At 31.9% G+C, this 72,089-nt stretch overlaps 2 protein-coding genes across 3 annotated transcripts; one reads left to right on the forward strand and one right to left on the reverse strand.

Moving 5' to 3' along the window:
* The first annotated feature begins 17,976 nt into the window (after positions 1–17,976).
* On the forward strand, positions 17,977–34,436 carry LOC139528390 (uncharacterized). The gene is made up of 3 exons (XM_071324364.1): positions 17,977–18,052; positions 18,357–18,429; positions 33,573–34,436. Exons 1-3 carry the CDS (start codon positions 18,002–18,004, stop codon positions 34,424–34,426), a joined length of 978 nt encoding a protein of 325 aa, XP_071180465.1. The 5' UTR covers positions 17,977–18,001; the 3' UTR covers positions 34,427–34,436.
* Positions 34,437–45,499: 11,063 nt separating this feature from the next.
* LOC139528398 (uncharacterized) lies at positions 45,500–59,793 on the reverse strand. Of its 2 annotated transcripts, XM_071324385.1 has the most exons (7): positions 59,445–59,793; positions 57,601–57,659; positions 57,297–57,383; positions 56,770–56,841; positions 55,633–55,698; positions 54,214–54,483; positions 52,074–52,285 (listed from the first exon to the last, which is right to left on the reverse strand). In XM_071324385.1, exons 1-7 carry the CDS (start codon positions 59,746–59,748, stop codon positions 52,214–52,216), a joined length of 930 nt encoding a protein of 309 aa, XP_071180486.1. In that variant the 5' UTR covers positions 59,749–59,793; the 3' UTR covers positions 52,074–52,213. The 2 variants fall into 2 exon arrangements, with proteins under 2 accessions (XP_071180478.1, XP_071180486.1); XM_071324377.1 differs by lacking the exons at positions 55,633–55,698; positions 56,770–56,841; positions 57,297–57,383; positions 57,601–57,659; positions 59,445–59,793 and adding exons at positions 45,500–48,747; positions 49,550–49,836; positions 50,262–50,805; positions 51,426–51,526 and having other exon boundaries at positions 52,066–52,285; positions 54,214–54,344.
* Between the last annotated feature and the right edge of the window lie 12,296 nt (positions 59,794–72,089).

Raw genomic sequence — 72,089 nt, forward strand, 5'->3', positions numbered from 1 at the left:
CTTTAAAACTACTGAATTAATTACCTTTTCTGTCAGGAAGTTGGGTAGGGGGTCTGACCCCAACTTTGGACCTACTGAAAGAAAAAAAGTTAAGCAGAAGAACACCCTGGATTTTCTCTCAAGTAGATATCAGCTTCCCAGCTACCCTTTGCACATAGTGCAGACAAAAGTTTTGCCGTAGAACATTTTTTTATTATCTTTTTTGTAAGGAGAATGGGTAGGTTGTCCGACCCCAACTTTGGACCTACTAAAAGACAAAAAAAAATAACCAGAAGAACATCCATGATTTTTCTTAAGTAGGCATGAGCTAACTTTGGACCTACTTCAAGAAAAAAAAGTAAGCCGAATAACACTCTCGATTTTCACTCAAGTAGACATAATCCACTTTGCTTCCCTGCGCGCATTATTTAGACAAGTGTTTTCCGTAGAACATTTTTTATTAAATTTTCTGTAAGGTAGTGAGGTAGGGTGTCCGACCCAAAAGTTTGGACCTACTTAAAGAAAAAGAAAAAATTCAAAGAACACCCTGGATTTTTTCCCAAGTAGATATAAGCTAATCAGCTTTCCTTTGCACTTATTGCTGACAAACTTTACCGTAGAACATTGTTTTTTTAACCTTTCTGTAAGGTAGTGGGGTAGGGTGCCCGACTTTGAACCTATTTAAAGAAAAAAAAATAAGCCGAAAAACACCCTGGGTTTTTTCTTAAGTAGATATAAACTATCCAGCTACCCTTTGCGCCAAGTACACACAGAAGTATTGCCGTAGAACATTTTTTATTATCTTTTATGTAAGGTAGTGGGGTAGGGTATCTGACGAAAATTTTGGACCTACTTAAAGAAAAGAAAAAGTAAGCCGAAGAACACCTTGGATTTTCTCTAAAGTAGTTATAAGGTAATTAGCTTTCCTTTTCACCTATTGCTGACAAAAGTCTTGCCGTAGAACATTTTTTATTAACTTTTATGTAGAGTATGGGATAGGGTTTCCGACCCCAACTTTTGACCAACTTAAAGAAAAAAAAAATCACCCAACATTTTATCTCAAGTAGACAGCAGCTACCCTTTGTGCCTAGTGCGGACAAAAGTATTGAGATAGAACATTTTTAAATAACTTTTCTGTTAGGTGGTGGGGTAGGGTGTCCGACCCCAACTTTTGACCAACTTAAAGAAAAAAAAACGAACCCGAAGAACACTCTGCAATTTTACTCAAGTAGACATCAACTACCCTTTGTGCCTAGTGCGGACAAAAGTATTGAGATAGAACATATTTTATTAACTTTTATGTAGAGTATGCGATAGGGTTTCCGACCTCAACTTTTGACCAACTTAAAGAAAAAAAATGAACCCGAAGAACACCCTGCATTTTTACTCAAGTAGACATCAGCTACCCTTTGTGCCTAGTGCGGACAAAAGTATTGAGATAGAACATATTTTATTAACTTTTATGTAGAGTATGCGATAGGGTTTCCGACCTCAACTTTTGACCAACTTAAAGAAAAAAAATGAACCCGAAGAACACCCTGCATTTTTACTCAAGTAGACATCAGCTACCCTTTGTGCCTAGTGCGGACAAAAGTATTGAGATAGAACATTTTTAAATTACTTTTCTGTTAGGTGGTGGGGTAGGGTGTCCGACCCCAACTTTGAACCTACTGAAAGAAAAAAAAAACTAAACAGAACAACACCTTGGATTTTATCTCAAGTAGACATCAGCTACCCAGCTACCCTCTGCACATAGTGCAGACAAATTGATTGAAATAGAACATTTTAATATTATTTTTTTTTGCTAGTGAGTCAGGGTGTCCGACCCAAACTTTGGACCTACTTAAAGATAACATAAATAGTCCGAAGAACACTCTGCATTTTTATTCAAGTAGACATCAGCTACCCTTTGTGCCTAGTACGGACAAAAGTATTGAGATAGAACATTTTTAAATTACTTTTCTGTTAGGTGGTGGGGTAGGGTGTCCGACCCCAACTTTGAACCTACTGAAAGAAAAAAAAACTAAACAGAACAACACCTTGGATTTTATCTCAAGTAGACATCAGCTACCCAGCTACCCTCTGCACATAGTGCAGACAAATTGATTGAAATAGAACATTTTAATATTATTTTTTTTTGCTAGTGAGTCAGGGTGTCCGACCCAAACTTTGGACCTACTTAAAGATAACATAAATAGTCCGAAGAACACTCTGCATTTTGACTCAAGTAGACATAAACTACCCTTTGCGCCTAGTGCTGACAAAATTATTGCAGTAGAAAATGTTTTATTTACCTTTTTCTAAGATAGTGGGGTAGGTTGTGCGACCCTAACTTTTGACCTACTTATAGAAAAAAATAAGCCGAAGAACAACCTGTTTTTTATTAAGTAGACATTAACTATCCAGCTACCCTTTGCGCCAAGTGCGCACAAAAGTAATGCCGTAGAACATTTTTTATTATCTGACCAAACTTTTGGACCTACTTAAAGAAAAAAAAAGTAAGCCTGAGAACACCTCGGATTTTCTCTCAAATAGATATAAGGTAATCAGCTTTCCTTTGCAACTTTTGCTGACAAAAGTATTGCCGTTGAACATTTTTTATTAACTTTTCTTTAGAGTATGGGATAGGGTTTCCGACCCCAACTTTTGACCAACTTAAAGAAAAAAAAACTAAATCGAAGAACACCCAGCATTTTTACTCAAGTAGACATCAGCTACCCATTATGCCTAGTGGGGACAAACGTGTTGCCGTAGAACATTTTAAAATAACATTTCTGTTAGGTGGTGGGGTAGGGTGTCCAACCCCAACTTTGAACCTATTGAAAGAAAAAGAAAAACTAAGCAGAAGAACACCTTGGATTTTCTCTCAGGTAGACATAAGCTACCCAGCTTCCCCTTGTGCCAAGTGCGGACAAAAGTATTGCCGTAAAACATTTTATATCAAATTTTCTGTAAGGTAAAGGGTTGGATGTCCGACCCCAACGTTCTTAAATAGACATAAGCTATACAGCTACCCTTTGCGCCTAGTGCGGACAAACATATTGCCTTAGAATACTTTTTAATATTTTTTCTTTAAGGTAGTTGTTTCAATAGTCAACATCGTTATTAGAAAATAAAATCAACGTCATTGTCGGGGATTTGACTAGAGGTAACCAACGTCAAGATGTGTAGAAGGTGACGTGACCATCGGTAGCCGACGCAAATACAAGTGTGTTAAGAGACAAAACGTAGTCATGGTCAATATCTGCGTAGGTTGACCATATTTTACCAAAGTCAATGTGTATGTAAGGTTACAAGTGCTAATTGTGCCAAAAAACATTTGTTAAAGTCAACATCTGTACATGTATTTAGAGCACAGATCGAAAATAAAAATTAAACAATTGAGTAAGGTGACCAGAGCCAGAGGAAACAAAAGTCAAAATATGTGTTAGTTGACTAGATGTAACCAAAGTAATTATCTTTCTAAGATGATCAGAGTTGTCAAGAGGGACGAAAGATACCAGAGGGATAGTAAAACTCATAGATTGAAAATAAACTGACAACGCCATGGTTAAAAATAAAAAGACAAACAGACATATCATAGTACAGAAGACATAACCTAGAAAACTAAAGACTAAGCGACACGAACCCTACCAAAAACTGAGGGTTATCTCAGGTGCTGCGGAAGGGTAATCAGATCCTATTCATCGTGTGGCACCCGTCGTGTTGCTTATGTTATTACAAATCCGGTAAATAGTATAATTCGGTTGGTCACATGCGTGAAAAGGGAAGGGTATTGTAGTTCTGAACATATCCGACAAACGTCAATATATGTGTTAGTGGACCAGGGATAAACACATTTATTATCAATGTAATGTGACCAGAATATTTTACACAATTTGTTCATGATGTTTGACAACATTTTAAAAATATTCTCCTCGGACACTACTTCGCCTTGTACTTCTAAAAACTTACCGAATATTCCTGTTATTGATGGTAACTAGTTTATAAGAATTCAAAATTTTTATCCTTCGACAAATATGGCCACCATGGCTAAAAATAAAACATAGGAGTCAAATGTAGATTTTGGCTTTTATCTCAAAAACTGTAGCAGTCAGAGTAAACTTATTGGTGTTTCAGTGAATAAGTCAAAATAAATCTGCGTTAACATTCAATTCGAACCAATTGGACCAGCATTGAAGGATTATTGTTCGAAATATTTTATTTTTATGAAATTGTACAGTTTTTGGTTATCATCTTTAATATCACGATAGCTAGATAGAAAGTTTAAGCGTCAAATATGTTCAGCTAAGTGGCATCTACAAATAAATCAAATGATCAAAATAGTCATTTGACCCTTTAATTAGTTATTTCCCATAAACGTCTAATTACTTTTTCAAAAATCTTCTTCTCTGAAACTACTTAGCCAAAAATCATAACTGATTGTCCAAAGTGTATTTTATTTCTAAATTAAATCCGAACTTTTGATCCATCAACAAACATGGCCGCCGTGGCTAATTATAGAACATAAGGGGCAAAAACATGTGTGCCTTACCTCTCAAAAACTACAGCAGCTAGAGCAAAAGTGAAAGTGAGTTAAAGTGGTATATGGGTCATGATCTATCTGTAATGAAATTTTCAGACAAGTTCGACAACCCATTATTGAGTTACTGTTGCAATTATTTTACTCTTATTAACTTTCTCTGATGTTTTTTGTTTGTTATTTTCTTAAATTTTCTAATATTATAATAGATTGAGAGATAGTACAAATGGCAATAAATGTTCAGCTACGTAAGACCAACAAATGATTCAGCATGATTAAAATTGTCATTTGACCCCTAAATGAGTTATTTCTCTGAAACGTGATTTGTTGGTGTTTTTTTCATTTTTCGTCTTATTACTTTACAACAATGTTCCCCTTCTCTCAGACTGCAAATTGAAATTGAAAGTTTCTATTGGTATTAAGTTGTAGAATGTAATCCGGGATTTGGTCAATTTAAAAACATAGCGGCAGTTTCTAAAAAAATGAACTTAGGGGTCAAATGAAGTATGATTTGGTTTTTATCTTAAAAACTGAAACATTTTTGAAAAGCAAAACTGACATATGTGAAAGATATAAACACATTTGGATCTACCTGCCATGTAATCATCAGACTAATAGGACAACTTCTTGTAGGATTTCTGTTCAGGAATAGTTTATTGTCAAGACAGTTTACTGTTTAGGGTTATGTATTATCTTTAATATTATTATAGAAAGAGACAAAGTGTAAATGAAAAATGGTTAAGCAACAAAAGATCTAAAAATTAGTGAAATGCTTGAAAGTAAAATTTCAGGTTATGAAACCAGACTGTCATAAGCCTCTTGTTTTGAAATCCATTCGTGCAATCTACCCAATAACACAGTTCGTCTATTTTATTCTTCAGCTTTGTACTTGTTTGGCTTTATAAAAATTTTGATATGAGCGTCGCTGATTAATCTTATGTAGACGAAACGCAGGTTTGGCGTTCTAATTTATAATCCTGGTACCTTTGTAAACTATTTACACCACTAGGTCGATGCCGCTGCTGGTGGATGTTTCGTCCCCGAGGGTATCACCAGCCCAGTAGTCAATACTTCGGTGTTGACATGAATATCAATAATGTTGTCATTTTTATAAATTTCCTGTTTACAACACTTTGAATTTTTCGAAAAACTAGAATTTTCTTATCCCAGGCATAGATTACCTTAGCCGTATTTGGCACAACTTTTTGGAATTTTGGATCCTCAATGCTCTTCAATTTTGTACTTGTTTGGCTTTATACATATTTTGATATGAGCGTCACTGTTGAGTCTTTTGTAGACGAAACGTGCGTCTGGGGTACTAAATTATAATCCTGGTTCCCTTGATAACTAATTACCATATATCATACTTTTCCTTCAATTAAAAAAAAACATAATTATTTGCTGACATGTAATTATGTACTCTATCATCATTTTATCAAACAATACATATCTTTTCAAAGTTAATTTTATAAAAAAAAAAGCCTTTTTATCATCTGGAAAAAATGACAAGTGAAGCTGTAAAACGTTTCACTGATTTATCATTGCACGATACACCGTTTTCCACCACAACATACGCCATTTAAATAACAAGTAATTTCTTAAAATCCATTTGCTAATAACATTTTATTTTAAACAATTTAGGTCAACGTAGATTGGGACAGTTATCCAAAGCAAGTGTGCAATATACAGCACACAATAACCACGTGAACCACAGAATCCTCAAAAGAACAGAATTCGAGAAATGTTGCGTGCATTGATTCATAATTTGAATTTTTTGTTTTACTTATATCAGTATGTTGGAGGTACATTCTACGTCAAATATATGAGGACAAAACTTTGCATCCGGTGTACTACACAATAAAAAAAAATATCTCAAATTGTACATATATTAGTGATATAATTACACCAATTTTTTATTTTAGAGTTTGAGCCAAATTCGTCAATTCAAGCAAATTACAAACACAGATGTAATGGAGACGAGTTTACATTAGTCACAGCATATTCGAACACAGGTTCATTTAACAAAACTCCGCAGTTAATTTATACTAAAAGCACATATTATAAATGGATGAGACATTTTCAGTTTCTGAATAATTATGTTATTCTTTATACGGATGACTTTAATCTATCAGTGTTATTCAAATCGTATCGTAGACATTTCCCAGTCAACATTCTAAAAGTTTATATTCGGCGTCAAACAAGTCTTTGGGCTTTTAGATTAAAACCAAGAATCAAAGCTATTTACAACAACAAAAAGGATACCCAACTCCAGGTAAACCAGTGTATTCATCTGCAATGCATGCTAAGTATGAATTGATAGGAAACGTAATACAAGAAAATATCTTAACGACGACACATCTTGCATGGATTGATATAGGTTATTTCAGAAGCAAAATATCTGACTGTTTTGTTATGAAACCGCACAAAAATATGAGAGATGATCAAATATAATTTTCGCAAGTAGATTATTTGAAACCCATGCTTACTCTAAAAGAAATACTGTATCAAACTCAATATTATTTAGCTGGTGGACTTTTCATTGAACGACCGGAATATCTCTCTTTGTTCATCGAGGATTATAAATTAACAGTAGAAACTTTGCTGGAAATGAATCTGATGGACTCTGATCATATATATTGTATGCCATGTATTCGGGAAATTTACATTTTCAGCCGGAAGTACCCATTCAAACATCCTTTGGCGAGAATATTTTAAAGGCAGGAAAGGGTGAATTATGGTTCTATTTATGAAATATTTGTCAGAGGTTAACAAAATAACTGCATGTTATACTATCTATTTTTTAATAAATTTAAGTGATGTGCTAAAAAAGCAAATAAAACAAATATAAACCAGAGACCAAAGGACAATAATTGACCAGCTAGAGGCATCATTCTTCAGTATTTTGATATTCAAATTACATATCTCTACTGGTCATTCAATCTAAGGTATCAAATAAACACTTAGGAATTTGCTTTAATTTTACAAAGAGGAGGGTAATAAAATAAATAATAACAATTTACTGCTCCACTTTCGCATTTTGAAAAAAAAAATATGCTCAGGGCAAAATCAGTCGAAAATAAACATCTTAACACAAACATTTATAGAACTGATATACAAATATCTGAGTAATCCCAGACTACAAAAGACATAGATAGAGCTATTTGTACTGGATTATTTTTTTTTAAATGACAGATTTATCTTATTTTGATGAAAACCCTATACCCCCTTGTTAGTCTATTGGCTTGTAATCAGAACTTTGTTTTAAGGGAAAATTTAAGAGTTCCAACGTTCGAGACTAAAGTGGTGGTATATGGATTGGTATGCTTATAATAATCAATCGGGGATGTGTAAATGATGCAGCCACTTCCAGTTTGAAATACCATGATTGCAGGTTTCAGGGGCAAAAGGAAAAAGTAGTTTGCTATGTTTGAATAATACATGTGAATGTGATGCAAGGTATTTAAAGGAAATGATTCAATACAGATAGATATACATGCATAGCAATATAACTATCTTACTCAGGATGTTGTTACAATATTCACCTCACTTAAAATGTTGAACTTCTATGGATATATAGAATCTACTGGATGTCAAACAGCCAATAAATAATCATAACAATATGATGAAAACAAATATATCAAAAGATATTTTTACATTTTTTAAATACATTCACATATTTCAATTGTATTCAACATAATTCATTTACCTTACTAACATCATTTTCTTGCTAAACTGTATCTGCTATGCTTCTTATTATACACTTATTAAATATTCGAAAGAAACCAACATAAGTCAATTTAGGAATACGATATACCTGATAAAAGTTAACCCAAATTCGTTGAAATCCTTCGTAATTTTTCAAACGACTCCAGATTACCTCCACTATACAAATGTAAACAAATTGTAAGACAAACAAATATATGATCATAATAAAAAACAACAAATAGTAAATTTGAATTTTGGCAATATTTTGTCATGGATTCATTAGGACAGTTCAACTATGTATCAACCGGCCAACGAATTTGCATCCATCGACAATTTCTCATTAATATCCAAGATAAAAACATTGAAGGGCAACCATCATATGTTTTCTCCAAATGGCAACTGGGCTACCAGACGCCAACTATGATAAAGTCAGTCCTTCAGTAAAATAATATATTCAGGTAACATTCTGTCCAATCCATGACGCTTCTTTTGACAATATCTGAAAATATACAACAAACAGCAGAAAAATATTCTAAAAGGTGGGATAGGGTGGGTTTTTGTGTTCCTTCAGAGTTCAAGTCACCCAATGAACAAATCACGAAAAACATGCAATTTTATAACAAATAAAAGCGAGAAAACCGCTTATGAAAAATGTAGGTTAACAAAAGACGATTAACTCCGTCAAAATTAAAGAAAAGTTAACTCTAGTTTAGCAGACGATACTCTCAATTTATTAAATTGATTTAATGCTGAATGATTAAATCTTAATATGTATTAATTTAAATTAAAATTCAAAGTCAACGTAAAATTGACGAAAATAATCAAAATTATACTAAGCTAAAGCGAAACAGAAAGTTGGGAATTGTATATACAGACTGTACTACAGGTATAAATACATCAAATCATATGCATTTTTCCTTGAAGTAAGCCAGTGTTAACATGTTCATAAAATTATGAATCGCTCAATTTGAAAAATAAAAATACCGCTCGCTCCACTTGTAGAGCTCCCGCCTCAACCAAACTCATTTTCAAAAACTAAATTCATCAAAAAAATTGCTCGCTCGTCTCAAATTTCAGGACCTTTGTTCGAGAACTAATAATCAGATTGGTGTGGCCTAATGTAGAAACCATCCATAACATATTAATGTTTTTGTGTGGGAAATCGAACTCAAGACCTTAAGCATATATAGATAGACCTACACCAGGACGACTGGATACGATCTGACTGTTAATTAAACATATTTAAATAATTATTGTATATTTTACCTATATTTATCAAGATAATGTCTACCTCCATTTAAAAAGATGCATGGATTTTACAAGTTTTATGATCTTTAGAAATTACACTTTTGTTATTAGTTACCTGTCTATTCTGTCATGTATTGTATTTGTTTGTAATTTGTACTCATGTTACACATATGTTGTGTCTAAATGTAAATAAAGAATTGAATTGAAATTGTTAATTTAACATATTTGAAAATTGTACCCGGAACTCATTTTCGATATACATGCAAACTATATATTAATATCAAAGTATCACGGCTGGTAATCTACACACGCAGAACAGTTGGTTCTGCAATGAAAACCGTGAGAGGATCCTCCGGTTATGCTTGAATGGAGTAATTATCACCGCTTCAAAGGGTATGTACATTTCTAAATCGCTATTTTCTTAATCAACCGATCAAAATATTAAAAATCGGAGAATGCTATGCTGTGGTCAATACTTTAACGAAGAGATACATGTATCATTTATGGTTGTAAGTGGAGTTGAACTACTGCAAAATTAGTTGCCCCACGAGAAATTGCATACACAATTGACATTTGAATTAGTAAATGGTTATATTAACAGACCTGCAAGTTCAAATTTAGTTTGTTTTCGGTCAATTGGTATAAATGTCGTTTTGGGCGTCGTGTATGCTGTCCGGTGTTGATAAACGTCTTAATAAATCTAAAAACTACATGTTTTCATTATGCTATGCGTTAGAGGATCGGTTCTGATTGAGGACATCGTGAATGCGTGAGGGGACGTGAAATCATATCTTTTTATCCTGGAATTGGGTGTTCTACAGATATCGCTATGCTGTATCTGTATAATATACAGATATCGCTTTAAAGCTCCGACCACTGCCGGACAAAGTATTGTATGAACCTGCGTGACCTCAGAATGTGTATTTCAGATGAATCCCAATAACATACTGATTGCGAATTTACGATTACTTTTATACGTTCTGTTTGTTTTTAAACATTTCTATAGAGCAATAAAAATCACACCATTTTTTTTAGCGAGCTACTACACATCGAAACAGGTGTAGTAGCTCGCTAAAAGCTCGCATACACATTGTTTCCTAGCTTCGTACAAATACAGCTGATATTTTAAGACACTAAGCAGTTATTGTCTATATATCCTAACTATGAGTTGTTGAAAATTGCCTAAATTTTGGATAGATTGTTCATGAAAAAACACATCTGTGTGCAGCAAAAATAATGAGATCGAATTTCAAATGGAATATTTGGCGTATGAAGTTTTCCTTTATCGATTGCGTCGATCTTTTCTTTCTATACATAGGCAGTCTAACCAATAAATTGTAAATGTGTCTCAAAATTTGTAGATTTGGGCAAATAACTAAACCGATTAGTTGCCCAAATCTGCACCCAAAAGACTTGGTGGTTTATTGTATAAATCAAAATATTTAAACAAACATCAACAATTGTGTTTTCACAATCATTTTCTTTTTTTCTCAAATTAACAACAAAGGGGAGAAAACTATTTTCTAAAAAATATATATTGGGCTGATAGGGAAAATTAAAATGTTTACTTGAATCAAGAAAGCAAAACAGTTTACACATCTTTTTTTATTCTTCTTCGTGAAAGATATAATATTAAACCTATCTTCCCAAAATGTATTTCAAGCTTCTATCTCATATTTTACTTATGCACTCAAATGTGTTTATGAACAATCTCAACAAATTTTTGCAATTTTCAACAACTCATAGCTTGGATATAAAGATACGATTTCACGTCCCCTCACGCATTCACGATGTCCTCAATCAGAACCGATCCCCTCACGCATAAAATAATGAAAACATGTAGTTTTTAGATTTATTAAAACGTTTATCAACACCGGACAGCATACACGACACCCAAAACGACATTTATACCAATTGACCGAAAACAAACTAAATTTGACCTTGCAGGTCTGTTAATATAACCATTTTAAAATTTAAATGTCACTTTTTTATTCAATTTCTCGTGGGGCAACTAATTTTGTAGGAGTTCAACTCCACATACAACCATAAATGATACATGTATCTCTTTGTTAAAGTATTCACCACAGCATAGCATTCTCCGATTATCAATATTTTGATCAGTTGAATACGAAAAATACGATTTAGAAATGTACATACCCTTTGAAGCGGTAATAATTACTCCTTTCAAGCACAACCGGAGGATCCTCTCACGGTTTTCATTGCAGAACCAACTGTTCTGCGTGTGTAGATTACCAGCCGTGAGTATTATATAATTATTGTTAGGCATTGAAACTAGATGTTTTGAAGAGTAAATGTTGTTTCATATTTTCATATAGTCTAAAAGAGCTGAGAAGTAAAAAAATATATCATACTCGGACTACTATTTGTTCATTTAACATATTTGAACAATTATTGTATAATCTTACCCTTCCGGAGTACATGAGATCACCCCTAGTCTTTGGTGGGGTTCGTGTTGTTTATTCTTTAGTTTTCTATGTTGTGTCATGTGTACTATTGTTTGTCTGTTTGTCTTTTTCATTTTTAGCCATGGCGTTGTCAGTTTATTTTAGATTTATGAGTTTGAATGTCCCTTTGGTATCTTTCGTCCCTCTTTTAGATATATTTATTAAGAAACTAGCTACCTTCATTAAGAAATATGCATGGATTTTACAAGTTTTGTTAACTTTAGAAATTACACTTTTGTTATTAGTTACCTGTCTATTCTGTAATTGATTGTATTTGATTTGTAATTTATCCTCCGGTAACACATATATTGTGTCTGAGTGTAAATAAAGAATTGAATTGAAATTGTTTATTTAACATATTTGAACTATTGTTAGGCGTTCAGAACTAGATTTTTTGAAAAGTAAATGCTGTTTCATATAGTCTAAAAGTTTTAAAAAAATATCACACTCGGACTACTATTTGAAAAAGTTTAGCTTCAGATGTGAAAACTGGAAAAGAGAATTGTAAATATTGCTAGACATAAATTGATTTGGAAATGTAAATACATTGAGATCGAGGCTTCACATTTTACACCAAAAAAAAAACATGTGATACAAGATAACACTGATCATTCAATTGGTGTGTAGTAAATGGATGCGTATTTTACATATTAATGAGAACCTTAGTATCAATAAATTATATGGTTCATGTTTTATTATCTAGAAAAGAATAAGTTAAAAATATATAGATGGAAACCTTTACAATTCCTCCTTCCTACAAAACACTTATTATTCAAATTGAAACAGATGATCGACGGTCTTTGAAATGTTTTTATTTCTTGTCGATTTTTTGAAAAATATCGGGAAAAGTATGATTAAATCAAATTTGAATTTTAGAATATCGTTTAAGGAACTGCTCTTAAATAGAAGATTTTTTGACAAATATCATCTTGGTCTGAATAATTTTTTATCAATTTTAAGTTTTTCTATATACAACTCATATTATACAATGTATCGAATTAGCAATTGAAAATGTATATGTTTATCAAACGATATGACGAAAACTAGGCAATGAAATTAAATTCATAACTGGAGTCACTAAAAAAAAGAAGTATATACGATTGACCAGAAGAATATATACGATTGAATAGACAAATTCATTACGCGTAAGATTGTTGTACAAGAAATGTGTAAATTTATTTATACATCAACAGCTGACAACAGACCTTGGTAATCAGTGGAATATTACAGGATACATCAAAAAAGGCTTGAAGAAACAAAGTTACACGATTATTTGATAAATGAATATATAATGTCGATCAAAAACATTTAGGTTGGGGGGGGGGGGGGGGATTGCATTTGAACAATATGATCAACAATCAAGGAGTGGTAGCAATATCTGTTCTCAAAAACATTGAATACTCCATACTTAGAGTACATAATTGAAAATAAAACAAAGAAAGTTGTTCGGAATTGATATTGACTGTTAGTGGTAAAGCCTCGGTCACACCTTACCGGATAGCACAAACGGACGACTAACGGTTGAAAATAAAACGACCGTTGACAAAATTGTTATTCGTTGGGAGTCCGTTGATGTGCTGAACGAATAAAACGGATGCGTAACGAATGCATAACGAACACACACCGGATATGCAACGTACGAGAAACGGAAACGTACCGGACAGAACAGATGTCGAACGTACATCCAACAGACGAGTACCGCATAAAACGGACACCTAACGGAAGCGTACCGGATAAAAATGATGAACAAGATATACAGAAAATTTAAAGGCGACAATAATAATACATGTAAATCGAATAAATATTCCAAGAGTTTCTGTGTAACTGGTTTTGGTCTGTTCTTCAAAATGCCATCAAAAGGGTAGTGTCTGGCCTGGATAATAATTGCTTGATAGCGAAGACTTGCACTTACTTGAAGATCAATTATGAAAAAGAAGAACTCATGACACTCAAGAAATATGACAATCCAATAATTGTTATTTCTGACGCAAAATTTTCAATAGGCATTTATCCGTTTTAGATCTGTTCATCATCCGTTTTATCCGTTATAATTCCGGTAGAAGTCCGTTTCACATTTGTTCGACATCCGTTTTATCCGTTAAACGTCCGGTAGACGTCTGTTGGTGAATTTGTCTACCAGACCTCCAACGGATGTATAACGGACAAGTAACGGATACAAAACGGAAACGAAACGGACGAGTACCGTACAAAACAGACGCCTAACGTACGTTCAACGGACATTTCATCCGTTGGACGTCCGTTCAAAGTTTTGAACAAGCTAAAAATTTTCGAATGGACAGACGTCAACGGATAAAACGTACGTTAAACGGACATGAAACGGATGTGGACGGACGTCTAACGGATCAAAACGGAGGTATAACGGACATGAACGGATTGAAAAAAAAGTTAACCGTAAGGTGTCCGTTCGAGCTATCCGGTAAGGTGTGACCGAGGCTTTATGATTAAAAAAGTTATCCACTTGAATTTGAATTGAATGTATCATGAAGTTGTGAGATTATAGAAAACCTAAAAAAAACAATCAATTATTATAGCTGGAGAAATTATTTATTTCAAATAAAAAAATCTAGATACACACAGAGGGAAAAGAGAAAGCTAATGATTTAATAGAGTTTTTAATAATACAGGGAAATTTTATCTGAATATACAAAATATCCGATCAAAAAAGCAAGAGTTGTTTGTTAGTATCACAAGGCCTGAATCAACATGCATATATATATATTTATATATACAACTCGTCTAAACATCAACCCAACAATGTTAGATCTGTTAATTTGACTTTTTGTTTTTTTGTTTTTTGTTTTTAGATGTATGATACTGAGATACAGCGATCGATCAGCAATCTATATCATTAACGGAAAGCTTAATACTAAAATTTATGATAAAAAAAAGATGTTTTTTTTATTTCCTATCGTTAATTATCCATTCTTAGATTGCGACGTTCCCTTGTCAACATCTTACGGTTTTTATATATCTCAGCTTGTACGATTCACTCGTGTATGTAACAATGTTTTAGATTTTAACTAGAGAAATTTATGTATTACTGAAAAATAATTATACCAGGGTTTTCGATCTCACCAATTAGTCAAAATATTTCCTAAAATTTTATCATCGGTATAAGACCATCATCCGTAAATATAGCTCAACATGCAGACGTCGTATACGTTCAAGTATTTCACATCCAATTTTTTTGGAAATATTCTTTTAAAGCACAAAAATGTCAGTGTTCACCTCAGAAGCTAACAAAACCTTTAAATAGACTTATTAAGAAGTGATATAGTTACGATACTGTTGTCAGGTCTTTATAGATTGCATGTTTTGGCGTTAATATTGATTCACTTTTAGGGTCTCTGCATCGGAACTAAACACGTTCATTTAAAAACCAGTTGTTGACATAACATGGGTTATGTTCTTCTCATATACATGTATGTTATGATGGTATGATACTAAACCCCTTACGGGAAGGATTGTGCATGATATTCATATGATGAATACATCATCTTTCAATCAGTTTAATTGAAGTCTGGAGCTGGCATGTCAGTTAACTGCTAGTAGTCTGTTGTTATTGATGTATTATTGTCTTTTTGTCTATTTTCTTTAGTTATATCTTCTGACATATCAGACTCGGACTTCTGTTGAACTGAATTTTAATGTGCGTATTGTTATGCGTTTACTTTTCTATATTGGCTAGAGATATAGGGGGAGGGTTGAGATCTCATAAACATTAGTTTTTTTCCGCCTGTCCCAAGTCATGAGCCTCTGGCCTTTGTTAGTAGGTATTATTAGGTCTTTCCACTTTTCCGTGGAAAGACCTATTGAATTTGTTCTGATTATTATTATTTTTCTTCTTCCGCCTAAATTTTTTTCTTGCGTAGTTTTGTTGTTTCAAAAGATGTCGCTAAGATATTTGGAATATGATATCGTATGGTTTATACGCTTTAAAAAATGACAACTGCGTAACAAAATACTTAACCTTGTAAGAGTTATCTCCCCAAACACAGTTTTTCTTGTGGCCACTACTCCTTCGCAACCGTAAAAGATTACGACAAATTTATTTTACCAAATTGCTCGTTACATCTTAAGGATTAGGATATTCATTGGACCGAAGCTTTACGGAGACTCCATATGAGAGTTATTCCCCATTTTTATTTGAATTAAGTGATATGCATTTCTAAATGGTAAACCATAAGTGATAGAGACCAAGGGTCTTTAGATTTGAGGTCCTTGGTCCAAAAAAATGAAAATGAGGTCAAGGTCAAAGGTCAAGGTCATATTTTAAATTTTGATTTTGGCTAATTTTTCCTTATTTTCAAAAACCTTAAAAGATATCGACAAATTATTTTTACTAAATTGTTAGTTGCGACATGTTGTAACTTATAAATTTTGGTTGGAAGGGTGCCTAAACAATAAATGAGAGTTTTCGCCCATCTTATATTTAAAATCATGCCTAAAGTGATATAACTCATTAACCATACATTTTACAGATCTAGGGTCTTTTTATTTGAGGTCCTTGGTTGGTGACCTTGAAATTGAGGTCAAGGTCAAAGGTTAATAGAACGTTCTAGATTTTGACCTTTGCTTTAAATTCATATTTATACATTATAAAGTCAGAGGAACTGACATTTTTGATTGATTTTTAATATTTTGATAATAAAATAGATCTTTACTTGTGGAAAGACCTTCAATTGTTCTTTGAACAATTGGTTTTTAATTTTAATTTTAGTTTCTTGTGTAGAATTTAAAGTTTAGTATGGCATTCAGAATCATTGAACTAGTATATATATGTGTTTAGGGGCCAGCTTAAGAACGCCTCCGGGTGCGGGAATTTTTCGCTGCATTGAAGACCTGTTGTTGTTTGACACATTCCCCATTACCATTTTCAATTTTATAACTTAGCTGTTGGATCATGGGATACAGCGATTCACAAAATGTACTTTATCACTTAAATATAGACAACTGTAACTGTAGTTTATCACACGCAGCGAAGTTGCCAAACACATTTTTCACTTTTAACGATCAAATGTTTCTATAAATTCAACATCTAACTGACTTCTGCAGTTATTGACATCAAATGGTAAATCATCAATTTAAAAGTTTAGCATACTCTAACTACTAGTAAACACATGTACCTGAAAATATAAAAAAACAAAAGAGCATGGTTTAACTATACATAGTGGAGGGAGGGTGGGTTTTTTCAAAATACTTCTCTCTATAATTATACACTTATGCTCTCTTGCAGCTCAAAGTTAAAACGAACGTTCAGGTCAAATTGACGTCACAACTATAAGGGGCTAGACAGGGGGTGAGTTTCTCCCTGCTCCCGCCCCTCTTCTCCCTTCTCCCTTCTCCTGCCATTTTCTGTGTCCCTGACCTTTACGGACATACATTTCATTAAAAATTAAAATCCATAATACATTCAGGAAGAGTTTTGCTTAGAAGATAAGTAATGCCATATATTAAAGTAACGAGTATCTCTCCTTTAACATTTGGAACTTTCCCGTGTAAATATTTCATCAATATCCATCCAGTTGTTCAGGAGGAAATGCGTTTAAAAGAGATACATTGATAGATAGATAGGGTGCAATATGCCTGCAACGTGATCAGATGCAAACAAAATCTCATCTAGGAGGGACATTCCAAAGCAACCTTCCATGCTTTCGATTTTTGACAAATTTTATTCGGGAATAGTCCTGTCAAATCGTGAAGGTGTGACCCCAGCTTAACTCTGATGCACGCTGTTTCACGATGATTTTTTTTAAAGTATAAATCCAAACTATAGAACACTATACATCTTAACGACTATATATTGATTTAAAAAAGAAAGTACTGCAACTGACGATATTAAAACTTTTCACTAAAATAACCGAATTCTATTAGTGTTGGTAATCCCTTTCTTTGTGTGCGCATGAGTGTTAAAAAAGTCATGTCATAACGGGTGTTGACAGAGAGAGTTAAACGGTATCAATGTATATTATTCTTTTGCAATAATTGCTCCTAAAATTACCAATCCATAGCATTATAGTATCAAAATAGTTTAATGCCGCAAAGTGCAAAAACTCTTGTCATGCATAACTTTGTCAATCGTAATCTACAACGTTATATACCTGGCACGATGGTAATTAACAAGCATAAAACTTGAATCTGGAAATATAATTTTGTATATCATCTAACATAGAAAGAATTCACTGAAATTCACTTGAACTTGAAAGAGTGTTATTTTATAAACTTGTTTTCTGAAGAAAAAAATTGCGATTCTAAAGTGACACTTGCTGATTCATTAAAAAAGAAGCGATTGCAAATATTTGTATTAGTTGTACTTCTTACATTTAACATGTATGTATGAGACATGAAGTCAATGTATTACATTTTTCAATATTTCTTAAAACTTAAAAGCTAATTCATTCACATTGATATTTCAGAGGCGGATGAGATACTGCCAAGTTGTTGCTTTGATCGTAGGAATATACACAATCAAAATCAAGATATTCAAAGGTATGTATTTTGATTAACAAAGAAGGGATGACACTGTCCAAACATGTTTTTGACACCCCGATATAACAATCAGAAGATCTAAACACTATATATACGCTGTGATAGAATATGAAAGACATGCGGTGAAACCATCTACAATAATAAAAAAGAATGTGTCCCAAATACACGGATGCCCTACTTGCACTATCATTTTCTATGTTCAGTGGACCGTGAAATTGGGATAAAAACTCTAATTTGGCTTGAAAATTAGAAAGATCATATCATAGGGAACATGTATACTAAGTGTCAAGTTGATTGGATTTCAACTTCATCAAAAACAACCTTGACCAAAAACCTGAAGCGGGACGAACGGACGGACAAACGGACGACACAAGAACGGACGGACGAACGGACGAACGAACGGACGAACGAACGAACGGACAGACGAACGAACGGATCCACAGACCAGAAAACATAATGCCCCTCTACTATCGTAGGTGTGGCGTAAAAATCTAAAGTTTTCTAATAATTCAACAGTAAAAAGAAAACAATTATGATAAACACAACATTAAATGACAGACATTCTAAAAAAGTAATATAGACTCAACACAGGCAGATACTGAATGTAGCGTGTATAGATATGCCCGAGAGCTCTTACACCTCTCGTGAAGAAAACATTGATGTACATATGATTACTCTAAATCAGATTTAAAGGTCTATTCATATAAAATCAAAACAAACTGAAAACGATAATACAAAAAGGACAAACACCATGTTATGATATAACTGCTTAAGTAAGTACTGCAAGTGAGTTTCAAGACTAATTTAAACTGACATGTTCGATAATGCATTTTCCCTCATTTATTTAATATATCAACATAAGAAAATGTTCATCCTCCTTTCATATGGTAAGGTTTTTCAAAATTTTAGAATAGTAAGGAGGGTTGGGATGGTCACTATCGCCAACCATAAAACACAATCGTGAAGTCGTTCTAAAATTAAATTTAGCATTATAATTGTCATTTTTTTGCAATCGCATTTCAATTCGTTTTGCGTCACATAAAGAACGGATATAAAAATACGGACTGTCAAACAGAGTAATAGCATATAAAACATGCTAAAACAATCTTAATGTTCATATAAACCCACTTAGAAGGCTATAAATACAACAGTAGTATACCGCTGTTCGAAATTCATAAATCGATTGAGGAAATAACAAATCCAGGTTACGAACTAAAACTAAGGGAAACATATCAAATATAAGACGAGAACAACGACACGACAGAAACACAACACTAAAATACAACACATAGAGAAACGAACTGTAATATAACAATGGCCATTTTCCTGACTTGGTACAGAGCATTTTAAGAATAAAATGGTCGGTTGAACCTGGTTGTGTGGCTTGCCGAGACTCGCATTTGTATGGCATTGTATAAGATTACATTAAAATGACACCATTACATGATACGACTACAGAACAAATAAATGCAAAAACATTCAGGCCATAGAATTACGCAAATAAACAATACAATATAGTACATCTCGACAACGAAACAACAGAAACGCTGCAGTGAACAAAAAACAAACGACAATACAACAAACAAACAAAGTAACAGACTATACGATAACAATTGCCATTTTCCTGACTTGGTACAGGTCTATATTTTATGGAAAAAATTGTGGGTTGAACCTGGTTTTCTGGCTAGCCAAACCTCCCGCTTTCATGGCAATGTTAAATATCACATTAAAATGACAAAATTACATGACAGGACTACATTACAAATAAATGGAAGAACATCCAGGACAGAGAAACACAAATAATAGCTATCAAAAGGTACTACGCTAATGTTATACGCCAGACGTGCGTGTCACCTTACAAAGACAATAAAAGGACACTTTTAAGAGGTCAACTGAAGCCCACCTCCGGGATTTTATTAACGGGTTGAAAATACAAAAGTTCGAAATACAAACCAAGTACAAAGTTTAAGTGCATTGAGGACCAAAAGTTCCAAAATGTTGTGCAAAATGCGTCGAAGGTTGTATGCCTTGGATAAGAAAATCCTTAGTATTTAGAATAAGTCATACTTTTGCAAACAGTATATTATTCTTCAACTATCTACAAATTATTTTTATTGTACCAAATCTTTATATTAAAAGATTCACCATTGCAATAATGCGACAATAAACTTCCAACTGTTTATATCTACCATTTATCGATTAAGCGAAACTAAATCCGGGTAACAAACCAAAACCGAGGAAAACACGTTTGAGGAAAACAATGCAAAAACAAAAACACTGAACTGCTACAAAGACAAACGCAAACATACATAGAAACGCACTTTTTTATATAATAACTGCCATATGCTATGTTCAATTCCATCATATTAAAAGTAATGTGTGAAAAAGATCTGAAATAATAGCAAAACATTTCAATATGTTATACTCTTAATTATCATAAAAAATGTCAAATTGTCAATAAAGAAAAAAAAACAGCTTACAGACAAAGCACATAAAAAAGAATGAAAATGATCATACCACAATAAGACAATGACGGGATGTGAATGTACCTTACCACACACAAAGGATATTACTAAAATTGAAATATACAGAAAGATTAATTTACAAAGACAATAAAAGGATACTATAACAAAAAATTAAGATGATAAACAACATCAGTACCTATACTACAAGATATTTTTTAGAGGTCAACTGAAGCCCGCCTCTGTGTTTTTTATTATTGGGTTGAAGACATATCTGTGGCCTTCAGCTGTTTTCTCTTCTTTGGTCGGGTTGTTGTCTCTTTGACAAATTCCATGTTTCCATTTCTCAAGTTTACATGCGATCCTTAGTGGTACTTTGACGATCGAGAGATGAAGTTCGGATAATATACGAAGTTGAAAAAAAACAAAAAATCCAAAAACAGTCATAAGGCAATGAGAAATAAATCCATGAACTTATCTTGCAATAGATGATATTGATGTCAACGATAATCATAATACCGTTACATAACTGTGCCTTTATAGATGATCCAGACTTTTTATGCCAGAAAAAAAAAAGAAACAAATTAAAAAATCTCTCTACGATGCTTGTTTTGTTTGTCTTCTTTTGCTAAATCCCATGACCACGATTGCAAAATTATGAGCAACTACATTTAGTACGTTTGATGCTGCTGATTTTTTGATTTTTTAATTTATTTTTTGCATAGCGTGCTTTTCATTATTTTTATTCATACCTTCATACTCATGACAAATAATGCAATTGTCGAAATCAAAACTAAACAACAGATATTGTACGAAACAATCCGGATTCATATGGTAAAACAAAAAATAAATAAATCAGAATGGAGTGATACATTAAGAAACACACGCTTTGTTTCCAAAATAATGGACCGGCAAATAATTCCATTCTTTCTTGCTAAATTTAGACATGTCGACTAACATCAGTATAAGGTAGCACTCCACAGTTAGAAAATAAAATTAAAAATGAGCCACAAAATGTTTTATCATCTCCTATTCCTGGATTTCTAATACATTAACCTAACTGTTTGTGTTGTACATGTGCATATGTATGTAATCAGTATATACCATAGATTTGATTTTCAAAAGTTAAAAGAGTGAAAATAAATTCCTTTTATGTGTACATGTATCCATGGTAACATTCTGCATTTATTTACCATAAAATATTGCAAAAAGGGGGGTGGACATGTCACATATCCCCCCAAAATTTTGATCAAACTAGAATTTCAATGCCTTTGAGTGATACCTTTTTAGAAACTGATTTCATAAATCTTCCTAATGATCAAATAAAAAATGGGTGTCTTTCGCCTCATTTTTTCGTAAAATCCAATCACAAAGTTCGTGTGATAAAAAGTTGGAAAAAAACATTGCAATAATTGCCGGACCAATGTATGGTAGGGACATGCAAATACGGACTGTCATACAGAAAACAGCCTATATTACATACATTTAATAATCTTGATGTTTATATAAACCCAATACAAAGGCTATTTTAATACTCAGCTATCCAAAAATGAATTTTATTGCACACAAGCTCTCATATTTGAAAAATCCACAGGGGCCTAAATGCGAAACTACACACCTAACTGTGGAGTGCTACCTTAAGGTGAAATTTTCCCCCTCCTGCCTCAATTTTTATTATATTTTCTGTGTTCTACTAGCTGTTACGATGAAAATGGTACCTTAGTTTTTAAAATTGGTTCAGTAATAAAGATTTTATGAAGGTTAGCAGTTGATGTTGAAACGCGACAAAAAGTGATTTAAAAATAAATGCTGGATCATAGTGAAAAACTTCAAGTCCGTCTCATTTTTGGGGTAAATTTCTAAAACTTTTCCCGTTATCTTATTTAAAATCATAAAATTACCTTCAAAGAGGACAAATTGTACAATTTTTAGGTATTTGAAAGCACTTATAGGTCAATTTTGCTGTAAATAGCATACATAACCTTGGTTTAGAAGCTCTCAAGCAGGGTATAAATTTCTAGCAGTACTGGCATCATTAAATTTAATTAATGCCAAATTATAATATAAAATCCTGCTAAAAATGTTTATTTGACTTATTCTCATTCAAAAATATAAAGCGATACATTCTGAGGATATCATATAAAGCGCAATCTTTAGTTACAATGGTGAAGCTAATTGAGTACAAATTTAAAACCGCAACATGTCTAAGTGTCAAAATGTGTATATTTGGTTGTTAAGGACAGTAAACAATAAAATAAACATAAATTGCATTCCTAGCAGATTTTTTACCTTTAGAACTAAAACAAGAACATAAAAGACTAAAGATTTGTGGTAAATTTTATCTTAAAAAGTGCATTTCTGTGCTTTCTGATGTGCCATAAGGTAGCACTTCACAGTTAGAAAATAAAATTAAAAATGAGCCACAATATGTTTGATCATCTCCTATTCCTGGATTTCTAATACATTAACCTAACTGTTTGTGTTGTACATGTGCATATGTATGTAATCAGTATATTCCATAGATTTGATTTTCAAAAGTTAAAAGAGTGAAAATAAATTCCTTTTATGTGTATCCATGGCAACATTCTGCATTTATTTACCATAAAATATTGCAAAAAGGGGGGTGGACATGTCACATATCCCCCCAAAATTTTGATCAAACTAGAATTTCAATGCCTTTGAGTGATACCTTTATAGAAACTGTTTTCATAAATCTTCCTAATGATCAAATAAAAAATGGGTGTCTTTCGCCTCATTTTTTCGTAAAATCCAATCACAAAGTTCGTGCAATAAAAAGTTGGAAAAAAACATTGCAATAATTGCCGGACCAATGTATGGTAGGGACATGCAAATACGGACTGTCATACAGAAAACAGCCTATATTACATACATTACATAATCTTGATGTTTATATAAACCCAATACAAAGGCTATTTTAATACTCAGCTATCCAAAAATGAATTTTATTGCACACTAGCTCTCATATTTGAAAAATCCACAGGGGCCAAAATGCGAAACTACACACCTAACTGTGGAGTGCTACCTTAAGGTGAAATTTCCCCCCTCCTGCCTCAATTTTTATTATATTTTCTGTGTTTTACTAGCTGTTACGATGAAAATGGTACCTTAGTTTTTAAAATTGGTTCAGTAATAAAGATTTTATGAAGGTTAGCAGTTGATGTTGAAACGCGACAAAAAGTGATTTAAAAATAAATGCTGGATCATAGTGAAAAACTTCAAGTCCGTCTCATTTTTGGGGTTAATTTCTAAAACTTTTCCCGTTATCTTATTTAAAATCATAAAATTACCTTCAAAGAGGACAAATTGTACAATTTTTAGGTATTTGAAAGCACTTATAGGTCAATATTGCTGTAAATAGCATACCTAACCTTGGTTTAGAAGCTCTCAAGCAGGGTATAAATTTCTAGCAGTACTGGCATCATTAAATTTAATTAATGCCAAATTATAATATAAAATCCTGCTAAAAATGTTTATTTGACTTATTCTCATTCAAAAATATAAAGCGATACATTCTGAGGATATCATATAAAGCGCAATCTTTAGTTACAAAGGTGAAGCTAATTGAGTACAAATTTAAAACCGCAACATGTCTAAGTGTCAAAATGTGTATATTTGGTTGCTAAGGACAGTAAACAATAAAATAAACATAAATTGCATTCCTAGCAGATTTTTTACCTTTAGAACTAAAACAAGAACATAAAAGACTAAAGATTTGTGGTAAATTTTATCTTAAAAAGTGCATTTCTGTGCTTTCTGATGTGCCATAAGGTAGCACTCCACAGTTAGAAAATAAAATTAAAAATGAGCCACAAAATGTTTTATCATCTCCTATTCCTGGATTTCTAATACATTAACCTAACTGTTTGTGTTGTACATGTGCATATGTATGTAATCAGTATATTCCATAGATTTGATTTTCAAAAGTTAAAAGAGTGAAAATAAATTCCTTTTATGTGTACATGTATCCATGGTAACATTCTGCATTTATTTACCATAAAATATTGCAAAAAGGGGGGTGGACATGTCACATATCCCCCCAAAATTTTGATCAAACTAGAATTTCAATGCCTTTGAGTGATACTTTTTTAGAAACTGTTTTCATAAATCTTCCTAATGATCAAATAAAAAATGGGTGTCTTTCGCCTCATTTTTTCGTAAAATCCAATCACAAAGTTCGTGCGATAAAAAGTTGGAAAAAAACATTGCAATAATTGCCGGACCAATGTATGGTAGGGACATGCAAATACGGACTGTCATACAGAAAACAGCCTATATTACATACATTACATAATCTTGATGTTTATATAAACCCAATACAAAGGCTATTTTAATACTCAGCTATCCAAAAATGAATTTTATTGCACACTAGCTCTCATATTTGAAAAATCCACAGGGGCCAAAATGCGAAACTACACACCTAACTGTGGAGTGCTACCTAATGTTGTTCCGGATAAATATCAGCCGTATTTGGCACAAATTCTTGCAATTTTGGATCCTCAATGCTCTTCAACTTTGTACTTGTTTGGCTTTATAACTATTTATGAGCGTCACTGATGAGTCTACTGTAGACGAAACGCGCTTCTGGTGTACTTAATTATAATCCTGGTACCTTTCACCTTTGATAACGAGAGACTTAATTTACAACTCATTTTTTCCTGAAATGCAATATTATTTTTTAAAATAAGGCTGAAGGTATAATAGCAACATTGATTTCACCTAAAAAGTAAAAGTCATAAACACATTTGCACTTTTAACAAAATTGTGCAGAATTTATCTTTGTTTCAAATGAATAAATACTTGGTATACGTAGTTAACCCTGTCCAGTACTGTAGACAAAATTTAAAATACTATATTTGAGCATATAAGAACATAATCATCACTGGATGTAAAGCAATCAAATGTTTACCCCTTTTTTCATGTGTACAAGTTTAGAAACCATGTTACCTAAAGTTTCCATAATATTCAATAGAAACACTACATAGAAACATAATGGTGCTTTGTTACACCGAACATATGTTCATGAGTCATTTTTTTTCTGCAATGAAATGTAGGATTAATTTACTACAAGTGTAAAATTCAAGGGAAATTTCTTTTCAGACCCCTTTTCGTATGCAACCTAATGTGACGTACTGTGGTTTTGTGGTGCTACACCTAAAGCAGAATTTTTTTGTATTAACAAACTGTTTGTGATATAGTTGAACAAAATCTAATATGTATTTAGACATCATCTATAGTGATTCGAGCAAAATGTATTCGAGAAATTCGAGAAATTCTCATCTGTCCACATCATGATATAATATATTGTGGACAAAATGATCGAATATTTATCTCATATGCCTACAAACAATAACACATAATATAAAAAAAAAACTCTATGATTATTACATACCACTAATTAACCTGTCTGATTTCATTATAAGGTCCCTTTTTGTCCATGTTTAGCTCTCATCTTAGTCTTTTTAGGCCAATAAATCACAAGTTTTGGGTACATCTCACTCATTTATGACAGATCTAAAAATTAGATAAAGAAGTAATTGAATTATTCAAGATGAAAGAACTATCCATATAAAGTTTACTGGCTCTATGAAAGTTTCATTAACTCATTACATAAAACTTGAATCTTGCACCGCGCTCCAGAGAGGAACATACAAAGCTTACCTTTTAGGTGAAACATTTGGTGTATCTGCTTCAATTTCATTTACTTAAACATGTATAGTAGATAAAGTATAACTCTGGGTCTACTAATAGGGTAGTGTAATTTTCTCATACAATGTGTGTTGAGACTCGATCCACTCATAATATTTCATTTTTGTAATATTTAACTCAAATAACACGAAATTTAACACATAGGAGTAAACATAAAGTAAAAGGTGCATGCTTCCCATAATGGGTGTAATACCACCATTGATTTCCCCCTATTAGTCTTTGTTAGACTTGCACTTTTCAAAAACATGTGCAAAATATATCTTTTGTTTCAAAAAAAGAAATACTTGTTCATGAGTAAAGTTTTATTCATTCAAGTATAATATAACACAAATTTTACATATTTTTAGTGCATAGAAAAAACAAGTATCACTGGAAGTTAACCAATCAAATGTTCACCGCTTTTTTTCAAATGTACAAGCTTTAGTAACCATGTAACCTCAAGTTTCTATAATATTTGAAAGAAATACCAAATAAAACATATTGGTTTTTTGGGGCACCCACGCTATATTTATATGACTCAGAATTTGATTACTGCAATAAAATGTATTATTACATTGGTTGCAATAAGTTACATTGATTTCCCAGTTAAATAAAAACCTATAATTTCACACGTGAAATAAACGTGGTTATTTCACTCTCTGACGTCATACAACAATAGGCGTTGTCAAGACGTCGATAACGGCGGATCAAAACAAATTGTGAATGCGTGGAAAAAAGATATAGTACCTTATATGTTTTACATTAATTTCTTACAAAAAAAGCCATTTGCCAATGTAATAAAAAGAATAACTGATTAAAGAATTTAAATATAAAAAAATATTCAACTCATGACCGAACAACACTGATAATTAACTCATGCGCTACGCGCATTCGTAAATTAATGTGTTGTTCGGTCACTCGTTGAATATTTTTCGATTTTTGAAATCTTCGATTAGTTAATCTATAAATATTAATTTACTACAACTGTCAATTTAAAGTGAATAATTTGTTCAACCCTTTTTAAGTAGGCAACCGGATGTGACGTACTATAATTTGGTAGTATTCCAACTTATTATAATTATATAATACTGTATAATACATTTTTGGAGTATATGCTAGTTTAGTAATTGTAAAAGTGCAATGATAATAACAGTTAATATTGACATTAAAAGACCTTCAAACAAAAAGAGATGTTGAGATTTGAACAGCTCTTTTGTGAAAAGGTCGTTTAATGTCAATAATAACTTAAAAATTGAACTTTTGTTGACTAACAAACCATCAAAAACTCAAGAAAGGTACATAAACAGCACTTGCAGAAGCATAACTCCCCCGAGTTGGAATAGTCTTAACATATTCAACTTAAAAAATAGTTAAACAGTACTCAGACTGATATATACAAATAACAGTTACCAAATTGCATTGAAAATGGCAGTATATAATTTTTGTTATTTATTAATCATAAATTTTGTAGCAGCAAACTAATACCCTAGTTTTCTGAAATGGTTTATTCTTTTAAATTCCAAGTTTTTAAAATAACTAGTTTTATTCTATAAATGAGTAACGCAAAGCCCTATACAGACCTCATTTGTAACTGATCAATGCATGTTCTGTACAAAAAACATCTCGTTAAATATATTTAATGTTTTTAATCTGTCAGTAATCATGAAATAGATTCGCGAAGATCAGACCATATAAAAACACTAGGTAAACCTTTCCAGAAATTAGTTATTTGCATAGCTAATTTCAAAATTTCTAATCGAACAGATCTAGATGCATATATATGCAGGTAAATGTTCATTTTGGTTTTGATTCTGTAATTTCCTACTCGTTTCAAGCAAACGAAATATAATTACTGTAATCTCTTTCCAATTAATTATCAAATTTAAATTTGAATTTGTTTTGTTTTTTCAATGAAAAAAAACTATGCCTGTAAATTTCAATGAAACAAAATCAAACTAAATAGCATAAATGTATCATTTTAGCATTAATTTATAAAGGCTTGATCAAAACATATATGTATATATGTATAGATGAGATATTTTCGCAAGGTTGATCATCAATCAGAAATAAAAAAACAATGTATTAAATGAAAACAAATACTGTTTAGCTCACCTGGCCCAAACGGCCAAATGAGCTATTCTCATCACATGTGTCCGTATTCCGTCGTCGTCGTTAACTTTTTACATTTTGAACTTCTTCTAAAGAACCACTAAATGGAATAGAACCAAACATAGCATGAATGTTCCTTGTGAGGTGTTGACCAAGTGTTGTGACTTTGTATGCCACAGACCACAATCAAATGACTTTTGAGTGAAAATGTATTCCAAGATTAAAATAACCGGTCTATCATAAAATAAATACGGTTAACTCGACTTTAAGAAATCGATGAGCTATGTCGTTCAAATTCTTGTTAATTTCATGTTTCCATATTAATATTGTTTATGATGTTATTATTATGTATTTTATTTTGTTCTGTTATTTATTATTTGTATGTAATGGAGAAGACGTTTTAAATTGCAAAACTTGTTTCTAACCTATTGTCAATGTTTTGAACAATAAATATGTTTAAACTAATTAATTTATCTATTAGTTCTTTATAACGTTTTGTTTCATTAAACAAATGCACCTAATCTTTTCGTCAAATATTGTGTGTGTGTAAAGTACAGTTCTAGTCCAGAAAGATATCCTAAATTCAGAAAGATTGCTCACCAGTATTGTACAAATTTAGCCAATACACATCCATACCCCTATGGACAAGTCAAGAGATGTTCCTAAAATCTGTAAATACTACTTTTAGCACCTGGTATAATCACTCTTTCTATATCAAAATCAGTTAAAATACAATATCCAAAAGTTTATTTTACCTCTCTTCTTTCATTTCAACTCCAAAAAAAACTAAGAAATAAGTAAGGAAAGGAAAGAAAAAAGAAAAAATAACACTTTTATTAAAAGGAACTTTATTCGTGGACAACGAAAAGCGGGGTCATTAATTGTGGTCTTGGGCCTGTAGCCGAACCATCATCCAAGATAGACGCCAGCGGGGGACTTCGATCGTTTAACATATGACACTATGGGAAATACAAACAAATGTCTTCTTTTAGTGGACCACTCAACGGAATGAAACCAAACATTGCATGAATGTTATTAATAAGGTGCTGACCAAGTGTTGTTACTTTGTATTGGATTCATCATTAAGGATGGCTGCAAGCAGGGGACTTAGTTTAACATAGAACCCTATGCGAATTACATACAAATGGCTGATTTTAGAGAAGCACTGAATGGAATTATACCAAACATAGCATAACTGATCCTATTGATGTGCTGACTAAGTGTTGTTGATTTATAGCTGTTTCATTATATAAGATGAACGCCAGCAGGAGACTAAGTTTAACATATAGGACCATATGGGAAATACGTACAAATGTCTTCTTTTATAGAAACATTCAATGGAATGAAAGCAAACATTGCATGAATGTTATTAATGGGGTGCTGACCAAGTGTTGTTACTTTGTATTCGATTCATCATCAGAGATGGCTGCAAACAGGGGACTTAGTTTAACATAGGACCCTATGATAATTACATACAAATGGCTTATTTTAGAGAAGCACTGAATGGAATTATACCAAACATAGCATAAATGATCCTATTGATGAGCTGACTAAGTGTTGTTAATTTATAGCTGTTTCATTATATAAGATGACCGCCAGCGGGAGATAATAATTCTTGTGAGGTGCTGATGAAGTGTTGATACTTTGTTGCTGATTAACTGTTTAAGATAGCCACCTGGATTGATGATAAAATTACAGGGCCAATATTAAACCTAATTCAAACATAGAATCTGCTTACAAATAATTAGGTGTTAGAAAAGATCAGTAGCATTTATTTTGCATGCAATGGTGAACAGAATACAATTTCTTGCATAGACTAACGTTTGGTTGTAGGAGCTCGCCAATTAGATTTGATAATTTATTCAGAGCTATTTGCTGGATTACTACTAATATCTAAAAAATTGAATATATATTTCATCTTTTATTCGATTTTTTCTCTATAAATAACTACATTAGATGTATGCTCAATGTTACGTTTTTTTGATTGACTAACAGCAATCTCGCATCATTCTTAATTTCAAAATGAATTGCACGAATTGTAACATACATGATTACATACGTTTCAACAAAAAAATGCACAGGTAAATCGTGTGTTCTTGATCATAGTGAACATGTTATTATGAGTATTGAACGCTTCTTTAAGTAATTTTATAGGATTGTAAAATCGTTGACCGTGCGTACATCTATAATACTAAAATATACCGTCACCGGGTAAAAACGACAAATCAAAGATTTCAGCTTTATGTATAGCTAATATAGGACAATGGTGTAGATTAAAAATTACACCACTCCAGACCCTTTTGTTTTCCACATAATTAATATTGCCTATAATTAACAAGTTCCGGGTCGATCCGATACCGATACCAATAGTATATTCACCTTACCTTATCTGAACGTTCCACATCTGACAGGCACACCGCCAAACGGTGTATTTAGGGTTTTGCTATATACACGGGTCATAATCACAGAGCTGACACTACTTATTTCAATCATTGTCAAATTTGTCCCTATTGTAGTATTTTAATCAGTAAGACTTTCTAAGATATCAATTACGAATAAGGCGTATAGGAACAGTTTTCAATTTGTTAGCGGGCATGACGTAAAACAGCGAATCAAAGAATTCAACTTTATTTATAACATAACTAATATAGGACAATGATGTTTATTAAAAATACTCCATTCCAGGACCTTTTGTTTTCCAAAAAAATAATATTACCAATAATTGATAAGTTCCAGGTCGACGGGTTCAAACAGAAAGATTTGAAAGCAGAGAATTCTGTGTATCTTATAATCGGCTTGACTTTATCAGATGACAATACCAATACTAAAATAAGGCTTACGTATAGTTATATACTTTAATTCAGTCACGGACCCGCGATATCACGGATGTGTTCTAGTCTTTATAATGAAGCGCTCCTGCACTTCATACAAAATGTACCTCGGTCAACGCTTTTACAGCCTAATGAATTTACAAAAAGAATCATTCAGTTCTTAAATAAACCCGATTGTTGCGCAAAGAGAACTATGACATTATTGATTACTCTTTTAAAAAGACGTAATATTTCATTTGCTAAACACAAAGGTGTTAGCTCTTGTACATTTATTGAATATTCGAGTATTAACCTTGATACAGAAAATATGAAAACCAGCTTGGCTTTAGTTGATACAAGTCGCAACAGTTATTTTAAACAAACAATCTTGTAATGTATGTGAACATAACAATTGTTAGGGCATTTCAATTTCGCCATGCAGGTTATAATTCCGGGTCGTTCGTTCGTTTCAAACCCAGATATGCAAGAATAACTGTTAAGGATCTGAAATAAAAAATATATTCGACCGATTAAAGTCGTACCGTTTTTCATTTTTGGAATTCATTTTTATTTGGTAAATTAGAATGTCATTAACATGTTTTGTGATTCTGCTTATACTAGTGTTGGATATATCGAAATATATATAGTTGCGACTTCTAACATTGGTTAAGATGGTAATTATAAGGAGATATGGTTTTGCTCTCCTTTTTCTGATGTTTTTTTTTGGTTATTTTCTTAAATATTCTAATATTATAATAGATTGAGAGATAGTACATATGGCAATAAATGTTCAACTAAGTAAGACCAACAAATGAGTCAGCATGACTAAAATTGTCATTTTACCGCTTAATGAGTTATTTCCCATAAACGTGATTTTTTGGTGTTTTTTTTTTCATTTTTTGTGAACGTTTAATTCCTTTTCTAACAATGTTCTTCTTCTCTCAGACTGAAAATTAAAATTAAAAGTTTCTATTGGTATTACGTTGTAGATTGTAATCGGGGATTTGATCAATTTTCAAAACAAAGCGGCAGTTTCTAAAAAAGAACTTAGGGGTCAAATGAAGTATAATTTGGTTTTTATCTTAAAAACTAAAACATTTTTGAAAAGCAAAACTGATATATGTGAAAGATGTAAATACGTTTTGATCTACCTGCCATGTAATCTTCAGACCAATAAGACAACTTCTTGTTGGATTTCGGTTCAGGTATAGTTTACCTTCGCCGTATTTGGCACAACTTTTTGGAACTTTGGATCCTCAATGCTCTTCAACTTTTTAATTGTTTGGCTTTATAAATATTTTGATATGAGCGTCACTGATGAGTCTTATGTAGACGAAACGCGCGTCTGGCGTACTAAATTATAATCCTGGTATCTTTGATAACTATTTACTATCAAGGCAGTTTACTATTTAGGGTTATGTATTATCTTTAATATTATTGTAGAGAGAGACAAAGTGTAAATTAAAAAACTGTTAAGCAAAGTAAGATCTACAAATAAGTCAAATGCTAGAAACTAAAAATTCAGGTGATGATACCAGACTCTTCTCAAAGTTAATTTTATAAAAAGCCTTTATATCGACCGGATAAAATGACAAGTGAAGCTGTAAAACGTTTCACTGATTTATCATTGCACGATGCACCGTTTTCCACCACAACATACGCCATTGCAATAACAAATCATTTCTTAAAAGCCATTTGCTACTAACGTTTTTTTTTAAACATAAAAAATAAATAAAAACGCTCGCTCGCCCCAAATTGTTTTTTAAACAATTTAGGTCAACATAGATTGGGACAGTTATCCAAAACAAGTGTGCAATATGCAGCACACAATAACCACGTGGACCACAGAATCTTCAAAAGAACAGAATTCGAGAAATGTTGCGTGTATTCATTCATAATTTGATTTTTTTGTTTTACTTTTATCAGTATGTTTGAGGTACATTCTACGTAAAATATATGAGGACAAAACATGTCATCCAGTGTACTACCCAATAAAAAAAAATATCTCAAATTGTACATATATTAGTGATATAATTGCACCACGTTTTTATTTCAGAGTTTGAGCCACATTCGTCAATTCAAGCAAATTACAAACACAGAGGTAATGGAGACGAGTTAACATTAGTCACAGCATATTTTAACATAGGTTCATTTAACAAAACTCCACATTTAATTTATTCTAAAAGCACATATTATAAATGGATGAAAAATTTTCAGTTTGTGAATAATTATGTTATTCTTTATACGGATGACTTTAATCTATCAGTGTTATTCAAATCGTATCGTAGACATTTCCCAGTCAACATGACACAAGTTTATATTCGGCGTCAAACAAGTCTTTGGGCTTTTAGATTAAAACCAAGAATCAAAGCTATTTACAACCTAAAAGGATACCCAACTCCAGGTAAACCAGCTTATTCATCTGCAATGCATGCTAAGTATGAACTGATAGGAAACGTAATAAAAGAAAATATCTTAACGACGACACATCTTGCATGGATTGATATAGGTTATTTCAGAAGCAAAATATCTGACTGTTTTGTTATGAAACCGCTCAAAAATATGAGAGATGATCATATATCATTTTCGCAAGTAGATTATTTCAAACCCATGCTTACTCTAAAAGAAATAATGTATCAAACTAAATATTATTTAGCTGGTGGACTTTTTATTGGACGACCGAAATATCTCTCTTTGTTCATCGAGGATTATATATTAGCAGTAGACACTTTGCTGGAAATGAATCTCATGAACTCTGATCAGCAAATATTGTATGCAATGTATTCGGGAAATTTATATTTTCAGCCGAGAGTACCCATTCAAACATTCTTTGACGAGAATATTTTAAAAGCAGGAAAGGGTGAATTATGGTTCTATTTAGGAAATATATGTCAGAATATAACAAAATAACTGCATGTTATACTATCTATTTTTTAATAAATTTAAGTGGTGTGCTAAAAAAGCAAAAAAACCAAATATATACCAGAAACCAAGGGACAATAATTGACCAGCTAGAAGCATCATTCATCAGTATTTTAATATACAAATCAAATATCTCTACTGGTCATTCAATCTAAGGTATCAAACAAACATTTATGAATTTGCTTTAATTTGACAAAGAGGACGGCAATAAAATCAAAAATCACAATTTTACTGCTCCACTTTCGCATTTTGAAAAAATATGCTCAGAGCAAAATCAGTCGAAAATAAACATCTTAACACAAACATTTTTAGAACTGATATACAAAAAAAGACCAACATAAATATAACCTTAACAAAGAACCAAAAGACATATTCCTTTTTTACAAGGATTTCAACCATTTTGTACATGTACCTGGACATTTTAATAAAGAGGCCATATTTTTTATATAGTCTTCTTTGGTTTCATCTAACGTAGACGAAACCCATATCAGCCAAAATATCACGAGAACGAAAAGGGCACAATCGGAAAATTGAAAGAAATATTGAAAACAATAATGACAAATAGCAACAGATAACAACTGCGATATAAAAGAATCCTTAAAAAAGAGCGTACAGGTTATGATAGGGTTAATCATGTCTGTCAGCACAAATTCATTTTCTACCCATAAAAGTTGTGATACAATTAAGAAAAAAATGTAAAAATCAGATATGAACTAATTAGCTTACTAAACACAGAGTTATTTGAAATGATTTTCGTGGTACTGATAGCTATGAAGACCGGTTCTAAGAGATAGAACATAAAAATCTTTTGTTAGATGACCACGATCATATCAGTACTTTTTAAAACCAGTGTCATCCCATGGTTTTTCAACAGACATAGTCCGAGATTACCTTGACATCCAACGGCAGACAAGATGAAGCAAGCTTGAACGTCAGAGTAAATCCAGACTACAAAAGACAAAGAGCTATTTGTCTTGGTTTTTTTTTTAAATGACAAATTTATCTTATCTTGATGAAAACCCTATATCCCCTTGTTAGTCTATTGGCATGTAATCAGAACTTTGTTTTAAGGGAAAATTTAAGAGTTCCAACGTTCGAGACTAAAGTGGTGGTATATGGATTGGTATGCTTATAATAATCAATCGGGGATGTGTAAATGATGCAACTACTTCCAGTTTGAATTACCATGATTGCAGGTTTCAGGGGCAAAAGGAAAAAAGTAGTTTGCTAAGTCTGAATAATGCATGTGAATGTGATGCAAGGAATTTAAAGGAAATGATTTAATACAGTGAGGTATACATGCATAGCAATATAACTATCTTACTCAGGATGTTGTTAAAATATTCAACTCACATAAAATGTTGAACCTACTATGGATTGGATGTCAAGCAGCCAATTAACAATCATTACCATATAATGAAAACAACTATATCAAAAGAAATTTGATCTTTGTACATTTTTTTAAATACATTCACATATGTCAATTGTATTCAACACAATTCATTTACCTAACTAACATAATTCTTCTTGCTAAACTGTATCTGCAATGCTTCTTATTATACACATATGTATTAATTTAAATTCAAATTCAAAGTCAACGTTAATTTGACGAAAATAATCAAAATTATACTAAACTACAGCGAACCAGAAAGTTGGGAATTTTATATACAGACTGTACTACAGGTATTAATACATCAAATTATATGCAAGTTATATGCATAAGATCATGTTTCTCCCTCCTTTTCCCTTGAAGTAAGCTAGTTTTAACATGTTCATAAAATTATGACTCGCTCAATTTAAAAAATAAAAAAATACCGCTCGCTCTACTTGTAGAGCTTCCACCTCAACCAAGCTCATTTTCAAGAAAAGATGATCAGAGTTGTCAAGATGGACGAAATATACCAGAGGGATAGTAAAACTCATAGATTAAAAATAAACTGACAAACAGACATATACTAGTAAAGAAGACATAACATAGACAACTAAAGACTAAGCAACAGGAACCCCATCAAAACTGGGGGTGATCTCAGGTGCTCCGAATGGGTAATCAGAGCCTACTCCTCATGTGGCACCCGTCGTGTTGCTTATGTTATTACAAATCCGGTAAATAGATTAATTCGGTAGGTCACATGCGTGAAAGAGAAGGGTATTGTAGCTATGACGTAATGAACATATCCGACAAACGTCAATATATGTGTTAGAGAAGCAGGGGTAAACAAATTTAGTATCTATATGTATTGTGACCTGAATATTTTACACAATTTGTTCATGATGTTTGCTAACATTTCATAAATATTCTTCTCGGAAACTACTTGGCCTAAGACTTCTAAAAACTTACCGAATAGTCCTGTTATTGTTGGTAACTAGTTTATAAGTATTCAAAATGTTGATCCTTCGACAAATATGGCCAATAATAGAACATAAGGGGCAAACATGTTTGCCATACATGTTTGCCTTACCTCTCAAAAACTACAGCAGTTAGAGCAAAAGTGAAAGTGAGTTAAAGTGGTATATGGGTCATAATATATCTGTAATGAAATTTTCAGACAAGTTCGACAACCCATTGTTGAGTTACTGTTGCAATCAGTTTACTCTGATACACTTTTTCTTATGTTTTTTTGTTTGTTACTTTCTTAAATATTCTAATATTATAATAGATTGAGAGATAGTACACATGGAATTAAATGTTCAGCTAAGTAAGACCAACAAATGAGTCAGCATGATTAACATTGTCATTTGACCGCTTAATGAGTTATTTCAAATAAACGTGATTTTTTTGTGTTTTTTTTCATTTTTTGTGAACGTCTAATTACTTTTCCAACAATGTTCTTCTTCTCTCAGACTGAAAATTGAAATTCAAAGTTTCTATTGGTATTAAGTTGTAGATTGTAATCGGGGATTAGATCAATTTTTAAAACATAGCGGCAGTTTCTAAAAAAGAACTTAGGAGTCAAATGAAGTATTATTTGGTTTTTATCTTAAAAACTAAAACATTTCTGAAAAGAGAAACTGATATATGTGAAAGATGTAAACACGTTTGATCTACCTGCCATGTAATCTTCAGACCAATAGGACAACTTCCTGTTGGATTTCTGTCCAGGTATAGTTTATTATCAAGACAGTTTACTGTTTAGGGTTATGTATTATCTTTAATATTATTATAGAAAGAGACAACATGTAAATAAAAAAAACTGTTAAGCAAAGTAAGATCTACACATTAGTCAAATGTTTGAAACTAAAATTTTAGGTGATGATACCAGACTCTTCTCATATAAAGCCTTTATATCGATCGGACAAAATGATAAGTGAAGCTGTAAAACGTTTCACTGATTTATCATTGCACGATGCACCGTTTTCCACCACAACATACGCCATTGCAATAACAAGTCATTTCTTAAAAGCCATTTGCTATTACCTTTTTTTTTAAACATAAAAAATAAATAAAAACGCTCGCTCGCCCCAAATTTGAGTAGGTTTGTCCGAGAACTAATAATCAGATTGGTGTGGCCTAATGTAGAAATCATCGATAACATATTAATGTTTTTGTGGGAAATCGAACTCAAGACCTTAAGCATATATATATATATATATATATATATATATAGACTGGATACGATCTGATCGACTGTTAAATTAACATATTTGAATAATTATTGTATAATTTAGCTATATTTATCAAGATACTATCTACCTCCATTTAGAAATACAGATGGGTGCGGTCCTAACCTTGACAAAGGTTAACTTAGAGTTAACTTGTTGACTGCTTTCTAAGTTAACTTGAGAATTTTTAAGCAGTCAATCAAGTTAACTTCGTCGTTGGTGGACCAGACCTACGGTCTGCTTTTTTAGGACTGCTGCAGACCTATCGACAAGTCTGCTCCAGACCAGACCTGTGGACAAGTCTGCTTTTGACCAGTCCTGGGGACAGGTCTGCCCCAGACCAGACCTGTGGACAAGTCTGCTTTTGACCAGTCCTGAGGACAGGTCTGCCTCAGACCAGACCTGTGGACAGGTCTGCTCCTGACCAGACATGAGGACAGGTCTGCTTCTGACCAGACCTGTGGACAAGTCTGCTATTGACCAGACCTGAGGACAGGTCAGCTTATGACATATTATCGTTATAAGAGTTTTCATATCAGCCTTGAGCTTTCCGCATGATTAAAATATGTAAACAACATTTCGCATTGTTTTTCCACAGATATTATTTATTATTTACTCGCTAGACTCTACTAGATATTATACAAATGCTCTCTTGTATTTGATATACTTGTATTCTTATATAAATAAAAAATGGCTATACGATCACCATGATCACACAGAGTTTGTTTTATTAGAAGGCGGATAGAAAGGTTATCCAACGCATTGGAACAATATTCTTATATCACGGGATATCGGCAACATTGTCTACGTTACTTCGTTCCCCGTTGTTTACCTGTCCCTTCCTAAATTTTACTTTATGCATAAATTTATACTTGCATGGATATTTCATTGATATTCAACTTGTTTGCATTGGATTTACTATTCTATTTCCCGCAAAATATTCTAACAGAAATTGTACAGTGTCCGTAAGCATACGGTGTGGTAAAACTATCAACAATCTCGTCAAATTTGTCAGATTTATCGAGAGATTTGTCATTGCCGATATTTATATGGGACATCCTAATATTATACTCAATGCGCACTCTAATGAAATAGTTGCCACTTGACGTTTAACTATAAACAAAATCAATCAACCGATATAATAGATTCCAAGAAGAGAACCTCGTATACTTTTTTTTATTAAATCATTGTAAATAGTAAAAATGAATTCAGACATGTCAGTGTTGGTACTTTGATGATGTGGCATAATAGTTTTGTTTTACACTTACACCATCATGAACTCCTATATATGATCTGACTGTTATAATGAATAACTAGATGAAATTCTGACATTCTCAATTTAATCAGAATATTTTTTGCATTAATAGTTTTCCAATATTATTGATTACGTGTACATTTACGGTCCTACTAAAATGTGAACAGGAGCGCCAGGAGAAGACATGAAGGCGCTCGGTACAATGGTATGCGGGTATATAGATTTGTAAATAAAAGTGCACATATGATCAGTTTTGGTCAACTAGTTTTGTTTTCCAAGTCAGCATGAGGTATTAAAACTACTGAACTTTTGTTACCTATCAATATTTTGAATAAAAGGAGGACACGCTGGTATCCTAAATTGATGTGAACAAAAATTTGTTGTTATTATATTGCAATATTGCTGTCCATTGTCATGATTGTATTATACATTGAATCCTGACATAAAAAATATGGCTGATTTACTATGCGGGTATATAGATTTACAAATTAAAGTGCATATATGGTCAGTTTTGGTAATGCGGTCAAATAATTTTGTTGTACAAGTCAGCTGGAGGTATCAAAACTACTGAAATTTTGTTACGTATCAATATTTTGAATAAAATGAGGACATGCTGGTATCTTAAATTTATGCGAACCAAAATTTTTTGTTATTATATTGCAATTTTGCTGTCCATTGTCATTATTGTATTATACATTGAATCCTGACATAAAAAATATGGCTGATTTACAATGCGGGTATATAGATTTACAAATTAAAGTGCACATATGGTCAGTTTTGGTAATGCGGTCAAATAATTTTGTTGTACAAGTCAGCTGGAGGTATCAAATCTACTGAAATTTTGTTACGTATCAATATTTTGAATAAAATGAGGACATGCTGGTATCCTAAATTGATGTGAACAAAAATTTGTTGTTATTATATTGCAATATTGCTGTCCATTGTCATGATTGTATTATACATTGATTCTGGCATAAAAAATATGGCTGATTAACTATGCGAGTATATAGATTTACAAATTAAAGTGCACATATGGTCAGTTTTGGTGGATGCGGTCAAATAATTTTGTTGTACAAGTCAACTGGAGGTATCAAATCTACTGAAATTTTGTTACGTATCAATATTTTGAATAAAATGAGGACATGCTGGTATCCTAAATTGATGTGAACAAAAATTTGTTGTTATTATATTGCAATATTGCTGTCCATTGTCATGATTGTATTATACATTGAATCCTGACATAAAAAATATGGCTGATTTACTATGCGGGTATATAGATTTACAAATTAAAGTGCATATATGGTCACAAGTCAGCTGGAGGTATCAAAACTACTGAAATTTTGTTACGTATCAATATTTTGAATAAAATGAGGACATGCTGGTATCTTAAATTTATGCGAACCAAAATTTTTTGTTATTATATTGCAATTTTGCTGTCCATTGTCATGATTGTATTATACATTGAATCCTGACATAAAAAATATGGCTGATTTACTATGCGGGTATATAGATTTACAAATTAAAGTGCATATATGGTCAGTTTTGGTAATGCGTTCAAATAATTTTGTTGTACAAGTCAGCTGGAGGTATCAAAACTACTGAAATTTTGTTACGTATCAATATTTTGAATAAAATGAGGACATGCTGGTATCTTAAATTTATGCGAACCAAAATTTTTTGTTATTATATTGCAATTTTGCTGTCCATTGTCATGATTGTATTATACATTGAATCCTGACATAAAAAATATGGCTGATTTACTATGCGGGTATATAGATTTACAAATTAAAGTGCATATATGGTCAGTTTTGGTAATGCGTTCAAATAATTTTGTTGTACAAGTCAGCTGGAGGTATCAAAACTACTGAAATTTTGTTACGTATCAATATTTTGAATAAAATGAGGACATGCTGGTATCTTAAATTTATGCGAACCAATATTTTTTGTTATTATATTGCAATTTTGCTGTCCATTGTCATGATTGTATTATACATTGAATCCTGACATAAAAAATATGGCTGATTTACTATGCGGGTATATAGATTTACAAATTAAAGTGCATATATGGTCAGTTTTGGTAATGCGTTCAAATAATTTTGTTGTACAAGTCAGCTGGAGGTATCAAAACTACTGAAACTTTGTTACGTATCAATATTTTGAATAAAACGAGGACAAGCTGGTATCTTAAATTTATGCGAACCAAAATTTTTTGTTATTATATTGCAATTTTGCTGTCCATTGTCATGATTGTATTATACATTGAACCCTGACATAAAAAATATGGCTGATTTACTATGCGGGTATATAGATTTACAAATTAAAGTGCATATATGGTCAGTTTTGGTAATGCGGTCAAATAGTTTTGTTGTACAAGTCAGCTGGAGGTATCAAAACTACTGAAATTTTGTTACGTATCAATATTTTGAATAAAATGAGGACATGCTGGTATCTTAAATTTATGCGAACCAAAATTTTTTGTTATTGTATTGCAATTTTGCTGTCCATTTTCATGATTGTATTATACATTGAATCCTGATATAAAAAATATGGCTGATTTACTATGCGGGTATATAGATTTACAAATTAAAGTGCATATATGGTCAGTTTTGGTGGATGCGGTCAAATAATTTTGTTATACAAGTCAACTGGAGGCTGAAATTTTGTAACCTATCAGTATTTTGAGTAAAAAGAAGACATGCTTGCACCCTTAATTTAGGCGAACAAAAATTTGTAGTCATTATTTAAATGAATTAAACTATTGCTGATTGTGGCTGCATAGTTCAAGGATGTATAACTAACAAGGACGTATACACTATAACATCAAATATACTTCTTTTCGTAAATATATATAATATGATTGAATTTGATCTCGGAATATATATATATATTCAGTGCCTGTTATCATTGTAACCGAGATCGTTTTTATAATAGATAGATTGTCAGATCACAGATAAATTTGTGTTACGTTCTGTGCGTACTTATTGTCAAAAAATTGTATTTAATCCTGTTCATAAAACGGAAGTATTATTTTTCAAATTACTTTATTTTCGATGTTTATACTACGAAACAAAGATATTAAAAACATTTTTTGTTAAATCAACGAAGAGCGGTCCTGGTTACAAGTTAACTTAGTGTTGAGCAGACCAGTCAAAAGTTAACTTGGGAACAGGTCTGGTTTTGATCGGATTTGTCCAAGCAGAAGTTAACTTTGTGGCAGGACCGGTTTACAAGTTAACGTATGTTAACTTTATGACAGGACTGGTTCCGAAGTTAACTTATGTTAACTTTATGACAGGACTGGTTCGAAGTTAACTTATATCAATAGCGGACCTGTTTCCAAGTTAACTTTTTGGCAGACAAAAAAACAGTCCTAGGACCAAGTCCGCTTTTCAAGTTAACTAGATTTTGGTCCCAGGACTGGTCAGAGCAGTCCTATATTCGGTCACAGGTTAACTTTGACCAGTCCAAATGACTGGTTATCAAGTTAACTTGCTGTACAGGTTAGGAGTGCACCCATCTGTATGCATGGATCTTACAAGTTTTCTGATCTTTAGAATTACACTTTTGTTATTAGTTACCTGTTTATTCAGTGATTGGTTGTATTTGATTTGTAATTTATCCTCCGGTAACACATATTTGGTGTCTGAGTGTGAATAAAGAATTGAATTGACATTGTTTATTTAACATATTTGAACTATTGTTAGGCGTTCAGAACTAGATATTTTGAAAAGTAAATGTTGTTTCATATAGTTTAAAAGAGCTGGGAAGTAAAAAAAGATATCATACTCGGACTACTATTTGTTAACGTAACATATTTGAAAAATTATTCTATAATTTAGCTATATTTATTTAGAAACTAACTCCCTTCATTAAGAAATATGCATGGAACTTGCAAGTTTTCTGATCTTTAGAAATTACACTTTTGTTATTAGTTACCTGTTTATTCAGTGATTGATTGTATTTGATTTGTAATTTATCCTCCGGTAACACATATTTGGTGTCTGAGTGTGAATAAAGAATTGAATTGACATTGTTTATTCAACATATTTGAACTATTGTTAGGCGTTCAGAACTAGATATTTTGAAAAGTAAATGTTGTTTCATATAGTTTAAAAGAGCTGGGAAGTTAAAACAAAATATCACACTTGGACTACTATTTGTAAAAGACTAGCTTCAGATGTGAAAATTGGAAAAGAGAATTGTAAATATTGCTAGACATAAATTGATCTGGAAATGTAAATACAGTGCGATCGAGGCTTCACATTTTACACCAAAAAAAAGCAACATGTGATATAAGATAACACTGAACATTCAATTGGTGTGTAGCAAATGGATGCGTATTTTACATATTAATGAGAACCTTTGTATCAATGAATTATATGGTTCATGTTTTATTATCTAGAAAAAAATAAGTTAAAAATATATAGATGGAAACCTTTACAATTCCTGCTTCCAACGAAACACTTATTATTCAAATTGAAACAGATGATCGACGGTCTTTGAAATGTTTTTATTTCTTGTCGAATTCAGAAAAATATCGGGAAAAGTATGATTAAATCAAATTTGAATTTTAGAATATCGTTTAAGGAACTGGTCTTAAATATAAGATTTTTTGACAAATATCATCTAGGTCTGAATTATTTTCTATCAATTTTAAGTTTTTCTATATAAACTCATATCATACAATGTATCTAACCAGCAATTGACAAATGTAAATGTTTATCAAACGATATGACGAAAACTAGGCAATGCAATTAAATTCATAACTGAAGTCACTACAAAGAAGTATATACGATTGACATGAAGAATATATACGATTGAATAGACAAATTCATAATGCATAAGATTGTGGTACAATTGTATTTCAAGAAATGTGTACATATATTTATACATCAACAGCTGACAACAGACCTTGGTAATCAGTGGAATATTACAGGACACATCATGAAAGGCTTGGTTTTTTTAAGAAACGTTAACAAAGTAACAAGAATAGTTGATGAATGAATATATAATGTCGTTAAAAAACAATTAGGGGGGATTGCATTCGAACAATATGATCAAAAATGAAGGAGTGGTAGCAATATCTGTTCTCAAAAACATTTAATACTTCATACATAGAGTACATATGTGAAAATAAAACAAAGAAAGTTGTTCGGAATTGATATTGACTGTTAATGTTAAAGCCTCGGTCACACCTTACTGGATAGTACAAACGGACACCTAACGGTTGAAAATAAAACGTCCGTTGACAAAATTGTTATCCGTTGGGAGTCCGTTGATGTGCTGACCGAATAAAACGGATGCGTAACGAATGCATAACGAACACACACCGGATATAAAACGTACGAGAAACGGAAACGTACCGGACAGAACAGATGTCGAACGTACATCCAACAGACGAGTACCGCATAAAACGGACACCTAACGGAAGCGTACCGGATAAAACGGATGAGCAAGATCTACAGAAAATCTAAAGGCGACAATAATAACACATGTAAATCGAATAAATATTCCAAGAGTTTCTGTGTAACTGGTTTTGGTTTGTTCTTCAAAATGCCATCAGAAGGGTAGTGTCTGGCCTGGATAAGAATTGCTTGATAGTGAAGACATGCACTTACTTTAAGATCAATTATGAAAAATAAGAATTCATGACACTCAAGAAATCTGACATACCAATGATTGTTATTTCTGACGCGAATTTTGCAATAGGCATGTATCCGTTTTAGATCTGTTCATCATCCGTTTTATCCGTTATAATCCCGGTAAAACTCCGTTTCACATTTGTTCGACATCCGTTTTATCCGTTAAACGTCCGGTAAACGTCTTTTTGTGAATTTGTCTGCCATACCTCCAACTGATGTATAACGGACAATTAAATTCTCCCTCGCCCTGCTCGTCCGAATTTAAAGTTTTTAATCTCTAAATTCAATAGGCTATAAACAAGACAAACACATATATAGGATAGATGCACACAGAGGTAAAGGGAAAGTTAATGATTTAATAGTTTTTAAGTACCAGTCCACCTAAGAATCATGAAAAGGGTGATATACTGAGGTTTTCAGAATCTGTTGAAAACTTACTTGATGAAAGGTATTGATGATATAAGTCATCAGAAACAATATTTTGGGACATAAATAAATGGTTGCTATGGAAACTGAAATATAACATTTCCTACCAAATAAGTAAAAAAATCAACAATCCAAGGCTAAAATTGACATATTTTATTCATCAATTTAGTATATATGTGATTATTAGAACTCAGATTGTATTTATATACTAAAACAATTATACAAGATGAATAAAAAAAAATCATTTACATCAATTTTTTTTTTTCATCACCAAGCTATAAGAGGTCTAAAATGAGCCATTTTTCATATTTAGCTATTTCCCATTTTTTCATGTTTTGACCAATTTTTAAATCTACATAGCAACAATTACCAGCAAGTTATTTACTATTGACCTTATTCATAAGAAAATATAAGGTTGATATGTAACTAAACTTATCTTAAAACACTCGGACTCCAATTCATTTCTAAGCAACCAAAATTTCTTATTTTTTAAGTAGAAAAGGTGCAATATACGTGTATTGTTGAAAAATGAATAAAATTTTGCAGGTATATTCAGCATAATTGAAGCAATCCTTTTTTTAATACATTTTATTGTTAAACAATATACATAAACTAATTTAAATTGATATCAAAAGAAAAATTACGATGATTTCACCTATGAATTTCCTTGAATTTGCATCTTTTCCAATTTATTTAATCATAGAGTGTCAAAATTTGCTTGAAAAAACAATACACTTTTACACAAAATGTACCATTTATTAATAAAGTTTAAAAACAAAATTGAAACAAAAACAATATCATTGGAGTTTAACAAATTTTCTCAAATGATGTGTGTCAGTGCCTTAAATCATAATTTTGCTAAATTTCAAAGATGCTTTTTACAATGTTAATAAGATCTATATGTAGAATGTATCAATCAACAATTTAAAAAACTATATAAAATTATGTTTATCTGTTTCAAATTGCTCTCCAAATTAATATTTTATTTGAAAAATTCTGTGATTTTTTAGAAAAATATGAAAAATACATGGTTACCATGGTGACAAAAAATGGAGTTTGACCAACAGCATTAAACTTACAAATTCTCAATGTATTGTTTAAATAATTCAAATAAAATATGTAAAATTAATTGCAGCAATATCATAGTTTTTAATGGAACCATTGAAAATGGTTGTCATGTAAACAAATCAAAATCCCTAATTCTGCAGAATTAGAAAAATACCTGTAAATATTTTTTACAGTATGATGATATGGGTTTTACTTAAAATTCTAAAACAATAGTCCTTGGAAGAAAAGTTTGCATTAAATAAATTCAACTATGAAAATTATCCAATAAATTTAGCTAAAATTCACATTGAAAAACAACATTTGATAAGATGTATCTATTAAAGGTCAAATATCTGATTGATGAACATAAGTCTAAATAACTTGGTTCCATAATAATGGCTGATATTTACTTATATCATATGACAAAATGAATTCACAGTGAGAACAGTCAACATCTAGCCTGAGTTTATACTGTTTTCCATTTAATATCACAATAATAAGTTCTAGATTTGCAGAAGATGATCAAAATAAGTATAAATGGTCTAAGACCAAAATTATTGCATAGTGCATTTCTTTTAGAGCATAAATGAAAATAAAAAAAATCCCCCCTGCGCTTTCTCAAAGAAACTTTGACAGTGTGTTGTACTACTTTTGGGACAAATTATATTAAAATTATAGAAAACTTCATCGGCTCTAACTCAAAATGTGTACAATTTTATGTTTAGGGCGTCTTGAAATCTTTTGACAGCTGCCGAAGTGCTAATTTTAAACCTTTTTCAGCTGGACCAAATCACTACTTTTCTTTAATATTCTGGACATATTTTTTTTTAGTGTAATTTCACCCCCCTACTTGAAATTAAAGGCATTAAACATGGAGAAATAAATTTGGAAGGGGTATAAAAATTAATGGCAAGTTACCCACTATCAACACTAGGGACTATATTTGTTAACAACAAAAATCAAGGGACGACAATTGTGGCCTCGGACCAAATGATAAATGCTGACTTTTGGATTGTTTATAATCTTTTTCATTCAGTCATTTATTTTGATAAAATGATTATCTAGGGTAATATTTATTATTATTCATATTAAATCAGTTTTTGGAATAGATTTATGACCATTAAGAAAATAATAATTATATGATATTATAACATTTAGGCCAAAACTTAATGATTATGTGAGTACTGTGTACCCTCATAGAAGTCCTACAAAAATAACAGATTAAATTTAACATCATCATTATATCTCATTTATAACAATTCCTCTAGAGCCTCAGATCTGTTAATCAATGCAATTGCACTTTCTAAATCTTCATCTGAAACTTTACAGTCTTTCTTTGATGGACATTTCAACAGCAAAGCAAGACGAGAAAAATATGAAATAATTTGTGAGGGCTGGAGATACTCATTTGGAGAAAATATTGTCTTTCCAGTATTGTCACGTGAAATACGCATATTTTTTGCAACATTGCCTGCATTTGCCATTTGTCCGCTTTTTTCACCACAGTCAAATATTTCTTTCAGGTAGTTTTTTATTTTCAATGAAAAACGAACAGATTTCCTATCCTTCTTCAATCCCCATCCAGTCTGTAAGGTAAAGTCACCATTCTGCAATGATCCTTCTCTAGTTTTAATAGAACATGAAGAAATGTCTAAACACACACCTTTCCATTGTAATTTGATGAGGTCATGAGTTGGACATAAAGCATGATCACCAACAAAACAATGATCTTCCAGCTCTGAGTAAGATTTAAACTTCCTAGAGCAAGTCATCTCTGGACAGTATAAATCTCCTTCTCTAGGAAGTTGTTCATTCACAATACTGTTAGAGGTTTTGATCGATCCCTCTATGTGCTTTGGTAAGGAAAAGTTCTCAAGAACATTCAAATTCGTACCTTCTTGGTTAAATGATGACATGGTAATACGTTGTCCTTCTCCAATACCAAAGGCTTTCCAGCATGTTAGTCTACCATCATGGTCTATCTTCACATTGGAATATTTTGTTATTCCTTTAAGTTGACTTTGGTCTTTAGTCTGACTTTCAGTATTAATGGTAACATTTGAAATTTGGCAGCCTTACACACCTCCACACACATCCAAATCCTCTTTCATTTCTGTAGATGATGTGATGTCTCCACCTTCTTCTGTTCGCTGAGATATTCCATGTAAAGAATGCCACAGATTACTACAATGGTAACATCCTGCATTGTCACTCCTCAATACAACACTTTTTATGTTTGGCATTTGGTCATTAATGGTTTTGAGAGTGTGTTCAATCACAGAAGTAACACTATACCAATCCTGCTTTGCTGATTCAATTGTATGAACATATGTCCTATGCTGAAAATGAAAAAAGCATATAAATATTTATTGTTTATTATTCATGGATTATAAGTGTGTATGACACTACAACGAAAAGACACTGTAAATTATGTTTTGTTACAAATATGATGAGAAATGGGGGGTTAATTTTTATTTCAGGTTATTCTTAAAATTGTTTTTTTTTGCTATTTCTTTGTATATATAGTCTAAAACTTTAATTTTGGATGTAACATGTCTTCTGATCATCTGAAGTTATTTTGTAATCAGCCCATAGACATAATTTAGTCATGTGACCGTGACATTATCAACGTTTTTTCATGGTTTTCTACAGTTTATAATGGAATTTAGAATAAGATTATAAGAAATGATTAAAATATTTTTTCTGTTTATTTGAAATAACATAAAAAAGTGGTGTCGTGAACACTGTTAAATAACTTGCTATGCACCCAATTTTTTATGTTATTTCTTCTTAGACAGAAAAAATATTACAGTCATTCCTTAAAAAATAAATTTACAAAGTATTGCACAACAGCAAAGTGTATTGCACAAACGCAGGACATCTTCAATTGATAGTAAATTCAAATCATTTACCAATTTCATGTTCATTGACTACATATATATTCTGTGACAGAAACCTCAATTACATGTGTCAAATATTTTTAAATTAAGATCCAATTCAGACCTGTATCAAGCTTGAATATTGTGTCCATTTAGCCAAACTATTCTCGATTGGACCTCTGCGGTTGTATCCAGCTGCGCTCTGCGAAGCTTGTTTTTTGTATGTTGGTAAAACAGTATATTAATCTTCTTAATTTAATACCTTCAGTGTTGAAGTGTCATTATCTTTGAAGATAACAACAATGACATGCCAGTTAAATCCCTTTTGGCCAAAGAAGTCACTCTGTTTCTCTCTATGGCGAAGTGGCAGAAACTTCATCGCCCAGTCCATAACAATCATGGCATCACCCTCTGAGAGATTTTGTAAGGTTTCCAAACGAGACCTATCTTGGTTGACACAGCGAAGAATATGACTTTTCCAGTCAAGAACTTTCCCTTCAGCTGTCTCTATATCTACCAAAAACTCTGTTCTTTCTTCTTCAGATATATCTAAAATAGAATAATAGTTCAGTGGTTTAAGGCAAGATTTTAAACAATTTTTTCAATAAAATGCTATATCAAAAAATGTATGATGGCCATCTTGGATGGCTGGTGGGTTCATCTGAAATAAGTATCATTAGCGTTAACGAATATATTCGACAACCAAATCTAGTTGGTAACATATGTAGAATACATAAACACAACTTTTCGATATTTTCTTCATAATTTTTTTAATACATCCTTTCAGTTTGTTAGCAAGTTGGTCTCTTGCATACATAATGAACTATTAAAAAAAGGGCTGTCATTCTATAGAAGATGTGGTTAGACAATAGAGGGATGATAGGTACTGGTAACGAGAAAAGCTCACATTAACTTTTAAACAAGTTCTGTAAATTAGCTTCAAAACAATTCATAACAATATTTTGTATATGTACCTGTGAATTCAGATATTATTCTCTTTAGCTCTATGACAGTATCAGGTAAAAGGCAGCATCTTGGACACTTCATATCATGCAAATGGTCAGTGCAAGAACGTGCCAATTTCTTTTCTGTGGGGTCACTCAATGCGAATTGTATACAATGGTCAGAACATTGATCCTTCATCTGTACATGATGTTTGAAGTCAGTCTTCAGGTAGAGCTTATATGAGATAAGCTTCTCTTTCATATCACTGAAATTTGTATTCTGATGTACAGAGCAATTTTGAAAATTAGCAACAATTTCTATTAGTGTATCCATAGCACATACTCCATCTGCTGCAATATAGTCAAGACCTTTCAAATTGGTACGGTGAGAGGCTGGACACTCACTTAGGATGTTAAACAATGTTGCTCTTGAAAGGGGTTCAAATTCTGTCTCTTTACAATATGACATATAGGTATCTACAATACTAGAGTGGCAGGCTGTCCTCACAACTTCAGGAATCTGTAATACCTCCCCTGAGCTCAATTTCAATTCCTTTGTTCCAAAAGATGATACCTATAAGAAATAAGAAGTTGAGCTATGTTACATAAATATAATACAGTTTTAATATTTTTATATAATACAAATATGATGGTGGTATGCCCATATTATTTATAACTGACAGTATTTTGTTCCTATATAGATAAAACAATGTAGTCCTTTTTCGCACCTTTTACATTTGTCACCATATATCATAATCTTGGTATGCATTATGCCTCTCACAGGCCCATGATTGGAAATAAATAGTTAGTAGTAGGTATGGTACTATGAGCTGGCTGACAGTTAACATTTGTTTTTATATTTGTGTTTTAATGCAATGAGGCTTATTGAATCTAGTCCTGGTCAAATAAATATGTATTGTTGATCCGAAATATTTTTTTGCACAGAATGTAGGGAAGGGTTGAGTACTTTAAAAAATGTTTGACCCCCCTCCCCCATTTTTCTTTACATGTATGTGCCTGTCCCAATCCAGGACCCTGTATTTTAAGTGGGTTTGTTATGTCTCCTTATAATTTAGATTGATTGTTTCTGTGTCAAATACTTAGTTTCTTTTCGCAATTACCCAATATCATATCCTTCCTTTTTCATATGTATAATTGACTATTCAAAAACTACTGAATACCTAAATTTTATACCTGGTGAAATGTTGGGTCAAAGAAAAAGTCAAGTGCATGGTCTAATTTCCCTGTGTCAATACGCTGTCTGGTAAATTTCTCCTTCTTTGGTAGTGGAACACCTGCAAAAGCATTTTCAAGCTATAACATATATGTAACAATATAAGCAAAATAAGAAGGCAACACCAAATTATCATTTGGATTACATCAATTCAGAGAGATCTGTACATTTTGTTCACCAAAATGTTCATATAAGAATCAAACTATACCCTCTAAATTCAAATTCAATACAGTGATGGCCAGACACACATATATTTTTTTTTTAAAGGTGAAAGTTTGTATTGTGATGCCTGCAAAAAAATATAATTTCACAAGACAAGCATAAAAAATGTTATTTTTCAATTTTCATGATAGATATGCTTCTGGAAACTAAATTAGTCCCCTGGATTTCAGTGTTTGTATCCCATTGATGAAATTCAAATGAACATAGTGATTATTGGTATAATTAAGCTTATTTTTAAATTTCTACTCAGTTTAGGGGTGAGTCATGTGAGTGATTGAATACATCAGACAGTAGATTCATTACGTTTAGCCTTTCATATACTAGGCTTTAATGCTATACTAGGCTTTAATGCAACTAAGTTAATAAGTAAAGACCTACCTTTTCCATGTTTAACAGCATGTTGTCTGGCTGTGTCAAGAGCATATGGTGAGATCCCTGGAATAAGGTCCTGCAGTGCTTTTTTTGATGATAGATCGGACACCATTGACAAGAGCTGAATCTTGGCATTTCTGTCTGACGACTCATTCTATAGTTGTATGATCAACTGCTGTAGTTTGATATCCTCAGTAGTTGATAATTCTGTTCTTCTCGATAGTTCCTACATTAAATAAAAAAATAATCTTCTGGATGTCTTTATGTAAATTCTTATATATAACAGCATTGCAGGGCTTTGACACCCGAATAACACACATGGTGAAAAGGTGAAATACATATGAGTAACATGCAACAAAGGGGGAGTGGCTTATGTAAAATTGAGAAAGGAAATGGTGAATATGTCAAAGCGACAACCACCCGACCATAGAGCAAACAACAGCCGAAGGCAACCAATGGGTCTTCAATGTAGCGAGAATTCCCGCACCCGTAGGTGTCCTTCAGCTGGCCCCTAAAATATGCATAATAGTACAGTGATAATGGACGTCATACTAAACTCCGAATTATACACAAGAAACTAAAATTTAAAATCATACAAGACTAACAAAGGCCAGAGGCTCCTGACTTGGGACAGGCGCAAAATTGCGGCGGGGTTAAACATGTTTATGAGATCTCAACCCTCCCCCTATACCTCTAGCCAATGTAGAAAAGTAAAAGAATAACAATACGCACATTAAAATTCAGTTCAAGAGAAGTCCGAGTCTGATGTCAAAAGATGTAACAAAAGAAAATAAATAAAATGACAATAATACATAAATAACAACAGACTACTAGCAGTTAACTGACATGCCAGCTCCAGACCTCAATTAAACTGATTGAAAGATTATGTCTTCATCATATGAATATCAGGTACAATCCCTCCCGTTAGGGGTTTAGTATCATACTATCATAAAATATATGAGAAGAACATAACCCGTGTCATGCCAACAACTGTTTTTTTTTTTTTTTTTTTTTTTAGAAATAAATGTGTTTAGTTCCGATGCAAAGACCCTATCAGTGAATCAATGTTAAAGCCAAAATATGCAATCTTTAATGACCTGACAACAGTATCGTAACTATATCCCCTTTTAATAAGTCTATTTAAAGGTTTTGTTAGTTTCTGAGGAGAATACTGACATTTTTGTGCTTTATAAAGAATATTTCCATAAAATTTTGGATGTGAAATACCTGAACGTATAAGATGTCTGCATGTTGAGTTATATTTACGAATTATTTTCTTATGTATATATTCTATTTTTTCTTAGGACTATTTCTGTTTCTAGTAAACACATACATACATGTACAGTGTTTTTCCAAAAATGTTTTGTTAAAAATATGATTCAGCATTAAAAAGTAAGAATAATGAGCATCGACTCATAATTTAATCCACAGCAAATCAATTGCAAAGCCTTAGGTCATTGCAGGTCTCTATAAAGACATTAAAAATGTGCCCCACTTGAACTATTAGAAGAAAATAAAATAAATGTACAGCCTGTGGCATAACTTTGATATAATGAAGTCTATATGGGTTGTTCCTTTACTAAAGAATTAAAGAAGTATCCATGGGACACACATATCCAAATTAAACTTTGGATCTAATTTCATACCAAACTGAACAGACAAGTATGAGCCTCTGTTTTTTAATATATATACACAGGCTGACAGCTACTTTTGCATAGGTACTAAAAATATGTAGTATTGGACATTAACTTTTAATATTTAGTACTATTTCTTTACTTTAAAATTATTGTAATATTTAGGTACATGTATTTTACAGTACTTGATTTGTACTAAATATTTTGGTACAGAAATAATACAATATTCCATGTTTGAAAATCATAATTTTAAGAGATTTGAAATAGAAAAACTTTCAAAATGCTGAAAATGTAATGGTAGTAACCAAAAATCTGCAGTACCTAAATTTCAAGTACAAATCAAGTACTGTAAAATACAGATACCTAAATATAACAATAGTTTTAAAGTCACAAAATAGTAGTCAGAATTTTAAAAGTAAATTTCCAGTACTACAGATTTTTAGTACAGAAATAGCACCTATGCAAAAGTAGCTGTGTATAGTCACTAGTGCAGCATGAGAATATAGTTTGACATACATACTTTATCAATATGAAGTAACTGGAGTAGTTTCTTGGCTTGACTTGGTGCTATGCAATCTAAAGCTTCATGAACTGTTGTGGTTGCTTTTCTTTTCAAATATCTCAAGGTTGATGGTTTTAGATCTTCTATATTAGTTCGAACCTGGTATTTTATTGGGCTTATCTTTCCATGGCCTAATATATCCATTGCTTTGTTTATAGAACTCAAAGAATGTATGTCATTTTCCTGGCTCCATGAAGATATTTGTGAGGATGAATGAGAATTGAAAGGCTGAAAATAAATGTAAAAATTGTACTGACATATTACACTTTTAAGGGCAATAACTTTGTCAATTGAAATGATAAAACAATATTGGTCATGAAACATTTCAGCAAAAGCAGCCATGTTTGTTGATAGATCAAAGCTTCAGATGCAATTTATCAACAAGATACTGTAAGGCACATTAGGTTAAAATTTGAAGGATTTTTGCAAATTTGTTTCCGAGGAGAAGATTTTTGAATAACGTGACAAAAATTTACAAAAAATTGACTAGTGGCAAAAACTCCTTAAGGTGCCAATTAACAATTTTGGTTATGTTGACTTATTTGTAGATCTTATTTTGGCTGAACATTACTACTTTTTACAGTTTATCTCTATCTATAATAATATTCAAGATAATAACCAAAAACTGCAAAATTCCTAAAATCATTAAATCAGGGGCAGCAACCCAACAATGGTTACAAGTCCAATTTGTTTGCAAATTTCAGGGCAGATAGATCTTATCCTAAGGAACATTTTAACCATGTCAGATTTGCTCTTAATGCTTTGGTTTTTGAGATATTAGCCAAAAACTATATTTGACCCTAATTTTCTATTTTAGAAATGGCTACCGTGTTTGTTGATAGATATAAACTTAGGATATAATTTGTAAACTAAATACCCTAAGGAACATTCTGTTAAAGTTTGAAAGTATTTGGACCAGTAGTTTCAGAGGGGAAGATTCTTATAATTTATTACCACAACAGATGCATAGTAATGGCATAAATTCTTAGCTTAGCTAGTTTAGTTTAGTTTAAACATATTTATTTACAGTGGATTGGGAAACAAGTTTTGCAACTTATATTAATCCCTTTCCACTTTGCGGGTGCGAGTGCTGCCTTGTAGCGACATTAGCCTACTCTTTTTCGAAATCTACAAGGGTGTCTTTAACGTGCAGGAGATATGTCTCTCTCTCTTAACACGGGTCAGCCATGTATCGTCCCTGTTCTACGGACTATCATCGTTCCTAAAGACCATACTTGCAAATGGTGTCAAGGGAGAGCCAAAAATTGAGTTCCTGAAATTTTCATCCCAAACGGGAATTGAACCAGGAACCTAATGATATACTTTGGTTTTATAAGATATCTTATATGGTAGGGTTATTGCACAGCTTTTACTTACAGTAATCACATCAAACACTTCACTGTTTTCAATTAGCACTGGCAGATATAGACTGTCATCAGTTACCTAAAATATATATACATACGTAAGTACATCAATATATTTTGCACTTGGAGGTATTGTTACCTAATTATGCGTTTTAAAATTCATACCAAATATCAGTTATATAATGGAGCATGGGTTTCAGATGAATAAATGAGAATGTTAATTTGTGAACAGACATATCAACAATCGTGTGAGCCAAGACAATAGCAACAGACATTCAGGTTTTATGTCTACAATTAAGTAGGCGTATTACGTTTCCACATTTTTAGCAAAAATCCAGTTTCACATTTCCGCATTTTGGTACCTTGCTTTTCCGAAATAAATAGAAACCACCTTTCCACTTTTTTACCCGTATTTCACATGTCAAAAATTGTAATAATGATATATACGGTAAGATTTTATTTTATTATAGTATATTTGTGCAATTTGGTCTCTTGTGGATAGTTGGCTCATTGACATCATACCAAATTTTTGTTATTTTTATATCAACCCTGTCATATTCTTAACTGTGTATAACTTTACCATTTGTTTTTTTGTTTCAATTGTTTCACACTTTTCATGTCAGGCCATTTCTAGACAACTTTCCAATATCGGGTTTTGTCATTGTTGAAGGTCTTCAGGTTGCCTATAATTGCTTACATCTACTTCACACTGATTTGAACTCCAGTGGATCACAACCCTTCGTTTTTATATTATAAATCTGACTTTTAAACTTGTGTTTGACTGAACATGCATAAAATATTTGTTATTTAGCAACAAACAATCAATCAATTTACACTTGTGTCAAATAGGAGGGAAACAATTTGACTAAAGGAAGAGGCATACATTAAAAATAAAAATGTGAAAACGTAAATAACCTTTAACAAAATCAATGTAAAAACAATGTAGAAAAGAGTGCTAAAGAGATGTGGAAAACATTGGAAATTTAATGCAGAAACATAGTGCCAAAATGCGGAAACTTAAGATGCCGAATGAATTAGGTTGTATTGTATTACTTGACAAATACACGACAGTTGACATGTCATACTGTCAAACATACATGTACCCTGACTGCCTTCAATAATATCATATCAAGAATAAAACTATGCTTACCACACAAGTATTTGTATTGCCTAAAGTTGGCGTTATATTATCAGCCTGTAGATATGTGCTATTTGTCTCACCCTGAAAAATAGATTTAAAAAAAATTGAAAAGTGATAATATTTGTTACAATTACCCCCTTTAGAGTGAAAGACTTAATTGCTAATGCAATAACTGATAAATATTTCAATTGATTTAAACTTTCCTTTACTTGTATTTCATGTTGCAATTCTCAATCATATACATGTATAGATATATATTCTATTTTTATAAGAATTAATGTTACAAGTATTTTTAGAAGTAATTATAAGTTTATAAAAGTTTCAGTTTGTCCAAGTAGATAGTTCATGCATGTATGTGTGCAATTGGTTTCAACTTTTTTTAAATATCATGTTTTGATTTTTGCGTCAAAATCATAAAGTTTCACAATATCTGTTATATTACAACACATTGTATGCATATTGTTAGGCTTCATGAAATCTATTACTGGGCATCATATTTCTGAAATGTGTCAAATACTATAACAAAAATTGTTTACCAAATTATCTAATTCTGTACTTTCTGTTTCACATGCTCCCTTGCATCTGGTAGAGTATCCATCATCAAGATTGCAACCGTTTTCAACCTGCATGAAAGTGTACTATTATTAATAGTTACAATTTACTAAGGATTTATACACATGTCAGATAAATACTAAATTTCAAAGCATAATGATGTTGCAAAGTAAGTTTACCGAGTGAAAACAGTAGAAAATATATAGAACTTTATAGAAGCTGCACTCTATTTAATTGAATGAAAACTCCTTTAAAAAAATTGTTATGCATTTCTAAATTCTAACTTACCATTTCTGAAAATGCTGTAAGGGAATCTGTCAGTTCTCCTTTACAATTCTTGCACAGTACTGTAAAAATAATTATATGATTTTTACTATATGTGTTGAAAAAATAAATACTGTTTTTTAAATGAATAGCAATGAATTGTTCAATGTATAAAATTATCAAATGTGTTAATTAGGAGATAACTGTATTGCATGTATTCGACACCCATCGTGTGATTCATACCTATATTCATATTTGCAATAACCCTTTATAATATAAGAGGGTGGGGTTACGATGGGTACTGGTTAATTTTAGGGTCCTGAAAACCAGGGTTTAAAAACATGAAATCTTGTGATCCTGAATTTTTAGAAATTTTCAAACTCAACATTCTGCAATTCAAATTATTAAACCCCTCCCCCCAAAAAAAAATAATCACCAAGGCAATATTTTCAAATAAGGACACAATCAGAACACTGCAGAGGGCAGATAGCAAAATGTTCTGGTACAGATGAAATGAGTCCTATAATAAATGACCCCAGGGCCAGCCATTTTTTGTTTGTTTGTTATTTCAACATTCATGTTTCAAACTTTTCATAAAATTATTTTTCTATTTTTCTTATTTTTTATTATCAAGATGCAAAAAAAAATGATAGAAGTCAGTATATAAATATAAAATATGGAATTTATTATTATTATGCAAAGTCAGGGTCACTAGTGAAGATCACAATGTGATCTAAATGCATATCCCCCCTGAATATTTTTTAATATAAAACTTCAAATCCTGCATTCGGAGGGTATCTTGAAATGTAAAACATATATATGGGGAAAAGAGTTTTTTCCCCTGTTTAACAATTTTTCTAAATTATAAATTTAGTTCATTCTTAGACTGACATACATGACATAGAAAGCAGGATGCTTTTTGTAGTCTGTTGTGCATATCGGGATAAGGATATTTTGACGAATCACAGTAAAATTTTAACCAATTTAACAGCTGATGGTAAAGGGCATTACCACCCTTATTAAACTATGCCTAGTCATGTGCTAGTAGTAGTACAGAGCAACAAGACTGTTAACAAAAATCCAAAATGTAATTATTGATTCGCATGTTACAACCTGTAAAATAGCTATTCATAGAAAAATAACATGCAGAGAGGACTTTGACAATTATATTCACGGAAAAAATTTCTTAAACTTATGCAATACAACTCAGACAAGTTACGGAAGGTTTATACAATAATTTCAATACAAAAAACTCACCAAATTAGAAATAATTCCACAAAATTTCAACACTTATTTTGTCAAGTTATTGACTTCATATTCATTCGGAACTTTCTAATAATCACTTTACATGAATGGTAAATCGAAAAAAAATATGTTCATTAAAATTGACATTATAGTAAAATAAAATTGAGAATGGAAATGAGGAATATGTCAAAGAGACAACAACCCGAACAAATAAAAAAACAACAGCAGAAGGTCACCTACAGGTCTTCAATGTAGCGAGAAATTCCCGCACCCAGAGGCGTCCTTCAGCTGGCCCCTAAACAAATATATACTAGTTCAGTGATAATGAACGCCATACTAATTTCCAAATTGTACACAAGAAACTAAAATTAAAATAATACAAGACTAACAAAGGCCAGAAGCTCCTGACTTGGGACAGGTGCAAAAATGCGGCGGGGTTAAACATGTTTGTGAGATCTCAACCCTCCCCCTATACATCTAACCAATGTAGAAAAGTAAACGCTAGTAAGTTTGAATGACCTAAGACTCAGGGTCACACCTGGGGAAAAGGGGGGTCTTTTTGTTTTGTTTGTTATCTTTTGAAAATCATGGATATATCAGGAGATTTACTTTGTTGCACTCACCTGACCCTACTGGAATCAGTAGTCCCTTCTGTGACAGAATTCCATGGCTGACAGTTGGTGTGACTGTTCTGTCTGCTTTGCATTTTCCAGTATGTGAAGGTAATGCACAAAGTGTTCTCTTTCTCCAGCACAAGCCAAGGGAAAATCGGTGGGATGGACAAACCGATAGAAAGGGACTCGAATTAAAAATTCCAACTCTGTGGCAAATAAGTTGACCTTCTGTCAGGCTTTCAGAATATTGGCTTAAATTCAATGACCTCAGATGACTCAAAATGTTTTTCTGGCAATCCTTAATGTAAACCATAGTATTGTCTGTAGGAAAATGTGAAGCTAGACCACATTTAGTATCAGTAAACTGAAAAACTGCATCTGTAATATTCATCAGTGTCGTCTGCCATTGTTGTTTACATTCCATAGAGACCTAGAGAGTTCTTCAAGGGGAGGTAATTTGCAGTAAAAAAATGATTAACAAAAACATAGTTTTATTTACTTTATTTTGAAAAGTCCAATTTTTCTGAATATGATTTATTCTTTTTTTCAGATATATTTAAACAGGCAAATAAAAAATATCAATTAAAAGGACTGGGAATAAAAAATAATATTATCATATTTTTACATACAATGCACTGCATTCAGTACCTTTTTAAATCTGATAATATCTAAGAAAGGATACTAGATATTCACCTAAAATTTTACAGAAATCTTTATTTAACATTAATCTACAAATGCAAACCCCCCCAACAGCTTCTATGAAAAAAATCAATATAGCAGATTTTTCAAATATTGCATGATTCTTAGGTTAACTGGTACTTAATGGGACAGGGAAATTTTATCTGAATGTACAAAATATCCGATTAAAAAAGCAAGAGTTTTTTGTTAGTATCACACGGCCTTAATCAACATGCATATACATATTTATATATACAACTCGTCTAAACATCAACCCAACAATGTTAGATCTGTAAATTTGCTTTCGGAAATTGTTTTTTTTTGACAAACGTCAATATATGTGTTAGAGAAGCAGGGGTAAACAAATTTAGTATCTATATGTATTGTGACCTGAATATTTTACACAATTTGTTCATGATGTTTGCCAACATTTCATAAATATTCTTCTCGGAAACTACTTGGCCTAATACTTCTAAAAACTTACCGAATAGTCCTGTTATTGTTGGTAACTAGTTTATAAGTATTCAAAATGTTGATCCTTCGACAAATATGGCCAATAATAGAACATAAGGGGCAAACATGTTTGCCTTACCTCTCAAAAATTACAGCAGTTAGAGCAAAAGGGAAAGTGAGTTAAAGTGGTATATGGGTCACAATCTATCTGTAATGAAATTTTCAGACAAGTTCGACAACCCATTGTTGAGTTACTGTTGCAATCAGTTTACTCTGATACACTTTTTCTTATGTTTTTGTTTGTTACTTTCTTAAATATTCTAATATTATAATAGATTGAGAGATAGTACACATGGCAATAAATGTTCAGCTAAGTAAGACCAACAAATGAGTCAGCATGATTAACATTGTCATTTGACCGCTTAATGAGTTATTTCCAATAAACGTGATTTTTTTGTGTTTTTTTTTTCATTTTTTGTGAACGTCTAATTACTTTTCCAACAACGTTCTTCTTCTCTCAGACTGAAAATTGAAATTCAAAGTTTATATTGGTATTAAGTTGTAGATTGTAATCGGGGATTTGATCAATTTTCAAAACATAGCGGCAGTTTTTAAAAAAGAACTTAGGAGTCAAATGAAGTATGATTAGGTTTTTATCTTAAAAACTAAAACATTTCTGAAAAGCAAAACTGATATATGTGAAAGATGTAAACACGTTTGGATCTACCTGCCATGTAATCTTCAGACCAATAGGACAACTTCCTGTTGGATTTCTGTCCAGGTATAGTTTATTATCAAGACAGTTTACTGTTTAGGGTTATGTATTATCTTTAATATTATTATAGAAAGAGACAACGTGTAAATAAAAAAAACTGTTAAGCAAAGTAAGATCTACAAATTAGTCAAATGCTTGAAACTAAAATTTTAGGTGATGATACAAGACTCTTCTCATATAAAGCCTTTATATTGATCGAACAAAATGACAAGTGAAGCTGTAAAACGTTTCACTGATTTATCATTGCACGATGCACCGTTTTCCACCACAACATACGCCATTGCAATAACAAGTCATTTCTTAAAAGCCATTTGCTATTAACTTTTTTTTTAAACATAAAAAAAAAATAAAAACGCTCGCTCGCCCCAAATTTGAGTAGGTTTGTCCGAGAACTAATAATCAGATTGGTGTGGCCTAATGTAGAAATCATCCATAACATATTAATGTTTTTGTGGGAAATCGAACTCAAGACCTTAAGCATATATATGTTAGCGGCAATAAGTGAAATTAGGCATTAAGCTTAAATCCTAGGCAATAAGCTAACGCCTAGGCAGTAAGTCTATTGCCTAAATGATGTTAGGCATTAGTTTTAAATCCTAGGATTTAAGCTTAAATCCTGACAAATGTGTGCAGGCATTAAGCTTAATGCCTTAAATATAAATGCAAGTAAATAAAGGAAATTTATTCATTTAAATAAAATATATTTGTTACATAATAACATTATGAGAACTGGGGCATGTTTATCGAAACTGTCCTATTAAGATCGGTCCTATAAGATTCTTAGGACAGAAATTATAATAAAATTAGAACCGAGTTACGACATGTCAAAGCATGCACATTAAAGCTATTTGAGGATGATTTTAGATAGGATGTCCTAACCGCTGTCCCAAGTATTGGCGTAAAAGAAAATAACAAATGAAAAATTTGAAATATTGTATCAAATTCAACCAACAACTTTAATTAAAAAAAACCGATTAATTATTAGAAACTAACTATTAGTTTTGAATTAAAGGTAATAAAATAATATTGATATTTTAATTGTACATTTAAACTCTTTGAAACAAAACATAAGTGAAAAATATAACTACGTTTTATATTAGAATTGAACAAATTAATTGTAAATAGTTCAAATTAGATATATAATCGGCAAAATCCTTACATGCTTTGAGGGAGCTGAATTTGAATTTTATAACTGCAACTAACATACGTTTGAATACATGCATGAGCAAAAGAAAAAAAATCGAGTTTTACCAATGCAAAACTACAGGGCCCAGTTTCACCCTAAATATAAAAAAGAAGGTGTGGTTTGATTGTCAATGAGATAACTCTCCCAAAGAGACCGGAAATAAAATCAATTATAATAAAATATGTTATTTATATTTAAACGCATCAAATAATAATTTAAAAATATGAAAAATTGATGGAAATTTGTGTTAAAATCATTTTGTTATCACCAGTTGTGGAACTTTAACAAAGAAAATGTACTTATCCAATACAAAAAATTGGGAAATGGTGTGAGCAAAAAATAATATCCTAATTTTGTCTATTTTGACCAGTTCAAACCAGCTCGACTAGTGAAGTGTACAAATTTTCAAATAAATATTATAATTATTCTATAGAATCTTTCCCCTTTTTTAGTTGCATAAGATCACTTTTTTTAATCTTTTGAATATTTTGTTATACCACAAAAACATGAAAAAAGTTTGAGTTAATTCTGTTTTTAACTGCTAAAATTACTTTTAAATAAACATACTTTTAGTATAATAAATTTGAAGATCTGTCAAATGAATGTATATTCATACATGTAATATTAGAAAGAAAATTAGGAAACAAATTTGTATCAAGAATAAATCACCAAATATGCATAAATTCCACAGTTTACTTATTGCCTAAAATCATGTTTGGCAATAGGATGAATAATCATCATCAAATTTCAGGAAATAAGCTTAATGCCTGAAAATTTCAGGCAATAACTTAATGCCTAGGCATTAGCTTATTGCCTAGGATTTAAGCTTAATGCCTAATTTCACTTATTGCCGCTAACATATATATATATATAGACTGGATACGATCTGATCGACTGTTAAATTAACATATTTGAATAATTATTGTATAATTTAGCTATATTTATCAAGATACTAACTACCTCCATTTAGAAATATGCATGGATCTTACAAGTTTTCTGATCTTTAGAATTACACTTTTGTTATTAGTTACCTGTTTATTCAGTGATTGATTGTATTTGATTTGTAATTTATCCTCCAGTAACACATATTTGGTGTCTGAGTGTGAATAAAGAATTGAATTGACATTGTTTATTTAACATATTTGAACTATTGTTAGGCGTTCAGAACTAGATATTTTGAAAAGTAAATGTTGTTTCATATAGTTTAAAAGAGCTGGGAAGTTAAAACAAAATATCACACTTGGACTACTATTTGTAAAAGACTAGCTTCAGATGTGAAAATTGGAAAAGAGAATTGTAAATATTGCTAGACATAAATTGATCTGGAAATGTAAATACAGTGCGATCGAGGCTTCACATTTTACACCAAAAAAAAACAACATGTGATACAAGATAACACTGAACATTCAATTGGTGTGTAGCAAATGGATGCGTATTTTACATATTAATGAGAACCTTAGTATCAATGAATTATATGGTTCATGTTTTATTATCTAGAAAAGAATAAGTTAAAAATATATAGATGGAAACCTTTACAATTCCTGCTTCCAACGAAACACTTATTATTCAAATTGAAACAGATGATCGACGGTCTTTGAAATGTTTTTATTTCTTGTCGAATTCAGAACAAAATCGGGAAAAGTATGATTAAATCAAATTTGAATTTTAGAATATCGTTTAAGGAACTGGTCTTAAATATAAGATTTTTTGACAAATATCATCTAGGTCTGAATTATTTTCTATCAATTTTAAGTTTTTCTATATAAACTCATATCATACAATGTATCTAATCAGCAATTGACAAATGTAAATGTTTATCAAACGATATGACGAAAACTAGGCAATGAAATTAAATTCATAACTGAAGTCACTACAAAGAAGTATATACGATTGACATGAAGAATATATACGATTGAATAGACAAATTCATAATGCATAAGATTGTGGTACAATTGTATTTTAAGAAATGTGTACATATATTTATACATCAACAGCTGACAACAGACCTTGGTAATCAGTGGAATATTACAGGACACATCATGAAAGGCTTGGTTTTTTTAAGAAACGTTAACAAAGTAACAAGAATAGTTGATGAATGAATATATAATGTCGTTAAAAAACAATTAGGGGGGATTGCATTCGAACAATATGATCAAAAATGAAGGAGTGGTAGCAATATCTGTTCTCAAAAACATTTAATACTTCATACATAGAGTACATATGTGAAAATAAAACAACGAAAGTTGTTCGGAATTGATATTGACTGTTAATGTTAAAGCCTCGGTCAAACCTTACTGGATAGCACAAACGGACACCTAACGGTTGAAAATAAAACGTCCGTTGACAAAATTGTTATCCGTTGGGAGTCCGTTGATGTGCTGACCGAATAAAACGGATGCGTAACGAATGCATAACGAACACACACCGGATATGCAACGTACGAGAAACGGAAACGTACCGGACAGAACAGATGTCGAACGTACATCCAACAGACGAGTACCGCATAAAACGGACACCTAACGGAAGCGTACCGGATAAAACGGATGAGCAAGATCTACAGAAAATCTAAAGGCGACAATAATAACACATGTAAATCGAATAAATATTCCAAGAGTTTCTGTGTAACTGGTTTTGGTTTGTTCTTCAAAATGCCATCAGAAGGGTAGTGTCTGGCCTGGATAAGAATTGCTTGATAGTGAAGACATGCACTTACTTTAAGATCAATTATGAAAAATAAGAATGCATGACACTCAAGAAATCTGACATACCAATGATTGTTATTTCTGACGCGAATTTTTCAATAGGCATGTATCCGTTTTAGATCTGTTCATCATCCGTTTTATCCGTTATAATCCCGGTAAAACTCCGTTTCACATTTGTTCGACATCCGTTTTATCCGTTAAACTTAAATTTGAATTTGTCTACCAGACCTTCAACGGATGTATAACGGACAATTTAATTCTCCCTCGCCCTGCTCGTCCGAATTTAAAGTTTTTAATCTCTAAATTCAATAGGCTATAAACAAGACAAACACATATATAGGATAGATGCACACAGAGGTAAACGAGAAAGTTAATGATTTAATAGTTTTTATATATATTCATATATACAACTCGTCTAAACATCAACCCAACAATGTTAGATCTGTAAATTTGCTTTCGGAAATTGTTTTTTTTTTCTTCTCTCTCCGGGATTTGAAGCTATACTACTGAGATATCGTGACACCGAATCGCCTGCACTGTAACCGGCGCTCTAGACCACACGACCACATGGGCTTCATAAAAATGAAGCTTTCGGTGGCCCGGTCTTACCTTTCCACGTCAGTTTTAATCAAGCGTCGTACTACAGTACATGATAAATAAGGCGTGAAGATGTTATTTTTACAGATCAGCTAAATTATCTATAGTAAAGGATCCTACAAATTATGACTTTTGATTTTGCCTTTTGATTTTTGATTTTCCTTTTTGAATTTTCCTCGTGTTTTTACTTTTTACAAATTAATGTAAGATACAGTCACAGAAATAATAATATTTATAAGTACGTCTGAACCAGTGACAACTCTACAACATATTTATTCATCGGACCACCAGCAGTGATGGTGATACATGGCTGTATATATAGATGTATGATCCTGGGATACAGCGATCGATCAACAATCTATATCATTAACGGAAAGCTTAATACTAAAATTTATGATAAAAAATATGATTTTTCATTTCCTATCGTTAATTATCCATTCTTAGATTGTGACGTTCCCTTGTCACCATCTTACGGTGTTTATATATCTCAACTTGTACGATTCGCTCGTGTATGTAACAATGTTTTAGATTTTAACGAGAGAAATTTATGTATGACTGAAAAATTATTTCACCAGGGTTTTCGATATCACAAACTAGTCAAAATATTTACTAAAATGTTATCATCGGTTTAAGACCATCATTCGTAAATATAGCTCACCATGCAGTCGTCTTATACGTTCAGGTATTTCACGTCCAATTTTTTTTATGGAAATATTCTTTATAAAGCACAAAAATGTCAGTATTCACCTCAGAAGCTAACAAAACCTTCAAAAAGACTTATTAAGAAGGGATATAGTTACGATACTGTTGTCAGGTCATTAAAAATTGCATAGTTTGGCGATAATATCGATTCACTTTTAGGGTCTTTGTATCGGAACTAAACACATTCATTTACAAACTAGTTGTTGGCATGACACGGGTTATGTTCTTCTCATATATGTTATGATGGTATGATAATAAACCCCTAACGGGACGGATTTTGCCTGATATTCATATGATGAAGACATAATCTTTCAATCAGTTTAATTGAAGTCTGGAGCTGGCATTTCAGTTAACTGCTAGTAGTGTTGTTATTTATGTATTATTGTCATTTTGTTTATTTTCTTTAGTTACATCTTCTGACATATCAGACTTGGACTTTTGTTGAAATGAATTTTAATGTACGTATTGTTATGCGTTTACTTTTCTACATTTGCTAGAGGTATAGGGGGAGGGTTGAGATCCCATAAACATGTAAACCCGTCCGCATTTTTGCGCCTGTCCCAAGTCAGGAGTCTCTGGCCTTTGTTAGTCTTGTATTATTTTAATTTTAGTTTCTTGTGTACAATTTAGAGTTTAGTATGGCGTTCAGTATCACTGAATTAGTATATATATATATATATATATATGTTTGTTTATGAACCAGCTTAACAACGTCTCCAGGTGCGGAATTTTCCGCTGCATTGCAGACCTGTTGGTGACCTTCTGTTGTTGTCCGTTTTTCTATAGTCGGGATGTTGTCTCTTTGACACATTCCCCATTTCCATTCTCAATTTTATAACTTAGCTGTTTGATCCTGGGATACAGCGATTCACAAAATGTACTTTATCACTTAAATATAGACAACTGTGACTGTAGTTTATCACACGTAGCGAAGTTGCCAAACACATTTTTCACTTTTTAACGATCAAATGTTTCTATAAATTCATCATCTTACTGACTTCTGCAGTTATTGACATCAAATGGTAACTCATCAATGGAGAAACATTTTAGCATACTCTAACTACTAGTAAACACTTGTGCCTAAAAATATAAAGAACAAAAGAGCAGTAACCAAAAAAAACATGGTTTAAAAATACATATTAGAGGGAGAGTGGGTATTTTCAAAATACTTCTCTCTGTAATTATACACGGATGCTCTCTTGCAGCTCAAAGTTAAAACGAACGTTAACGTCAAATTGACGTCACAACTATGAGGGGCTGGACAGGGGGTGAGTTACTCCCTGCTCCCGCTCCTCTTCTACCTTCTGCCTTCTCCCTTCTCCCGCCCTTTTCACTCTCCTTAACCTTTTCGGACACACATTTCATTAAAAATAAAAATTCATAATACATTCAGGAAGAGTTTCACTTAGAAGATTAGTTATGCCATATATTAAAGTAACGAGTATCTCTCCTTTAACATGTTTAATTAATAGTGTTAGAATTTTGAAGAACAATAATTTGATTGATAGCGTCGAAAAACTAAGAAAACAATTCTGACTCAGATAGAAAACCATAACCCCTACCCCTTTTGAAGTAAAAGTGTTGCTCCCACAATTAGTTTGTTTTTCTTCTGAATTTGCTCCCCTGATTTGTTTGTTCTTCTTTTTTACCCATTGAATGTATTTTTTAAACAGTGTGAACGTTTATATCAAACTAAATTTACAATTGTAGTTAAAGTTTCACATTTGTTACCTGCGATCACAAGAATTAATAATTTTTATATACAACATAACCTAAATAAATAAAAAAGTGATCACAAATTCTGCTTTTCCTAGATTTATTTCACAATGTTTATTTCCAAACATAGCAACATCCTTTTTTTTGCAATCTCGATGATCCACGTTGACAATTTGCTCGTATACTCGTAAAAAGTAAAAATGAATACACCAATTAAAAAAAGCATTCAATGGATTTGTTTGTATCATTTGTAAAAAAAAAAATATGTGTGCCAGGCATTTTAATCAACAACCTATACAATTTAAGTCTGAATTTCTGTGATATGATCTCTAAGTACATATCAGCTGATAAAAAAACAGAGTACAAATGTAGCAATTTGATAACTGTCAATGCTACTAGGTTTTTTTAATTATTAACTATTAATTTTGTTTAATAGGAGATTAGGATGTGATAAATAACTACACCGGATATTTTGTCTTGTCTTTTCACTTAGTTCTTATAAAGTGACTCTGCACTTTAAAAAATCCTGTCAGTATGTTATTATTCTATAATATGTCATTATGATATATATTTCTATTATAAATTAGAAAATACCTTGAACCACAAACGTCAAAATTTTTCAATCGCGTAGTGGAATGAACTATTTGTTGATTCTTATGAATTCTATAGAACTTTTGGACTATTTTGAAACTCGGTCTGTTTCTGAAATTTATTCGTACATACTTTTGATTTTCTAACCCTGTATGCTAACATTGCCCATGTGAAGTTTTAAAATTGCTTGTATAAACATTGAACGACAAAAACATATGACGTATGAAATTTTCTGACGTCAGACACTCGTAGCAATGCATGTGTTTGTAGATAGATGTTTTTGTGTTCTGTTAAATTGTTTCTTTTAAAATTGTTACATGATGATCACTGCTGTACCCATATTTTGACTATTTTATGTATTATGTCTGTTTAGTTCAAGCATCATCGTAAATATAACGGAATTTGATGAGACTGTCAACGAAATGAGAGATTTAGCGCTATGAAACCAGGTTTAATCCACCATTTGCTACATTTGAAAATGCATGTACCAAGTCAGGAATATGACAATTCTTGTCCATTTGTTTTTTATGTGTTTTGTCATTTGATTTTGCGATGTGATCAGGGACTTTCCGAATTGATTTTCCTCTGAGCTCAGTATTTTTGTGATTTTACTTTTAATTCGAGAACCAATTTAATTTAAGGGAATTACTTTTTACCCGCAGGTAAGTGTGGCCAGTTCATTGAGTTTTTGACAAAATAACATCAATAAGTGTACGAATATAATAGTATATTAGCTGTTTTCAAAATCAATATCAAAGTTTGATAACAGTTTCACATAATTGTTTACGATTTTGATTTTCTTTTCCTGAATTTTTTATAAGTTATATCAGGTTGAAATTGTCCTATATATCGGTTGTGATATTCTGATATAGATGTGAGCTTCTGTTAAATAAACTTTTCAATCATCTGACAAATTGTCAGTTAGATTTGTCCGTCAAAATTAACGGACCTTCTTTATATGGGTTTTTATTCTAACTTGTTTCTAGTTCTGACATAGGTTTCTGTCCTGTTGATTTAAAACAAATCCTAAAAAGTGGTAACTTTTAGTCTAGAAAACTACATGAACAGTCTATCGCTGAGTGTGAAGACTGAAAATATATAAATGAAGAAATGAGTTTAACATTGTCATAAAGCGTGGAGATTTGGCTAGCCTAAAAACAGGTTCAACCCAACATGTTTTTCTTAAAATGTCCTGTAATAAATCAACAATATGGCGATTGTTATCTAATAGTACGTTTCTATGTATTTTTCATTGTTGTTTGTTGTTTGTAGCACTGAAGTGTTTCATTGTTTTCCACTTATAGTTGATGTGTTTTAGATTGCTGGTTGCACTAGCTTAAGTGGAATCCGTCGTAAAAACAATTCGGATAACCATTGTAATATGTTACACCATATAATCGGGTCAGGTCAAAAGCACATGTTGGACGTAGCACATACTAGTATTTAAAACAAATTAGTTCATAAGCATAATATAAATGTGTCAAACTGAAAATAATAACATGAGAAGGACTTTGGGCAAGGAATAGCGCATGGTGTGCCTTTTGTTAAACGTTAAGTAACATTGCAAACTGAGAAGTTAAAAGTCTAACTCTATTACTACCAAGTTATAGCTGTAGACATAAGGTTGCAATACACAGTTAAAAGTTTGGTTGCGTATTTTGGCCATGATTAATGTTTCAACTATCAAATATTCGATTCGCAGAGTGACAATAAATTGACGAAAAGTCGATCATCCATATTTCTATATTTTATACCAGATAATCTCAAAACGAAGTGATAGGTAACGTTTTTTTTTTCGCTTAACCATCGGTTTGCCTGACGTGTTGAGTGTGAAGATTCATAAAGGCACACAGAAATTAAAAAAAAGTAAGATTTGTTTTTTTTTAAGTAAATGATGTCGCTATGTTGCCATTGGACGGACAAAACTTGCTTAACAACCGCTCCTGATGAAGGTAAACAACGAAAAACACTTCCGAAGCATAAAGGTTCTAAAGTTTTGATATAGCTCCTCAGAAAAACTATAAAACTTCTCCCTCCAAGACAAATAATGATAGGGGAAATAAGAATTATAGTGGCCAAGTTCAAAACTGAAAAAAACGTGAGTGGGGATAAGGACAAAGAATTTACTATAATGTCTTTACAGTTTGGTTAATTATGTTAAAGATTAGTTTGCTATTCTAAAAACTTTTAAAGATTTGAAAATAATTATATTAGTCAATAAAAAAGTACGGGTTTGAAATTTGATGAAAACACTATGGTTATGTATAGTGCCTTATATCCGCTTCATTATATACTGTCTCATTCGAAATCACATCAAATCTCTGTATTCAACATCGATATTTTAGTGCATCAAATTTTCAAATCTTTTGTTTTTCTATAGCCATAACTGCAGTTAAATGTAAAAAAAGGGACATGTAGCTACATGCCAAAAACACCTTTATTCAAATATATTTCAAAGAAAATATATTTTCATAGTTAGATTTAACAATTTTAATGGGTAATCCTTCATATTATTTAACATAATTCACAAAAGGATGACACTTTGCAAAATCACAAATCTGCCCTTCTTTCTATTGGTATTAACACATCAAAGAAAAAATGGACATACACAATATTGTGATTGGTGTCAATCAGATGTGGATTCTCGAAAATTCTACAGTTCTACTTCTAAATCGTATATCACAATCTCTGCAATTTGGAAACAACATTAAAACCTTTGATTGTTGTACGTTTTACAATTCTATTTTAAATGCTCAATGACAAGTTCGATTTCACAATCTCATTTAACAGTACTTTTTCTATAAAGATATGAATTTCTTGTTTCTGGTTTGAAGAACCGCAATGATTCTATCAGAAATCCAACTGAACATTAAATTATAAAAATGCTATAGATATATTTGTTGAGTTTGGAGGATTATTTTAACAGACAGTAGGTATTCCCATAATACTAATTTTGCACCCGTTCTTGCCTACTTGTTTTTGTACTCGTATGGACAGAGTTCATTCAGAACTTTCTTAAAGACAAAAAAAAAGCATCTTCAAAATTCTTTTATTTTAATTTCAGATATATTGATGATGTCCTATCACTGATCATTTACCCATATTTCACATGTCAGTTTTTCTGTTGCTCCGTTGTGTTCCTCTTTTAAAAGAGAGGCGAAAGATACCAGAGGGATTGTCATATTTCCAAAATAAACTGACAACGCCATGGCTTTACAACAAAAAGACAAACAGACAAATAATAGAACACGATA

The sequence above is a fragment of the Mytilus edulis genome, chromosome 1 (genome assembly GCF_963676685.1).
Source record: "Mytilus edulis chromosome 1, xbMytEdul2.2, whole genome shotgun sequence".
In the NCBI taxonomy this organism is placed as follows: Eukaryota; Metazoa; Mollusca; class Bivalvia; order Mytilida; family Mytilidae; genus Mytilus; species Mytilus edulis.

Coding starts and splice junctions, on each gene's coding strand:
- LOC139528390 (XM_071324364.1), top strand. CDS start 18,002: ATGCATAACTTTGTCAATCGTAATCTACAACGTTATATACCTGGCACG. Junction 18,053..18,356: donor GTTATATACCTGGCACGATG/GTAATTAACAAG, acceptor TTGATATTTCAG/AGGCGGATGAGATACTGCCA. Junction 18,430..33,572: donor CAAAATCAAGATATTCAAAG/GTATGTATTTTG, acceptor TTTTTATTTCAG/AGTTTGAGCCACATTCGTCA.
- LOC139528398 (XM_071324377.1), bottom strand. CDS start 52,171: ATGGTGTCCGATCTATCATCAAAAAAAGCACTGCAGGACCTTATTCCA. Junction 51,527..52,065: donor TGCTGTTAAACATGGAAAAG/GTAGGTCTTTAC, acceptor ATGCTTTTGCAG/GTGTTCCACTACCAAAGAAG. Junction 50,806..51,425: donor TTGACCCAACATTTCACCAG/GTATAAAATTTA, acceptor TATTTCTTATAG/GTATCATCTTTTGGAACAAA.